The 72,089-nt window shown below is 35.2% G+C and overlaps 4 protein-coding genes, 1 non-coding gene and 1 pseudogene across 5 annotated transcripts; 1 reads left to right on the forward strand and 5 right to left on the reverse strand.

Annotated features, from left to right (window-relative positions):
* Positions 1-15,983: 15,983 nt before the first annotated feature.
* On the reverse strand, positions 15,984-22,666 carry LOC127121823 (leucine-rich repeat receptor-like protein kinase PEPR1). Its single transcript, XM_051052259.1, has 7 exons — positions 22,568-22,666; positions 22,172-22,422; positions 21,956-22,055; positions 21,140-21,276; positions 20,721-20,922; positions 20,523-20,626; positions 15,984-17,532 (listed from the first exon to the last, which is right to left on the reverse strand). Exons 1-7 carry the CDS (start codon positions 22,664-22,666, stop codon positions 15,984-15,986), a joined length of 2,442 nt encoding a protein of 813 aa, XP_050908216.1.
* On the forward strand, positions 22,130-25,900 carry LOC127117964 (E3 ubiquitin-protein ligase At3g02290-like; annotated as a pseudogene).
* On the reverse strand, positions 25,237-25,317 carry LOC127124754 (small nucleolar RNA snoR35). Its single transcript, XR_007804222.1, has one exon. It is a non-coding gene; the product is annotated as a small nucleolar RNA snoR35 (small nucleolar RNA).
* A 1,207-nt stretch (positions 25,901-27,107) lies between the features above and the next one.
* On the reverse strand, positions 27,108-28,238 carry LOC127121824 (zinc finger protein ZAT3-like). Its single transcript, XM_051052260.1, has one exon. The coding sequence runs from the start codon at positions 28,203-28,205 to the stop codon at positions 27,108-27,110; it is 1,098 nt and encodes a 365-aa protein (XP_050908217.1). The 5' UTR covers positions 28,206-28,238.
* A 1,870-nt stretch (positions 28,239-30,108) lies between these two features.
* Positions 30,109-50,930, reverse strand: LOC127117963 (structural maintenance of chromosomes protein 3). The gene is made up of 30 exons (XM_051048092.1): positions 50,815-50,930; positions 50,252-50,291; positions 49,974-50,049; positions 47,923-47,961; positions 47,737-47,804; positions 47,557-47,628; positions 46,652-46,731; positions 46,434-46,512; positions 46,212-46,329; positions 45,938-46,113; positions 44,207-44,452; positions 43,998-44,119; positions 43,606-43,750; positions 42,224-42,396; positions 41,857-41,956; positions 41,041-41,177; positions 40,622-40,823; positions 37,855-37,942; positions 37,620-37,770; positions 36,793-36,943; positions 36,495-36,686; positions 36,236-36,419; positions 36,080-36,150; positions 35,861-36,012; positions 35,066-35,234; positions 34,092-34,238; positions 32,719-32,817; positions 31,869-32,043; positions 31,271-31,462; positions 30,109-30,495 (listed from the first exon to the last, which is right to left on the reverse strand). The coding sequence occupies exons 2-29, from the start codon at positions 50,264-50,266 to the stop codon at positions 31,272-31,274; spliced, it is 3,618 nt and encodes a 1,205-aa protein (XP_050904049.1). The 5' UTR covers positions 50,267-50,291; positions 50,815-50,930; the 3' UTR covers positions 30,109-30,495; position 31,271.
* A 16,299-nt stretch (positions 50,931-67,229) lies between these two features.
* Positions 67,230-67,823, reverse strand: LOC127121825 (uncharacterized). The gene has a single exon (XM_051052261.1). It carries the CDS (start codon positions 67,821-67,823, stop codon positions 67,230-67,232), a length of 594 nt encoding a protein of 197 aa, XP_050908218.1.
* Positions 67,824-72,089: the final 4,266 nt, after the last annotated feature.

Here is a 72,089-nt window from a genome sequence, read left to right on the forward strand (position 1 = left end):
GCTTCAACAGTTTCGTCAAACTTTGCCTTGGCGTTGGCCTGAACAATATATAATGATATTAAATGATACAGTAAGCAATGGAACATTGCAGGTAAAACAGGAACAGTGTAATTGTGTCCAGTATCTTACTCAATCAAGAATACAGTACACACAAAAAATCAAGAATACAGTACACACAAAATTTTTTGGGAATATCGGCACGGTTGAGATTGTTGAGATGAGGAGTGCGGTGGCGGAAACGGTGGAGGTTCGGAGGTGAGAGGCGAGTGCGGCGGTCGCTTGTTTGGGTGACGGCGGAGGGACCCTCGAAGGCGGAAAATAGGGTTTTCGAAAGTTGAAGGAAAATGGGGATGTCGTGTTTTGGGTGTCTGAGAGGTGAGTGAAGAAGAGGGAAAACAAAAAGACTGAGAACGAAAATAGAATCCTGAAATTTTATTTTAATAAGACCTTAGACAGCGCTTTTGTGGAAAGCGCTTTCTAAGGTATGCCTAAGACAGCGCTTTCCAAAAGCGCTTTCTAAACCCCCCTTAGACAGCGCTTTTGGTTTTAATTTTTTTTTAATTTAAAGACTTTAGACAGCGCTTTACCAAAAGCGCTGTCTAAAGTCTATATTTATAAGCGCTTTCTAAAAGCGCTGTCTAAGGGGGGGTCTTAGACAGCGCTTTTAGAAAGCGCTGTCTAAGACCCCCCCTTAGACAGCGCTTTTATTATTTTCTTGGAACATTTTCCGTGTTTGTTTTTAATTTTAACCTTAGACAGCGCTTTCTTTTAAAAGCGCTGTCTAAGATGCGCTGTTAAAAGTCATTTTTGGCGTAGTGAGTTCAATAAGATGTGAAGTTCGACAAGTCGAAGGGTTCGACTAAGAGAGAATTCAAAATTCAAACTAAAGTAACTACTTTTTGGTCTTATTCAAATTAGCAGAGACACGTGGAGATCAAATCAAGCGACAACTATATGCAGCAATGACATGTCGGACGAAGGATCATTTGAACGTTGGAAGGTAGTTAGTTTATAGCATTATAAATATGGATTCTAGCATTAGGACCAGAGATGGTAAATGTAACACCCTTCTAGACCCCACATACAATTATCGCATAATTCAATTAAAATCATAAGCATAAGGGTGTCACACACATCAAAAACAAATCATGCTCCATAACACGGGTTACATCAATTCACATTAAAACAGTAATTGCATGCTCACTTCCATTTTAAAGTATCGTCGTAGCAGAATCATTATCAAATCAATTAAAACATAATAATTTCAACTTTCATAACGCGACAAAAAGAGTTGTATAAATCAACTCAACAACCACATCAGTTATAATACTTCAACATAAACATGACATAAAAATCTAAACAAGTATTCCCAACCCGATGTTACATAATCAGAGTAAGACACTTCTAATTAAATGATAAATTATGTAGAATGAAGAATAGATTACAACATCTACACAATTATGCACAATAAGATATCACATTCTCACACCCAAATCATCATCAACATCATACACGACAACATCTCAATTGTCAACAACAATCAATACAAATGTAACACTTATGCAATATACTCAACACCGACTCGACATGCATGTGGTACCAAATATGAACACTCAGGTTCATTTTGCTCCCCGGTCCCCACCATAGGATCAGATTCCCTTTTGGAACCAGAGCACACCAAATTGATACCATCACCATAGGTAATGCTTCAATAATCCCCCATAATAGGGATGAGCTACTTGCACCCGATCCATCACTATAGGATCAAGGCTCACAAAAATTTCACCGAAGCCCATACACCATGATGTATGACTCTCAACAACATACATCATCACCACAAGGTTCACCAAAAGGATCCTCATACATATCTCACCATTTATGCATCATAGCATTCATCATGCAACAATTAATTCATGTTACCACATCAATAACATCAACAAACATCAGCAACTCATCAACTCTTTAACATCATTATCATAACATCATCGACATAAGAACATCATTATCACGCCACGATATTACAACAATGCAATGATTCATCAACCAAACATATAAACTAATACATTTATCAATATAGTAGGCACGCAAATAATATTCAAACATCTCACCAATCACTATCATGTTATAGATCTGAGCGTTAGCTTTCTAACACTTTAAACGACATCAAAATCGAACTTACAAAATGAAAGTTATGACCAAAATTGTCGCGATATGTCAATAATTTATTAACCTAATATATGAACAAAAACTTCACCAACATATTAGGCATAGGAATAATACTCAAATAATTCACCTATCACTATCATGTTATAGATCTAAGTGTTAGCTTTCTAACGCTTCAAACGACATGTCATTTGGATATACGGATCAAAATTTATGACAAAAATCGTCGAACAATGCAAAACAACATTCTGGAAATTATGTGTCAACACATGACTTGTACAGGTCGACACATTACATCTACAAGTCGGCTCATGACCTATACAGGCCAACACATAACATATATAATTTAACTCATGTACTTCATTTTAAAAGTGTGTAACATTCTGTTAGATGTGCTGACTGCATGTGTCGACCTATGACCTATACAGGTCGGCACATACTGCTAAAATTTCCTAAAAATCAGTTTTTAAACCATCCAAACACTCCCTCATGTGCCAAAACTTATGCTACAAAAGTTCATCAAATAAATCCAATTTCTCATGGTTATAGCTTCCTAATTCATTATTTACTCTATGGATTCATGAATCAACAATATATTACATACATATCCTCATGTTCATCATTTCTAAATCATCATTAACACATTTAGGGTCACAACCTTTAAACATCAATCAATGGCATAATATCATCAGCAACATCAAAACATAATATATGCATACATAGGTAGGGTACACAAATTTCACACCAATTCTATCATACAACAACAGTTATAACACGAAAATCTAAATCTAAATTAGAACACTCAATCCTAAGGAGGTTAAAGGTTTCTCCATTCTACCCTTCCACCACACCCCTTATTGTAGAAACAATTTCTCACCTTTACCTGAATCCTTAGCAAAAAATTCTGGTTTTTATGTATTTTTCTTTCCTAAAATTTCAATCCATTACTCTCCCTATTTGCCTCCTTATATTTTGTCTCCAAATTTTACATATTGATCCAAAAATCTCTTAATCTTAGGTTTATCTCATAAACTTATACTAGGATTAAACTTCTCAAAATTATAAACTTGACCCAACCATTATCTCTCTGACTCCTTCCTCCCTTCCACTTCTTCTAATTTCTCTCTTTTCCCGAAGTCTCTATTTTCTCATCCTAATTAAATAAATCAAATGAATTACTATTATTTAAATATTAAAATACTAATATTCTAGATTTAATCTAGTTTTCTCCATACACTCCATGATGCTAACCATACACCCTCCAACACATATTTATTTTGTTAAACCATAATAACTAAATAAATTCCACATGATTATAATTAAATAAAATACCGAAAATCGTCATAAATCACCAATAATTCAAAATAAAACAATTAATAAAATTGGGGTGTTATAGTAAAAATATTGTAAACTTCGATTACACTTAAAGTACACGCACATAAGAGAGAAACGAGTTACCTGAAGAAAATGTACTTTTCTACCACTTTTATATTTATGCAAATACATCTTTTTTCCATTTAAATATCTTTATTTTTTGTTTTTTTTTTCTTTTAGCACTAAGTTCGACGCAGTCGAAATCAGTCTGTCAGTTATATTTCATAAGCATAATTATTTTATTGAAAATGCTTAACATTCCTTGCTAATCCAACAAAATTGAATACATACTTCATTTTCTTAGAAACTTTACATAAACTTGCCCCAGGATTTACTAGTTTGGTCCTTCAAGTAATTAACTCAAAACAAAGTGATTATTTACCAAGAACACGTGTGAACAAATTGACACGCCCAGTGGGACATGCTTGTACAAAATTTGAGTTTAATTTGAAAAGTGTTTGTCTTTCGTATTTGTTGAAATCTTTCTTTCATATTTAAAAAATGTTTTCTACATATGGAGTTATATACGTTTGAGGACTGGTAGAACTTTAGTTGAAATGGTTCATCCTAGAAACAATCCGCTTCCCTAAAATAATGCTCCAAAAATGAATAACATGTCTCTTCGACCCGTTGGAACGACAAAGAATACTAATCCCATAGGGACTAATGAACTTGTTCTTGACCCAGTAGTGAGTACGACACCAATGCTAGGGGTGGTGGCTGCTTTTCCCGCGACAATAAGTATGCATACTACTCCCATTACAACAAATATTCTCTTGTTGGACCCTATGCCTTTGTACATATGAAATTTCACGATGCCATATGTGTCGAGAGGTTTTCCCTATGGTATGCCAACTACAATGATGGTGACACTACAAAGAAATGTCTCGATGTTTGCAGATAATAACACAACAATGGTGTCACCTTCGATTCCATACGTGGCATTAGGGTCTGCCATTAGTCACCCTAGTTGAGCAATACATCAGGGAGGGATTTCATTTGCATCCTTGAATCCACCTTCTCTTACGAAAAACTCCATGTTTCCAATCAGACAACAAATGGATGAGAGCAACCAAGAGATGGTTAATATGCTAACTCAACAAATTGGTACAATGTTCAATCCCCTAATTCATAACGCCAACCAGAGTTATCAATTATTGGTTAATCAAATGGGTCGAATAGCCGATTTCTTCGACGTATGGGGGATTGACTTCATGGGACCATTCCCATTTTCTTTTGGTAATAAGTACATACTCGTTACTGTCGATTATGTTTCAAAATGGATCGAGGTTGTAGCTTCTCCGACAAATGACACATGAGTAGTGATTAAGTTGTTCAAGAACATCATCTTTCCTAGATTCGGTGTGCCAAAACTAGTAGCTAGTGACGGTGGCTCCCACTTCATATCAAATATCTTTGGAAAACTTCTTCTGAAGTATGGAGTCCGACACCGTGTAGCAATACCTTATCACCCACAAACCAGTGGGCAAGTCGAAGTTTCGAATCGAGAGATCAAACAGATTCTAGAAAAGACTGTCGGAATATCCAGAAAAGACTGGTCATCTAAACTGAACGAAACTCCGTGGGCCTATAGGACAACTTACAAAACCCCAATAGGGACCACATGTAACAACCCAATTTTAGTATTTATTTCTTATATTATTATACTATTTTATTTTATTTATTTGGGGTGTTAATTAATTAATTGGTTGTTAGGTAGTATAATAATTGATTGAATTAATTGAGTTGGTGTGTTTATTGTGTTAGTTTAATTTATTTGAACTAAATAGAGATATTATAATACTATGTCTTTTGGGCCTAATAATTAAATTAGAAGTATCATTCCTTAATCCCAAATATATACTAAGATAGTAAGAGGTGAGGAGAGTGGGAGGTAACACTCATTTGGTCATTTCAAGGCAACAGAGAAAGAAAAGAGGAAAAAAGTAAGGAGAAGAGGGGAAGAACAAGGGAGAAGCTAGGATTTCCAGAAAATTGAAGAGGTAAGAGAGAGAATCCTTATTATTATGGGTTAGTATAATTGGGTCAATGGGTAGAAATATGTTTAGGTTGAAATCCCTAATTTTTATAGTTTTGGAATTGTTAGGTTTTGATGAGTAATCTTTGATTTGTGATGTTTAATTGCGTTTGGAATGGATATATGGATGAAATTGAGGGATAGATTGAGAAACCATTTAGTTTATTAAATTTCATTACAGTAATGGTAACATTAAGAAAAGTTCTGTTTTCGTGTTAACAGGTTAACCAAAATGTGTTAACGGGTTACTTGCTAAAAATCTGCCCAGGAATTGAATTATATTTTCGTGTTAACGGGTTAACCAAAATGTGTTAACGGGTTACTTGCTGAAAATCTGCCTAGGAATTGAATTATGTTTTCGTGTTAACGGGTTAACCAAAATGTGTTAACGGGTTACTTGCTGAAAATCTGCCTAGGAATTGAATTATGTTTTCGTGTTAACGGGTTAACCAAAATGTGTTAACGAGTTACTTGCTGAAAATCTGCCTAGGAATTGAATTATGTTTTCGTGTTAACGGGTTAACCAAAATGTGTTAACGAGTTACTTGCTGAAAATCTGCCTAGGAATTGAATTATGTTTTCGTGTTAACGGGTTAACCGAAATGTGTTAACCGGTTACATGCTGAAAAATCTGCCCAGGAGTTGAATTTTGTTTCGGGTTAACGGGTTACCCTAAAAGCGTTAACCGGTTACCACTGTTGAAAAATGAAAAATTGAGAATTTTAAAAGCTGTAATCATTTTGAAATGAAATCTAAGTGTGCGTGTTTGATGATGAGCCTATATATGTGAATAGTATATTTGTTATGAATGTGTATATGTACCATTGGTGGATAATTCATAGAGTTGAATTATGGTTATATGTGGAATGTTAAGATGGTAGAGATGATCTTAATTGCATATATTGTTGGTATTTGTACATTCATTCATGGCATAGTCGGCTTTATGGTGGAAGCGGTGAAACTGTGGGTTCACATGGTAATAGACGTTGATCCTTGAGTGGAAATAGACGTAGCAGACATTGATCCTTAAATGGAAATAGGCGTAGCAGACGTTGATCCTTAAATGGAAATAGGCGTAGCAGACGTTGATCCCTATAGACGTAGTGGCTTTGATCTTGTCCAGATCGGAAGCGTGGCTTGGATTCTAGATATTGAATCGGAAAGCGGTGAAACGTTGGGTTCACATTGCGGTACCACATGCATAGAGTCACATGTCTTGCATTGAGTCACATTAGAGTTATGTGATAATTGAGTGTATGCATTGATGTGATTGTGATGTGTGTATGAGATATGGTAATTGAATTTGTTGATGTTTGGATACATAACTTGCCAAAATATGTGATTATGTGATAATTGTAGTTATGTGTATATTTGGGAATATAGTATTGGATTTTAATATTATACTCCTTGAGTTTTGATGGATGTTTGAAACATGTGAAATAAATGTTGGTTAGTATTATTTACATGGTTATACAAGGTGTGATGAATTCTGTTAATTGTTGATTTAATCATTGTGCTTTATTATACTTCTTCATAATGATTTGAATTCTCACCCTTTTGTTTGAATGTTGCCTTTACATGGGCATCGTGCAGATACTCAAGAGTAGTATTGCTGAAGTAAGTGGAAGATAGCTTACTCGAGATTTAGCCGGAGAGTTTCCATATTTTGGTTAGAGACTAGGTAGTGAGTCAATGCTCTGGTCATGCAACACTGGGTAGATGAGTAGTATTGAACCCATATCTTATTTGGTTATGTATTATGTTATTATTGAGAGATGATCATGGTATGGGACATGAATCATTTTATGAAACACATGAGTATTCATTATTTTCCGCTGCGAACGCATATTCTTGCATACTCATGATATTTGAAATGTGTTATTTTAAATGACTAGGTGTAATGTATATTGATGATGAATGATGTTGGTTTTTGAAAGCTTTTAGTTTTTGAAAACGTTGATGTGACGCCTTTTTGTTTATATGCGTGTTTATTCACTCTGATTGTATGTTAAGGATTTTGGGGTAGAAAAAGGGGTGTTACACCACACCCTTTAAATTAGTCTACGGTAAATCATGTCATCTCCCTGTGGAATTAGAACACAAAGCTTACTGGGCAATTAAGACCCTAAATATAAATTATACTTCCGCAGGTGAGAAACGAATTTTGGACATTCACGAATTGGAAGAACTGAGACTGGACGCCTATGAGAATGCCAGGATATACAAAGAGCAAACCAAAAGATGGCACGACAAACGTATATCTAGGAAAGAGTTTAATGTCGGTGACATAGTACTACTATTCAATTCAAGACTTAAGCTTTTTCCGGGAAAACTTAAATTTAGGTGGTCAGGCCCTTTCGAAATCACTAAAGTCCTTAAAAGCGGTGCGATAGAAATCAAAGGTCGGAATAGTGAACCATTTATAGTAAACGGGCAACGATTAAATCAATATCATAATATTGAAAATAGAGACTATTCAAACAGTCTCAGACTTATAGAGCTGTCTGCTCAACCCCAAAACTAGTACATCGCGACGCTACTGTCGAACTTACAACATTAAACAAAGTGCTTAGTGGGAGACAACCCGCCTTTTCTTTTATTTGTTATCTTTGTTACAAAGTATTTTCCTTCTTTGATTTTCTTCTTTATTTTTTCTCCCCTCTTCTTGATTCTATGCAGTAATACTTGTTGCTTCTAGTTACTAACTTAGAAACATTGGATACTGATTAACAGGCGAATTTATAACTAGTTAGTTACTAACTTTCATCATGCAACCAGTAGATACAGTTTTTAGAGGCAGAGTTCAGAGAAGGCGGTATGATTATCTAGCTCGGAAGGATATGGCATTATCCATTTATTATGATGGACCTACCATGGATAGGTTAGGTATCCGAGATAGCATCATGTTTATGTTTAACCAGTTAGGGTGGGAGAATGCTTCTATTAAGAGAAGGTTTGTCACTTACAGTGAATTAACCCTAGAATTCCTTAGCTCCCTAGTTTACAACCCCGAGCATGGTTACGGACTTAACAAAGGGTTGATTTCCTTTAGGATGTTTAGCATGGACTTCACCTATAACCGTAGAGACCTTGCTGACCTCCTAGGATTTCCTAGTGGCCCATTCGTTTTTACTACCCTCCAGGAGGAACTAATTGATGACATCAACCTAGATCACTTTTGGGGTAGCTTAACTGGAGACTACAACCCTAACCCAAACGAGATGCACTCCCAAATGATCCACAACCCTGCTATCCGCTACTTCCATAAAATACTAGCCCACGCCCTGTTTGGTAAGGAAGAGAACAACACCATAGTGTCACGCGATGAACTTTTCATCTTGTTATGTTTCGATCAAGGTCGACATGTCAATGTTGTGACATTTATGATGGAGAGATTCGTTCACCTTGCAAAGAATAATCGTACCCCAATAATAATAGGTGGCCTAGTAACCATGATAGTAGATGCCATTGGACTTAGACGCCCACTTTACGAGCATGTACCCTTTGGGAAACATTCGACCCATGGACATTGAATTTTGCCTTAACCGTAGAATCATAGGCAACCTTGGGTCGAATACCTTTGATTACCTAATCAATAAAGAAGTGGTCCGACTATTTACCCTGCCTAACCATGAGAGAACAAGTGTTCTCAACCGAAATAACTGGCTTTATGATTTAGACGAACACCTGACTGATCCACCTTCACCTCCTGAGACACCGCCTACATATGAGTATTTCAATGACCATATCCATGTTGATGAATCTGACCCTGAAACACCTCCAAACTACTATAACATAGATGAACCGGAACCTCTATCATATATTGATAATCTTGCCATGCTTCTTACCCATCTGAATGATTTCCATGTTGACATCACAATTGTGAAAGAAGAGATAAAGATCATGCCCCTTGATATCTTAGGCCTGATGGATGTAGCCGTCGAGCAGTTTGATCACCTGAACCAGACTGTAGCTGCATTGGGACAGAACCGTGGCTAATATCACTGACCACTGATCTCTCCTACTCACACTAAGCAATGAGGACACTACTATGTTTTGTGTGGGGAGGGAGCACATTTATTTTATTGCTTTTGTTTATTGCTCTTTTATCGTTATTAATTATTTTTCTTATATTACATTTAATTTTAATCTATTAATTTAATAACATTTTTATTCATTTATTTATGCTTCTATATTTATTTATGCTTCTACATTGATTTATTTATTTATTTATTTATTTATGCTTTTAAATTCACTTGCTCAGTTATCATATTATACTGTATTAAACTGCTGCAATATTTAATGAAAAAATGAAAAAAAATCGCAAACAAGTGTGTGATGACCGTCACATATAGTGTGACGCCCATCTCACATACGTGACGACCGTCACGGATCCACCACGATCGTCACACGGCATGCAAATGACCGTTACGAACATTTGACCGTTGCAGACGACCGTTACACACCCGTTGCGCGTGACGACCGTCACACCCCTGTGACAACCGTCACGAAACCAGAGGGCGCGCCTATAAATACAGGCACACTTCCTCTTTTCTTCCTCATCAATCATCCTACTCACACCACTCTTCTCTGCATTATTCAATTCTTCACATCCTTTTAAGCGAGAAGCGTGTAACTCACCATATCCATCTCACCCACCAACACCTAAAGTTCCACAAATCACACCAATGGCCCGTCAAGAAAGAGCTACTCCCGACCTCTCAACCGTCATATTCAGAAATGGAGAAGCCGGCGAGCGCCAAAGAGACAACTACCTCAAGTTCTACCAACGCTCAGTCCAAGCCACGAGGTATGTTGATAATGAATGCCTGACTTAGCTGGGGCTTTTGGATGGCGTGGGGTGGATGCTGACCAACTCCAGCTTGACGCAACTGTATACCACGCCGCAACCAACCTACGAAGCGTTGACTCTGGAATTCCTGAGTTCCTTCTCCTATATCACACCCCCTAGCGCAACTCAGTTTCTCATCGGAGTCACCACATTTAGAATGTTCGGCACCGAGTATTCCCTAAACCAAACTCAGATAGCGCGGATGCTTGGCTTCCGACATAGAGAAGGAGTTCACTGTTGTATCCCTGACGGATGGTCAGAGGTAGCATTTCAAGTATGTCATAGTCTCACCAACATGAACGCCACGAGCTGGGATATGCTTAACGCAACTTACATTTCAACCAAACCATTAGATATTTCCACCGAGTCTTGGAGCACACAGTTTTCGGAAGAGTCAGCAATCACAAGGTAAACTCCAAGGAACTTTTCCTTCTTCACTGTGTGTTTACCCCAATCGCGTTCAATGCTACTCTTTTCCTGTTAGCCAACATCCAGGCTGCATGCATGAGAGGTAGCCAGGCGTTTTATTTTGGGGGAATCATCACCTCCATAGCACTGGGCTTGAATTTGAGAGATAGGCTCGCCAACTTGCCAACCTTGCCAGCCGAGTTACTCGACATCGACTATTGTCGTGCTTTACACCTAATCAAAGCCAGAGATGATGGGAAGTATCATCCTGTTGTCAGAAACAAGATAGTTCGAAGCATCATCATGCCCAACAGGAACCGTACAGATCCGCAAAATATGGTGAATTGGATTTTTGATCTGGATGCCCCTGAGGCAAATGAAGGAGATCTTGATAATGGAGCAAATGAAGTCGACGAGGAGCTTGACCGAGGCATGCCTCAGTCACCTCAGGAGTACGCTGCAGAGACATCTTCTCGAGGACAGCGAAGAAGCGAGCGAAGACCCGCCACCATGGAAAACATCTACGCCGAGATGCTGCGACACAACTAAAGAATGGAAGAACGCCAGACGGAAATGATGCAAGCGATCCAGCAAATACAGCGGGATCAACACGAATATGCAAACTGGCATGACCAGGGGATGGCGGAGCTTTCAGACCAGATGAGTGCCCTGACATATCGCGTAGATGCCATCCAGGAGTACACTTAGCATGTAGGATTGGATCCTATCCAGCGAGGAAGAGGTGAGCACGCACGAGCCAGAGCCAGAGCACGCAGAAGCCAACAGCGTAACAACGAGTAGTGACCTTCATGTTTCTTTCTTTTTATTCTTTATATTGTCGCATTGAGGAAATGCATTGATCAAATGTGGGAGGAAATCCTTATCACTCCTCTACTTGTTTCTATTGTTAGTATTTTTAGCCAATACAAAATTTTTTTGTTTGTCCTTATTAAAACATTACTATCATATCAATCATTTATACATAATTTGGCATAACAAAAATTTTTTTCCTTAAAATTAAATGCATATCCTACGAGTATATAGGTTGTCTTACAGAGGTTTTGTTAGGAAAACTGAGAAAGATCTAACAAGATTGATACCGTCTCGACACCTTAGATCCCTCACTTCTACGAGATTAGTTTGAATAACCATTATACCGATACCTTAAGTCTCCATTCTAGATTAACCCCTAGTAGTTTATACTAGCAGTCAGCACCGTCTCAAGCGCAAACCATGTGAAGAGCCGATGAATATAAGTGTTTGATGCCTACAAATTAAGAAAATCCTTCATACTTTTTCTATCAAGAAAATGATAAACGAACCATACAAAAGGTAGCAAGATATACAAAAAGAAGGAACAGAAAAACCCAGTTGGTTGGTTCAGAGGTACCTGGTATTGGACTCGGTAGGGCGAACTATGGTTTGATCCCTCACAACCTTCAAAAAGGGGATATAAAAAGGGGTACTGCACTAGTGTACCAGACCCCGTGCTAAGAAAAGGATCAAAGTCACTAATCGGCGACTTCACTAAGTGCGTGCGGAGGCAAATGGCTTAATGTGATTGCGCTAGAATGAAATCTGGTGAAATAGGAACGAGATACACTAGGTTGAGCTATAATAGCATGATTCGAACTGGCTTGTACAAAGGAGAGATCTACGTTAATGCTTATTGCTTGTGTCGTCACTGTATCTTTAGTGTTTTACTTGATTATCAGCCATCTTAGCAATCCACCTGACAACCACATACGAATTGGAAATGTATTCGCGTTTAACTATGTTTTCAAATTTCATTTGCTTGAGGACAAGCAAAAATTCAAGTTTAGGGGAGTTTGATAACGCGAAAATACATCAGATATTTGCCTTGATTTACACTCAAAGATCATACCACTTTAGTTAATATTCCGATTATTCTACAAGTATTCGAGTTATTTTTGCAGGTATTTAAATCTCCAAGCATTAATGAGCAAAATGTAGAAAAGGAAGAAAAAGAAGAAGAAACAGATGAGATAGCAGCAGAAAAACCAGAATACATAAATTGTTGATGTGACGACCGTCACAAGGTGCATGACGACAGTCACAGGCCCATGACGAGCGTCACACGGCCAGATTTTACGCTTGAAGCAGTCAGCAGAGGCAATCAAAACGTGCCTAAATTTTCTCCAACAGAATGACTTCCCCGTGGATTCCTCACTCAACCAATCTTCCTTAATTTTCTCAACCGCCAAGACCTACCAAAGGAATATATAAAGGACAGAAGTTGGAAAAAAATGGGACGTCTACACTTCCGCTCTGCAGTTTATTTTCTACAGCATTCTAGCTTTTTAGTTCTTTTCTTTCAGCAACTTTGTTTCCATTACCGTAATTCATTTACCATTCCTTTTTAGAATTCCCGTTTTCTCCTTTCCTTTCTGTTTTCCAGTTAACCAAAGTAGTAGTTTCCTACACTGGGGAACTACTACACTTTATTTAATTTAGTAAGCAATTGTATTGAAGAAGCAGAATCCTACCGACCTCGCTGTACTCTGTTAATCCAATTGCTAGGTTTTTATTCAATTATTATTATTATTGTTCTGTCATTGTTATAATTATGTTTGTTGCACTGTTAATCTGTTTATGCTCTTTGTTTGCGCTACTTAACATGTCCGGCTAAACTACCGCTATCGGTATGTAACAATTTAATTGGATGGGATTTAATAATAATCGGTGAAAACTCTTTTTCTCAAACAATCTTTTAGGCCGAGGTTTTTAATTTAAATTTAATTAACTTTGTCATAAAAGTGAGAAGCTATTTAATACGATTTTGCCATGAGAGTGGGAAATTAACTAAGGTGAGAACCAACAATCGCGAGAGCGTGAGGCTCAAGCTGGATAGTAAAAACTAGGCATTGAGTTTAAAAACAGCGAGAGCACTTTAAAAGCAGTAAGGACTTGTTTATTTTCAAAAAGTAATTTTAACTTCAAATGGAACAGCGAGAGCGTACATTCTGACTTAAAGCTATGGGCCGAATCAACAATCACGAGAGTGTGAGATAAAGCTTTTTAAATAAATATTTTCTACTGAAAGATATTTGGTATTTAAACTATTCACCGGTGACTTAGCGAGTCCCTGACGATTAATGCGTTGCATACTGATTCCTTCCATCAATTCTTTCTTAACACTAAATTTCTCTTAGATTTAATATTCTACACCCGAACTTCTATAAATCATTCCATTAGCTAAACATAGTGACGTTAGTTGCACTAGTTTGACCATAGGTCCCTGTGGGTTTGATATCTTTTAAAACTAAAACGACTGGACTGTGCACTTGCAGTCAAGTACCCGATAGACTATATTTTATATATAGTCACGAACGTATCATTGGGCAAGGTGTTGATGAAGTTCTGATCACATTGCTTCTCTATTTATAGCCAATGCAATTGATTTCTACACACTTTCATTCCAATATCCAAAATTAGTAACTTCCTTCATGAGCTTGCATGGGCGTGTACAAAGCCCAAAGAACGATTGACAAAGGTCCAAAAGCCTGCACATGTCATGCTGAAGGTGTTGCACTAAACCATGCATTGTTAAGTTGAATTGGATCATGAAATTCTTCCAAATGGTACCTCACAATGCACCCATGCGCAGGTCCTTCATTCTTTGGCCAAATGAGGTGATCTTGGACTCTTTGAAAAGGTGAGATCAAGGGGAACAATTTTCATGTTGAACACGTTTTTATTTGAAGTTTGGATCATGACTAATTTTGAGGTGGAAGTTTGGGAAATCAAACATATTTGAAAATTTTCTAAGTCCCAAGTCAAATGTTCACTTCTTCCATCTTGAATAGCTCTTTCTATGGACTTCAAATGAAAAAAGTTCCTTCATCAAAGTTGTATCTCTTTCAAACCTATTCAATGTGGTCACAATTTTGACCTCATTTGAATTTTGCATGAAGGAGTTATGAATTTTAGAAGTTGAGGAAAATCACTTGTTCAATGGTAGTGGCCCAAAATAACCTATAATGTTTCCTCTTGGCACATGCATTTTCAAGTTGAATTTGAACTTCCTCCAAACATCAAAGTTGAATTATACATCTTGAATTTGATCATGGAATTTGAATTGATTTCATATCATAAAATTTGAGCAAGTTATGGTCTTGGGAAGTTGACCTCCAAACTAGGGTTTAGACAAAATGACCTATAATCTTTCACCATAAAAAATGAATTTCCAAGAAAAACTAGCTCTTGACTTCAACATGAACGTTGTTTGTAATGTACTTTTGAGTAACTTTGCTCTTGGAATCAGTTTCATATGACAACAATTGTAGGAGATAGGGTCTAAGGAACCTCGGTTTTGACCAGTTGACTTTCTCTGGTAAACCACCATGAACCATCTTACAAACTTGACATTCTCTTGACTTTTGGGACTCATGGAGGATCATATATGTATAGTATGATGTAATATGAAGTATACCTTGAAATATTGATCAATTGATGAAGAAACTTGTTGAGGAAGTCACACAAGATACCCAAATGAATTAGGGTTTCCAAGGCAAACAAACTTCAAACTCTTGATGTTTTCTTGATCAAAATGATATGTGAAGACCAAGGAGATCCATATATGATGACTAGAACCAATGTGAACCATTTCTTGATTGAACTCCTTGCATTAAGTGTCTTAAACCCTAGATATGAGCTTGATAGAGCATGGATGAGCATACACTACCTACAAAAGTAACAAACTATACATTCACATATTTTTGGTATTTTGGTTAGTAAATAATGAAAGAAAAAGTATGATACAATCAAAAGTGGTTGGTGATCTCTCCCAACGCAAACCCAATGGATGAAGGGCAAGGAGAATTCCAAGGTGTGATCTCAAAGCTAATGCATATGATGAGATAACATGAGGGATCTTAGGGTCAAAATTGGGGTCTTACAAATTCATAAGCCTCGAAGCACCGACCTATGAGCGCATCACACTAGAATTCCAACTGGAAAATCGGTGTATTAACACGATAAAGTACTACTTTGGTACTCTACGTTTCCTCCTTTTTAATAACTATCATGAGCTTTCTGTTGATGAGTTAGCCGGTATTCTCCGACTCCCACTGTACGGATCAGATGCGGTCCCTAATGGGTTTTCTCCGAAAGATTTTTTGATTGCCATTATTGGGAGGACTGATTACACCTCAAAAGGTGCAAAGGCCCGTGGCATCCAAAACCTGTGTTTTCTCTATGCCTAGAAAGGTTTGGCGTACACTCTGTTTGGATGGGGTGATAGCACGGGTGTGACAACTCAGCGAGAGTTGTCAATCCATTAGCACTCATATTTAATCCATAGAACAAATTGCGCAATCTCCCCCTCCATCGAGGAATCTTTCCACCAAACAAATTTCCACCAAGTTGTAACTCGCGAATGTTTATAAGTTCTGCCAAAAACTGTGGGATACCTCCTGTGAATTGATTTTCTCTTAAAATCAATGTGGTTAGGACTGTCCAATTTCTCAAACTTGACGGGAGAGATCCATTTAGGAAATTGAACCCTACATCAAAATGATCCATTTTAGTACAATTTGACAGTTGAGAAGGCAATGGACCTTCCAAGTTGTTGTGAGAAAGATCCAAAACCACAAGATTCACAAGTCTACCAAGATCTGATGGTATGAACCCTCCAAACTTGTTCCATGAAAAATTAATGTATGTGACATTTACGCAATTTCCCAAACTTGATGGAACCGGTCCACTCATATTGTTGTTGCTCATGTCCATGTAATTCAAGTTCAGATTACTTTCAAAATCAGGAAGAGACCCGGTGAGATTATTTTCATTGAGAAATAACCTCCTCAGAGTTTCACATCTTCCTAGATCAGAGGGTATGCCACCTTGAAGTTGATTGATTCCCATGTTGAGGAATAACAAATTGTTTCCAAAGCAAAGATTGGGTGGGATATTACCACTGAATTTGTTATTCATGCAGTCCAACTTCACTAAGCTGTTGTTGATTCCCAAGCTTTGAGGTATGATTCCTAAGAACTGATTATCAAACAAAGAGATGTTTTTTAGATACTTGAGATTTGTCATCTCGATAGGTAGTTCCCCGGAGAGACTGTTGTTGTGAATCAAGATGTGCACAAGACTTTGAATTCTCCAAACACTTACCGGAATTTCGCCTCTCAAACGATTGAAAGACAATTCAAGGTCCTGTAATTTACTGCAATTACCAACGGATGAAGGAATATTCCCTGACAATTGATTATCATATAGATACAATCTCAACAGTTGAGTCAAGTTTCCAACTTTTGTTGGGATAGGACCAGTAAGAAGGTTATTGTGCAGATTCACTTCTTCTAGAGATTGAATTTCGAACACGGAATCTGGAATTTCACCAGTCAGCAGATTGGAAGACAAACTCATAAACCGTAAATTTTGCAACTTATTCAAACTATATGGTATATTTCCAATGAATTTGTTCCCAGAAAGGTCTAAATTCTCAAGCAAAGTACAATTGCTTAACTCTGAAGGCACTTTTCCTGAGAAACCATTATCCAACAACAAAAGAGTATGCAAGTGATAAAGGTTTCCAATTTGTGGTCCAAGTTGACCAAAATTACCATGAGCAGTGAGGTTAAGGGAAACCACATGGTTGTTATGGTCGCATTGAACGCCAAGCCATGAGCATGGATTGGAATCAAAAGCCCTCCAGGTAGTGGCGGAACTGAGGGGGGACGTGGGAAGGCCACGGTCACCCCTCAACTTTTTATTTTTTTTTAATTCATATGTATTAAATTACTAAAACATCCTTATTTTAAATTAAAATTATTTTTTATTTTTTATTTTTCATTCAAAGTTAGGTTAAAATACAGATAAGGTAAAAAACTCTTACCTTTCCTTTCTTTCTCATATGGGTTTGCTACCGGCACCGGAATCGGAACAGATTAAAGTGATCGACATCTAACAGGTAAAAAACTTTATTAATTCTTCTTTTATAAAAAGTAACAAATTAAAGTGATTGCTTGATTTGTGTTTTTGAGATTTTTAGGGTTCTTCTTTCTTGATGTGTTAAAATAATCTATATGAGGTTTATTAAGTCAATTCATAACACTGTAATTTACAAATATAGTTATACACTGTAATAAGGTTTATTTAATCATTGTTGCTACTAATTTCTAATAGTGAAGTTACCCGTATTTGAAAACGGATTAAAGTTGATTAATTAAGTTGATTAATTTTTATGTTCTCTAAATTGATTTTTGGATCTAATATGATATTATAGGAAGAGTAAAGATGAATAATAGGAAAATTGATTCTTTTTTCAAAAGGAAAGCATGTGAAATTGAAAGAGAAGAGAGATGAAGAAATTATAATCCCGACATCCGAATCTGAAACAGTTCTTGAGAATCCAACAATTGAAGAGCATCATGGTTTTGAAAATTCTTTGGAAAGCGTCCTCCGATTTGGCAATATCCATCAAATCAAGTGGATGCAATACGAATAGCTTATCTAAAATGGGGTCCATATCAAATTCATTTAGAAAACTATCATTTGTCCGGTAACGAGGATCATCCGAGAAGGTTTCAACATACTTGGTTTAGCATATTTCCATCATGGTTAGAATATTCACCATCTGAAGATGCCGCATATTGCTTACCATGTTACCTTTTTAGAAAAAAACTAAGTGGACGTCCCGGATCACTTGTCTTTATTTCTATGGGTTTTAGAAATTGGAAGAAAGTTAGGAATGGAAAACATTGTTCCTTTCTTAAACACATAAGGAAGGATCCTTGCTCACCACACAACAATGCAATTCAAGACTTGTTGAATCAAGATGGTCATATTAGAAATGTTATTCAAGTGCAAAGTTCAAGTCAAAGAATGAATAATCGGTTACGACTCAAGACTTCAATTGACACTGTTCGTTGGTTAACACTACAAGCTTGTGCTTTTAGGGGTCACGACGAAAGTAGCAAATCAAGAAATCAAGGTAACTTTCTTGAGTTATTGAAACTTTTAGCATCCTATAATGATGAAGTTGCAAAAGTTGTGTTGGAAAATGCTCCACAAAATTGTAAGTATACTTCACATCAAATTCAAAAAGAGCTCTTGCAAATTCTTTTTAGTAGGGTGAAAAAGAGTATTCGTGAGGAAATTGGTGATTCCAAATTTTGTATCGTGGTTGATGAAGCCCGTGATGAGTAAAAAAAGGAACAAATGACTTTTGTATAAAGATTTGTTGATAAAGTTGGTTTAATACAAGAGAGATTTTTTGATGTGGCACATGTTAAAGACACCACATCTTTAACTCTTAAGGAAGCAATATGTGATATACTTTCTCGACATAACCTTGATGTTTCTAACATTCGTGGCTAAGGGTATGATGGTGCTAGCAATATGAGAGGAGAATGGAAGTCTTTTTGCAGGAGTTCCGGTGCGAGGGGTGTGAAAGTGTAATTTCTGAAATTTTCAACTGAATGGTAAAAATGAAATGGTAAATTGGTTAAAACCAATTAAGGGTAGAATGAGAATTTTTAAAATTTTGTAAGGGTATGGGGCTAACTGTAGGGGTACAAGGTAAAATTTTCTCATGATATCCCAACGATCCATTTTTTATTTTGACCCGGCCCAGAACTGACCCATTAATTAAACCCTCACGGCAGGCTCACATATTTTAGGGTTTGCCACAATAAACATTGGAACTCTGAGAACAAATTCAGAAACGATTAATCATTCAATTGATAGATTTCTTCTCTTCATCTACTTCTTCTATAAATTCAAATCAAATCATTCAATTCTTCTCATCTTTTCTATCCTTGTTCTCCAATACCTCTTCCTTCTTTACAAAACAGAGTTTTTCAAAAAATTTCACCATGTCTTGTTTTTTTGGATTGGATATTTGTTGTTATGAATATTATGTTTGAGAAAGTTATGTTTTTTTGATTGAATATTTGCTATTATGATTAAGTTAATGAGAATTTTATGTTAAGATTATTTTTTCTAGTTATTTCTATAATTTTTGTTTATTTGTTGGGATCTTACTATCCAAGTTACGATCCCAGGATTTAGGCTTTTTCCATATCCTAACGATCTTTATGGAGATCCCATAATTGACAACCATGATATATAGAGATCCCATATTTGACAACCATGATAGTATCGAAGTCTATCAATTCAGACCAGTCTCCAGATAATCCACACCCTAAACTAATAGTGTTGAACTTAAAGGCGGTACTGAAAAAACTCAACTCCCACAATGAAGAGAGAAGACTTGAAAAGTGTTTATAAATATGGGTAAAAAGTCAACTCCCACAATGAAGAGAGAAGACTTGAAAAGTGTTTATAAATATGGGTAAAAACTCAACTCCCACAATGAAGAGAGAAAACTTGAAAAGTGTTTATAAATATGGACACCCCTAACACTATAAACCAGTTATGTAAGGATGAGTTAGAATTAGAAGATAAAGTAATAAATGATAAAGGGTATATTGGGATAAATATCATTAATGTTGTATTGGAATTGCAGAGTGACTAATAATTTGGAAGAAATTTTTTTTTGCAATGCCTTATAATTTGAGACTGAGAGAGTATAACCCAATGGTGATAAAAAAAATATGATAGGCACCCATGCACTTGAGGAACCTTCGTTATTTCAAAATTAAGACAAAGTTCTAAAATTATTAATAGCAACATAATAACCCCTATAAATAAAACAATAATCCTTTAATATCACATTGTCCTAATTCAACACGCTTCACTTGCATCAATTTTATCATGTTATGATGAAACCAGATAAACCATATTAGAATTAAGATAAACTATTTTAGAATTAAGTTAATTAATGTATAGCAACTAAAGACACTGAGCCATATACCCATATGTAAATAAGAAACAACACTTGAGTAGAAGTACCTGGCTGAATGCCGGAGTGTAGTCATGTTTAAAATTCAATTTCTTTAAAAGAGGTATGACATCAGAACTTTGTGGATAAGTGACACGAGGAGCATTTACTCTGTTGAGTGGAATAAATGTAACGCGTCCACCTTTTTGTCGATTAAGATGTTTAATTATCTCAGTTGACTTGTCGTCATTTTCAACAACCACGTGAAACAAGCTGTTAAAACAAAGTTAAATTAAGAAATCAAGCCAAATATACAAAATTATAAAATCCAATAAAAAGATCAGGCCAGAAACAAATACTAGAGTTGATAAAATGAAAAACTACATGCTATGGATGTGCCAAATCTATCCCATCCCCTTATCCAAAACAAAAATACACTATGAATGTGACATGTGGTGAAACATGTTTATTCAAAGAATTACAGGGAGACCTGTTTCCTGCAGTCACTTCAACTGCGGTGAAAAATTTTTCATCACAGTTCAGCAACTCAATAATTGGACCATGAACTCCCGAGATATTATAACTTTTGCAGATCTTCCGAACTGAATTCAACCCTCTTCTAACATCCTGCATATTATAGTAGAGTGTCAAACACGGTGATGTATAATCATCCCAACCTACCCTGAGAATATGTCTATAGAAACATCATCATAACAGATCATCTCCAAACTGGACAGATAATAATAGTGTACATTTTTATCAAATGCTAAGTAATCAACATTGTTCAATCTTTAGATAAACAAAACACTGAGATCCATAATAGGTTTGACTCTTCTCTTGACCCCTCCATGCCATGGTGGGATATTTGTAGCAACGCGTTCCCCATTTTAGCATATTAAAAAATAAGAAGTACTGCCAACACAGACTAGAATCACTTTACTTCATTTATCACTTAAATGTCATATCATTTTTGGAGGTAAAGAGTCTCTGCAGTTTCTTTTGGACTAGAAGTTATTGCATCTATATGATGTAAAGATACTTGTAAAAACACCTAGAGGAAAAGTCAATATTATTTATTTATTTTTAGAATGACATAAATTTACATCTATGAACACATGTTTATTTCTTTCAGACAGGGTATTATGTAGTATGCACAAATCATTGAAATCAAAACTATATGCAATAAACAAGCACAGAGCACCTCACAGGTAGTGAAAGGTGCAATGTCTTGGGAATACACAAGGGACCTTTACATTTTATGCATGGAGTATCACGTTAAAAGAAGCTTTTAAGATAGGCTACTCACGCCAGGAATTGCATTATCAAGACTCTTTTCAGCCTTTTCAACTTCTGCTCGCAGTTTATCAATTTCAGCAGTTAATCCATTCTCTTGGTTCCATAAAGACCTGTAATATAATAATATCAATTCATAAGAAATATCTCATTGACAATGAAAAGTAAGAAGTAATGTACTTTTTCTCCACTTAGTTTTGCTACAATCCATCCTACACTTTCATTGTACGATAACTTCTGTTTTACAATTCGTTTTTCATCCACAAAAAACACACAAACATCACAAAAAACGACAGGATATACGAACTTCCTCTTGTCATGAAGTCTATCTCTCTTTTCTTTATAAATATTAAACCCTTCACGTGACTGAGCAATTTGAGATTCCATAGAAGTAATATTCGATCTACGGTTCTGGACATTCTCATCACAACCATGGATTTCATCCTTAAGCCGTTCAATTTCTTCCATCAGCTTTTTCTCCTGTGGTGCAAAGCAAAAATCAAAAACATGAAAGAAAGCATGACAAGAGACCAAAGTTTCTGTAACAGTACAGGACAATGGTAAGGGGTATTGATAAAGTAATCAAAAGAGGTAACTTTTGCATATAAAATTGTGTATTTATTACTTTTACAAGTGTTTGACGGGTATTTTCAAGACAAATTTTCTTTTTATAGATTCCTTGAACAATGCCCTTAGGGCACTTGTTAGCATTGAAGTTAACCATATTATTCAGTCTCTTGAAGTGATTTATGTAGCTGCCTTTGTTGGCTCTTCAACGTTTTACATGTATGATTTGAATACTAAGAATGGAGAGTTGTTAATCATATAGTACTTCCCTTTGGAACTTTTGGGGAATCATTAGGTGATAAATTTAAGCAAATTCCAGACCTCGATAAGGATTTGCCTTCAAGACTTCAAGGGTTGTTCACATCAAAAATCAATTCCAATGTTCTTTTAATGAAAAAAATCAATTCCATTGCTCTTTTAACTAAAGACCAATTTCAATGTTCTTTAAATCAATTCCAATGTTCTTTTAATGAAAAAATCAATTTCATTGCTCTTTTAACTAAAGACCAATTCCAATGTTCTTTAAATCAATTCCAACGTTCATTTTCGTTAAAATTACAAATAGAAGTGAGTTGGTGTTGGTGGACAAAATTGAAAACACAGCAGCTTTTAGCAATGCCCTGTCAATTTCAGAGAGTCAGCATGTTTTTGCATTTGTTCAAAACGAAGACATTAAAATTCGCCCATAGGTAAGGATGTCAATGATCGGAATGGTGGCTTGCTAAAAGAAGACTTGGCAGTGGACATCAAAGAGCTTCCTCCACACCAGCTGGCTGAAATAAGAAGATTTTGTGAAGACTACAAAAAGAAAGAGAACAACAACAAAATACAGTATCGCTTCAATTTCGCAGTTTCATAGCAATTCTGGCCGAAAAATCCAAACTTTCATCTCAAAACTTCTGTATACTCTTCTCAATTTCACACTTCCAGGTGAGCAAGATAAACAGTGTTCTTATCCATGTTGCAAGTGTATATGAACTTATGAAGGATGGAAAACATAGTTGGTGCGATGTTGTTGGACACTATTTTTTCTCAAAAAAAAAAACATGTAAGACCATCTAGTTTCTATTGATTGGTTGAGGAGTGGGAAAGATTAGAAGCTATTTGGAATAATGGGCTCTGTTTGCTGTTGTTTGAGCTGTGATGATGTAGAAGATTATGTGAATCCAAATAATCCTGCGTATAGGAACGGCGTGTGTCTCAGTTGCTTGGTACAGAATCTTTTGAATACGTGTGCATCAATATTCCGAAGAGGCGAAGCACTTTCAATTTCTTCATCTCTTCAAGGAACACATCCATGACATTTGCAACCTCACTTGATAATTCTCTATCGGACATGTACCGTTCTCCTCCAAGGCCCTTACCATATGATGCAGAGCCTCTAAACTCAGCAGACAAATGGAATGAATGTGCCCGAGAAGATGAATTGAAGATATACCGTTCTAAGTTTGCATTAAGACTTTCATCAGCAAAATACACACATGGAGTTGGGCTCGTTTACACGTCATCATTGGAAGAAGAGGATATCTGTCCAATTTGTCTTGAAGAATACACTAAAGAGAATCCCAAGATAATGACAAAATGCTCTCATCATTTTCACCTTGGTTGCATCTATGACTGGATGGAGAGAAGTGACAACTGTCCAGTTTGTGGAAAGGAAATGGAATTCGATGAGACAATATGCTCTTGATGATCTGGTGGTGGATAAAGGCAACATCAGAAGATAGTAGTGCTGCAGTGAAAAGAAAAATCACTAAGAATCAGAAAGTATACTTGGATTTTTTTGGACAGACAGTCAACAGTGCGATATTATTGTTGTTAAGACCACTGGTCTAGACTTGTGTGCATATAAGTCGGAGTCAAAATCACTCCAATATCCGAAAATTGATTTAGGTAGCTGGGGTACATCTCCCCCACATCCTTTACTTGACTCAATTGATGATTTTATCAAGTCTCCTACACCAATTAGTACACTGGAGTCAGATTGTTCTTCTCCACAAAATAGTGGCCTGCTGCAATCTGTACTTCATCAGCGGAAGACTCCGAGCAGTTCCCAAAACCAATATTATGACAGAAGTTCAAATTCATCTACTGCAACTCCCTGTGAAAGAGATGACCTCTCAGCTTGGAGCATGTATGAGCCATAATGAGAAGACTATGCCGACCCTGTGTCTCCATTTGGCGCATCTTCAATATTGAACGAGTTCCCTGCTGTTGGTGCCAACATAAATTCACTGGATGAACAGCCACCTGTTCAGACTGATAATGGCAACATGGTGAAATCAGAGAATATCGACCATGTATGGTCCCCTGACAGTGAGAATTATATCACGTCTCTGTTGAACAATACTCGGCCAGATTTAGTGCTTGATTCAGATTGGTATGAGCCGTGTTCTGGGCATGACAAGAACCAATCCATTGTCACTGATGCTACATCGATGTTTCAGGAAGCTCAATTAGCCACCGACTATAAACATATGACTGCTGCAACTCCTACACAAGAGACAAAATTCAGTTTCCAAATTCTCGTATCAGATCGATCCATTTCACCTTTTTCGTGATCTTCCTCTCGCGATCGCAAGTTGGTGATTGTTTTCAAGGAGAAGACTCTACACATTGTTCTTGTCTCGGGGATGAATTGTTGCCTGATCTGTTGAAATTCCTGCAATGTCCGGTTTACTTAATAGCTGTGTTTGCAGTCTTCTCTGAACGGATCTGCTTCAAATCTTCCAGACGGCGCTGGGCGTTCTTTTACTACATCATTCTCTAGTCAGTCTGGTGCAGCCTCGCCAATTTATCAGCACACATGTGGTATTCAGGGGTTGCACAACATGCACGGGAGCTTTAACATTCCTAACATGCCTAGTACACTTACATCAAGAAACTCATCATTAAACAGCATGCCATCTGGAGCAGTTCAGCAACCTACATCAAGTCTTTCTAGTGGAAAATTTTCATCAAATAATCTACCTGCTGCTCTGTCACAGCTATCTCATGGAAGCTCTCACGGACATTCAGGAGTTAACAGTTGAGGAAGGATTGTTTTAATCAGACGCCAGCAAAGGTTTCGGCTTGCCATTATCATAGAGGGTTAGACATGTTGGTTGTTGGATTTTCAAATGGTGTGTTTGCATGGTATCAGATGCCGGATTTCGTGTGCATTCATATGATGTCCATATCAAAAGAGAAGATCACCACTGCTTTGCTTAATGACCTTGGAAGACACGTGCATACATAAGTAAGGGAAATAAAAAGACCGCTGAAAGATTACCAATGCCTGCAATTTCATCAATGTATTAGGAAGACACGTGAATGCATTATCTGAAAATCATGAATATAATTTTAAATTTTTACCAATCATTGAATCACATTAAAAAACAAGCACCCTTAAGATATCAAAAAAAAAATGTTCTCCAATTTTAAATATAAATTCCAACAAATTTAAACATCATTAATACCTGTTCACTCTTCAGAGAACATGCCATGGATGATTTTATCCTTATGAAATGCATTCAGCCATGCTAAATGTTGGATGAGAAAAAAAATACAATAATAACAAGAACATTTCCTATCTCAAAGGCTGTACATGTAACTTTCCAATTACATCATATAGCACGCGTAATGCATTTATTTTCTATATTCCAATATGATTAACAAAGTAGCCTTTATTTCCCGTCTTTACATATCAAGCTTCCTATCATGTGCAAACAATTTACAGACGGAAGCTTTCTCAAACACGTACAATTAAGTTCTTAGGCAAAAAGACTTTTGTGCTAGCACTCCTTACTTTACATGCTTGCAATATGAAACATTAGGCCGTAAAGCCACAATTATGGACAATGAAATTTTCACATGATTTATGCGAGCTTGATAGAAAATCCAAACTACTGTCTCAGGAATCATGATTATAAGAAAGGCATTCAAAAGGCAAGCAATAAGCCAAGAATCAAAGTTTTAAAGCAGATTATTACCAAAACAAGGAAATGATGTAGTGATTGGTGCTATAGTATTTATTTGTATAGATTTTTGCAATCTCTTTAAATAAAAATAATAATAACAAAAACTACTACTACAGCAATTACAGCCTATACATGAATACTAAGTATAAAAAGAGCTTTCAAAAGGATAAGAAAATGCTGAATAGTTTGAAGCATATAATGACAAGGTATTAGAGCATATGCAGAAGATAGACTCCCAAAAAACAGAAAAGATGTTCAAAAACACAAAATTATCAACAACAAAAAAAACACATTAAACCAAACACTTGCCTAGACATATAACAGGAGTTTTGGTATCCTTAAAACCACGAAAAATTCCTTGAAGAGCCAAAGAAAGTACATCTATAACAAAATTCCGTTAACAAACTATAGCTCAAGTTAGAACAAACTATAGCTAAGCAAAAGTTTGTATACATCTATAACAAGAATAGCATAATTGAATGTATAGAACATCAAATAAATAAATAAATAAATAAACAAAACATAAACATACACTAAAAGTTAATTAATAAGTTGAATGAACATAAACAGTGACTAATAATAACACTAATTAACTAAAACAATATGAAGTAGTAATTAGTATAATAAGTAGTAAATAAATCAAAGTCCTAACTTCAAATCAAGAGTAAGAGGTGAAGAATCATCATCATCGGGAGGAGAAGGTGGTGGAGGAGGGAGAGGAGGAAAAGGGAAATTCAGATCAACATTAAGAGATGATGATTTGTTAGAAGTTGTTGCTGTAACAGAATTAGAATTAGATGAATCAAAATGACACCTCTTATGTCCACCAAGTGCTTGTCCAGTTGTAAATACCCTCAAACATATTCCACACTTATGTCCTCCTCCTCCACTAATTTCATTAACCGTTTCCCCTTCCACGTCAGCATTGTAACCGTCACGAGGTACAATCATCAAATTCATCGTGGAGTGGTGGTTATATTCATCATCATGATGATCAGCACCTGCACCACCACCGCCATCGATAAAAGCATGATCTTCTCCTCCGCCTTGAGTTTGTTGTGTCCACGTCATCATCTTACTAGTGGAAGCGGGTACTGTTGTTGGTGGTGAAGAAGTTGTATTGGCGAAACAGCCCTTGACATTCTTGTGACTCGCTCTGTGTCCTCCAAGAGCCTGATGCGATCCAAACACCTTGTTACAACACGAACACACAAAATGAGTATTACTATTGTTAATCTCTTGATCCATAACCGACGATGAATCATCCACAGTAGTAGCCCCCGTAGTAACTGCCGCAACCGCCTTAAGCTTAGCGGTTTTGTTGATGCTGTTGTTGTTCATCTTCGAATTTGAATTTGCAAGTAAAAGCAAACAAGCAGCAACTTCGTGATCTTCCTGCGTCATGATTGAAAACTGAGAAGGACTGTGACTGTGAGTATGCGGTTGTTGTTGCTGTTGATGTCGTCGGAAATTCGGAGGAGGATTGATGCCTCGCCATTGACGTTCAGGATGGCAACGCATGTGACCAAAAAGAGCTTTCCATGACCAGAATTTCTTGCCGCATTCGGTACAAGCACGAGGAGTGCTATCGTTGTTGTTGTTGATACCTGATGAAGAAGATTCGGTTTCTTTTCTCTTTTTTCCGGAGAGTGAAGAAGAAGATGAACGGTGATGATGGTGATCTTTCATGATGAATTCTGCACTACTGTGATGATCGGAATTATCTTGTTCTCTCATTTTTCATAACTGTTTCTGAGTTTTTAAAACCAACTAACCCCAATTCATGCATTTCACTTATCTACACAGTCCAGTCCCAAGCGGTTACTTCAACTTCCTCTCCCTTTCAATCGACGGTTACTTTTCTTTTTTCTTTCTTAAATTAATTAGTTAATTATTCCGTTTTTATTAATTAATTAATTATATATACTATAAAGAAAAACCTATCTATTTTCTAGTCATATACTTTTTTTTAAGTCAAAATATATATTAATATAAAAAGTCATCTACTAAGGACAATGTGTGTCAAGACTCTATACTTGCTATTACAGATATCCAGAAAGAGGTAGAAGAAGACAAGTTTGGGATATGTTACTACAGCTACGTGACATGTATAACTTGCCTTGGTGTGTTATAGGAGATTTTAATGATTTGTTATCACAAGAAGATAGGCAAGATATTCCTTCAAATTTGAAATCAAATGGTTATTGGAATATGATATTGAAGAGGCAGTGGAGGTGGGATGGGCCATAGGAGCGTATAGGTGGCTGTGCATAGGAGCTTCGAAGGTGGAGTGGGAGGAAAGAGAGAAGTTTAAAAAGGAGGTGAAGGATTGTATGGAAGAGATGAAAAGATACCGTAGTTGTAATGAACCGGGTAGTGTTGGAAAATTCATGGCGGCGATGCAGAGACATAATAGGATTCTTGTTGAGGAGGAAGCGTTTTAGAAACAACGTACTAAAATGCACTGACTTAGAAACAGCGACCTGAATATAAATTTATTTAATACGTAACATTCATTTATAAATTTAAGTTATTAATCTACTGATAATACTTTTAACTATCATCACAAAATAATAATAATAATAATAATAATAATAATAATAATAATAATAATAATAATAATAATAATAATAATAATAATAATAATAATAATGATAACAATACTTTAAACTATAATACAAATGTTATTTGGTGGGTATATAGTAGTTGAATAAATAAGTGTAAGTTATTTATAGTTATGAATTAGTAACATAAATAAATTATTGATATTTATACATAATTTTTTTAAAACAAATAATATAAATGTTATTTAAACATACTTAACTTTTTTCAATTAGAATTTAATACATATTTATCACTTTTTTAACAAAAATATATGATGATAAACTCTAAAAGTTAACGACTATTCATTGTTTAATTTCATACCATAATTTATACTAATATTTACTTTTCAATTATAAATATCCTTTAAATATAGTAATATAAATTTTTATTTTTAATTAATAATTATGTATAAATTCTACCATAAAATAAAATAAAAAAGTTACAAATAAAATTTCAGCTTTATTTCCTCAAATAAAAAATCTCAGATTAACTTGTACAAAAAAAAACTCAATTTTGTGTCTTTGAATAAGTCATTTTATATATATTACTATATAATATTTACTTTACTTGCATTTATTTATTTTTATAAACCTTTTTGTTGTCTATTGTATCAGAAAGTTTTGGTATAAATAATTCACTTATTTACTTTAATAATATGCAGTAATAATTATAATAAATTTGACCTTTTCTTTCTCTTTTTTTAGAAAAACAAAATATACTGTGAGTTAAATAGAAATTTAAAAATTGGTTACATTTCTTCATTTTAATTATGGAAATCTTTTCGGTACAATTAATCATGAAATTTTACTATTACTTTATTTTTTTGATATTACACCATAATTTAAAAATATTTATCTTTTAATTATAAATTAATGTTATTGTCTTTTATTATAAATCGTTTGGACTTTTGACACATATTAGTATTAAGAAAAGTAATTATTATTATATAAAAATGAGAAATTATAAGTTGACTAAGCATATTTATTTTGACAATATATAATTATAATAATTAAAATTTCAATAAAAAATATAGATGTGAGGGTTTAAATTTAGTTTGATGCTTAATTTTATCGGGTTCTTAAACTTTTGGCATATGAAACGGATCCCAAATCAAATATACACATACCAAGATCTTTGAAACTCTAAAACTTTCTATATTATCATCCTGTCTTCAAAGATCTTCTCCATGGATCTATGGTTTCCATGGTACGCACCACAAAGATATTAACAAAAGGTATTTACAAATTCAATAAATGGTGGTCAAGCTTCTGAAATACTAAAATCTATGTTGCACCATTTCATAAAAGTGAAAGTTGGAGAATTTGACAAGCATAAAAGTGCAGGTTGAAGAATTTGACAACTATGCTGCTGTCGTTGAAAGACTCCAAGACCGTTTCAGATCAGATCATGCGAGTAGAAAGTCCTAATAGTATATAAACAACCACAAGTTTAATCTTTCAATTGAATTTTAATATAAATCAAGGAAAAGAAAATCAACAAACAACTAATAATCCTTATACTATGTAGAATGTAGAGTTGAATACGATTAAACATATCAAACAACTGCATAATATTTTTATCATAAATAAAAACATCAAAACATGTAAATTTCAAAGTTTATTAACCGAGTAAACTTCATGATTAACATAAACATATTTAATCAAAAACTAATAATCAATAGTAAAAGGGCTATTTGGTTTCATCTATCATATCTTGTTTACATTTTGAATTATAATGCAATGTTGTTTCATTTTGTTTTCCACTTTTAAATATTCGCACAAGAAACAGTAAAACAAATTTCCAATCAATTAATGTTTCCTACATATAATGTGTCCAAAAAATGTTTACCGTACATAACTTTGAAAATAAAAAACAAAATAAAAAGAGTGAAAAAAATGACATTTTATTAAAGTGAAAACAAAATAAAAATATAAACCAACCAATACGTTTTCTTTACAATTAAATAATAACATTTCATTAACAGGCCTTGAACATAAATTTTCATTTTACTGAAATGTTTAATGTTAAGTTTAAAAAATGGAAAGAATAAGTTTAAACCAATTCCTTTTATCTTTTTTCCAGTTTGTCTAACACATGAATACAAGTTACTTTGGTTTTGCCTGGCCCCAAATAAGAGCAGGGAGAATTCATCAAAATCATGAACGTTGGAAAGGGAAATAGTGAAGTTATAATTTTACCTTATTCAGCATTTTGAGTCTGATCCTGATTGATGAATTCCAAAGCATCACTCTCGGATATAACATTAACACGGCTGACCCTGTTTTTATGTGTCACTCCATATATCTTGTCAGCAACTTTAACTAGCTCTGGGCGGAAAGTTGTTGTGATAAATTGAGTGTTTGCTATGTCTGCCAGGCGCCGGATCATATCTATGGAAGTCAAGGATCTCCAAAGGAACAACAGTATAAAAGGAAGTTTAGATGTCACTCAGAATATCACAACCATTAACAAAGTTTTAATACTATAGAAGTCCATATCACATTGATAAATTAACAATAACCAATGCCTTTTACCACCGACATGGATCAAATGACACCTAATATCTTACCATACATATATCATGTCCAATACCATTTCTACAAGTATTTCTCCATTCAAGCCCTGTGTGGCTTTCCTATGTCGGGAAGAGCATGTTTCTTACAAAGTGATAACACCTTGCTAAAAGAGCAAAAGCAAATATAAAAGTATACTACAGCATGCAGTAAATACAGATGAAATATGCAAGAACAGATATTGGACGTGACAAGATAGAATCAACATAGATAAAATGGATACTTCCAACAGCAGTTCTGTACTGAGGATCCAATGCTGCATCAATCTCATCGAATAGGTAAAAGGGAGCCGGATCACATCTCTGTATGGCAAAGATGAGTGTAAGTGCGACAACAGTTTTTTGACCCCCCGACAACTGCTTCATAGACTGTGTCTCCCCTTGTCCAGTAAAAGAGACCTGCAAGGTATAAACATGCCTACGAATATCAGGTAGTAGGAATGCAAACCTTCAACTTTATGTAGCAATGCAGGAGCAACTGAAGAAGCCCATGTCCGCAACCAAAATGCGGTAGAGAGAACACACATGTGGGCTTTACAATCAGCAAAGTCTCAGGGAACAGGACTCATTTTTGTAAAATGATACTACCTCCGTTTTTTATTATAAGTCGCTTTGAGAAAATATTTTGTACCACAATATAAGTCATTTTATAATATCAATTAATCATTAATGTTATTTTTCCTATTATACCCTTAAATATTTATTATTCTATCTATTTTTAATTATGTCAATTTGTCTTTCTAATACTATTAATTAAGGACAATTTTATAAAATTCTTCATAATTTCTCTTTTTTATACCACAATTATTACATTTTTTAATACGTGTAAAAAGTCAAAAACAACTTATAATGAAAAATGGAGGGAGTATCAAATTTTGCTTTTATTTGGTTGTGCTACAAATTGAATTTAAATTCTCTAAATGCCAACCAGAAGACAAGAATTGAAAATATATCTCCAGACAAGAATATTAATATTCTACAGTCATTTTCTGGCTCTTAACATTCAAAAACAAAAACCCCATACCTCGTAGTACAAACATTACATATAAATAAAGAAAAATTAAAAATACTTGCCTTTACTTTCACCCCAATGTACTTTTCTACTCTCCCCTCTGGATTTGCTTCCCGAGGACCATCCTCGTCTTGCTCATCATCATCATCATGATCACCATCCTGAGCGAAAAGAAATAAAATACAGAAATACCATTTGCATGAGTTACAGTAACAAAGGAAAATATAAATTTACCACTGACCATTCCTCTCACAAATTTTGCAAGTACATAGAAATAAAGCAGTTTGACATAAAGCATACAAAAATTAATAAGAAAAATATTTGTCAGAAAATTCTCTGATGTCAGTTTTTATTCTATGTCTATATCACTCCTCAATTTGAGGAGTTGACATTATGCACCCCTCCTGTAAAAAGAGATCTCTTTCGTGGAATGGAGGTGGCTAGATATAATAAAGAAATATTAGTTTCTCCAAGGAAGTATATTCTTGACCTCTTGCAGAAAACATGAATTGGTGGCTGAAGGCCAACCGATACTCCTATGAACCCATATGCAAAATTTTGAGAAAAAAGAAATATTCCTGTCGATACTGGGAGATAGTAGAGGTTAGTTGGAAAATTGATATACTTGGCCCATACTCGTCGTGATATTGCCTTCTCCGTCTGTTTTATCAGTCAATTTATGCACTCTCCTTATGAAGAGCTTCTTGAAGCTGTCTATAGAATTTTGAGATACTTAAAGGCTACCCCAAAAATGGGACTATTTTTGGGGGAAAAAACATAGTTAAGAATGTGACTATTTTTACTAATGTAGACTGGGCGGATTCTGCAAAAGATAGGAAGTCTGCTTTAGGTTAGTGTGCCTATGTGTAGAGAAACTTGGTAAGTTGGAGATGCAAGAAACAAAGTCTGGTTTCCAAAAATAAATAGCGCATTACTTCGAAAGCCGAGCTTTGAGCAGTAACCAGTGGAATTTGGAAAACCTATGGATTTATATAGTTCTAAAGGAACTAAAGATGATGGTAGAATTCCCATTGAAATTGCACACACAATCTCGTCCAGCATGACAAATCATATTGAGATGATTGTAGTCCAGAATTTTATGCTTGTCATTTATGCCTTCAAATCAATAAAAAGTTGACATTTAACTCAGTTTAGCAATACTGACTTTTGAGCCTCTAATAAGAAAGTTGGGCATAATGGATATTGATTTTTATTATTGATTATATCACTCCTTAATTTGAGAAATTGACATAATGTATTCCTTCTACAAAAGGAGTGCTCTTCTACTGAAATAGTAATTCTATGTTGCTATAATATTTTCAAAAACTATGCAACAAGAATCACAGATGACAAGCTACAAGCATCATCTTTTCCTATCCAATGCAATCACAAGAATTGATGGGAGAAGCCAAGACATTATTTAATAGCCACAAACCTTCTTCTTCATCATAACCAGATAACCACGGCCTCCCTGTACAAGTTCAGAGAATACTTCTCGGAAATGCCTAGCAACACCTTTGAAAGTGCGTTCTATTGATTCGTCCTTCCGCTGATCTAGCACTGTTATTAGCTCTTTGATTTTCTGCAATTATTTAATGGCAAAAAGGTCAAACAATTTAGCATTGTTGCATCTATGAAGCACAGACTCGGACACGAATACTGGGACATGACACGAACACTCGCACTCCGACACCAAAAATATCAAAAACATAGGACACCGATGCCGCTACATATATAATAGTATTTAAGCTTTCATTTATCCATTTATCAGTACATGTTTAACCCCTTTACATGTGTGTGAGGTTTGTTCAAAAAATGTATAAGGTATGTTGGAAGCAACAGAAAAAGGAATTTTTTAAACACTTGTCTGAATTGTCCGACACGTGTTGTACAAGTGTCATACGGGTGTCGCACACCGATTCAAAAAGTGTCAAAGCAAAGAAAACAAACATATTTTGGGGGGCACTTTTCCAACTTTTCCACGACAACTACATTTTTGGTGTCGGAGAGTGAGTGTTCAAACAACGACGTGTGTTGGAGACCACGACACATCTACTCCAGAGGTGTTGGTGTTTGATAGTGTTCCATACAATACAATCAAAAACGCAAAAGTTGGCTTTGAACCAGTCTTACACTCAACCCAAGCCAAAAAAAATACAACTATCGCATTAATACTACATTTCAGAACATGATACATCAGAGAATGGAAATAAGAAAAATATCACAGAAATAAATTAGTCCACATGCAGGTGAGTATTCAACAAGACCGACTTCATGAACACATAAAGATGCAACAACATTCACAGCAATGAAAGATCAACTGCTCGAAAACCTTTAGATGATAAAAGTGCAGAACCAGCAATACAGAAAGACATATAATGAACTTCCTTAACTGAAATGTCAGTATACCTCATCTCCTGCGTCAAGTTCAGCCTGTCTTTTCTGAAGTTCTTCTCGCTGTTCTGTAAAATTTATATACTGATCAAGTGCTTTCTTGTTGACATGACTAAACTTTTGCAACTGATCATTGCAACTGTGCAGCTTTTTTTGCAACTCTTTAACATTCTTCCGTTTGTACCTATAATTCCCATTATAAGAGGAAATGAGTCAACTAAAATTAGCAAAAACAAAAACACAGAAAATGGTAAACTATAATGCAGAAACCATAAACTGTAACAACTCTATATCTTAATGAAACGTTTAAGATATCAAGGCAAAGTAATCATGTTAAAACAGGAAAAAAATCTAGACAGCAAGTATTATTAAAAAATATAAAGCACGGCCAATATATGGATAACAAGTAGAGAACGTTGTTGGCCTTTTTCTTGGACAAAACTTCTGTCTACATAGGTGCAACAGTGCAAGGATTAGCCATGCCAAATTTAAAAGACACTGGAGTGAAAAGGAATATGATTTTCAAGAAAATGTGCATTGGCCGAAAACTTTGGAGTATTTGCAAAGCACAAGGCGTTCTTAGGAAGCAACACTATAAACTTTGAAGTGTGGATGAAATGTTGCTAACGAACTGTTTACATAGATTAATTACATGCATAGAGAAAATGAGGTGCTTTAGTGCTTTATAATTGACTATCATTTCTTTTCTTTTCAGAATAGCATTCATCTTTTATTGTATCCCTATGAAATACTAGATCTTCTACACACAAAAATAAGAAAAGTAAAAATAAGCTGCAAGGCAAGCCTTACATTTCAAAAGCATCTGATGTCAATGGGCCCAGTTCCCTTATTTTTTTAGTATATTCTTCTTCTTTAGCAGAATTTGTATTTTTTCTACTCAGCAATTGCTCTAATTCTTTAGCTTCTTCCTGAAGTTGCCTTTCATACTCGTCCTCCAAAGACTGCAGGTAGAAAAGTTTGCCATTATGGACAAACACATAACCATCAATCAATTTAAAAGAGCAATACCTTCAATTTATTCATTTCATCTTTGATCTTCGTTATTTGCTTGGTTCGTTTATTTATACTATCAGAAACACCTGAGGAAGAAAAATTGGTCAAACAAGGAATAAAAATTTGAGCTTCAAGATATAGATAATAGACAACACTGGCTGAAGTTTTCACTTTTAAGTTGAATTGATGCATCATCAACCGATGTTTTAGCATCATTAAGTTCCCGCTTCTTCAACTCAGCATCAACAACCAAAGAGTCATCATCAACAGATGATATCACAGCCTCCAGCTCTTGTTTTCTTTTCCTGAGATTAGTGGTTAGATTAGTTTCCAGCTCTGCTTTCCGTGCTTCGATCTGCAAAATTTGAAGTTAAAATGGTGACAATAGCACTTTAAATATTATGAACATCAATATAATTAACTCAAGAACCTCAATGCGGTCAGCCTTGCATGCAACAAGCTTCTCTTTAAGGTCTTTGATTTCAGGGTTCAAATCTGACAAAAGCCTTTTTTCCTCTGGTGTTAAATGATCAATGAGCTCTGTGGCCATCTCAGTTTTTTTCATAGCAATACTAGCCTTAAGCTGTTCAATCTGATTCTGGACATCAACAAGTGATTTCTCCTACAAGCAATTAGCAATTTAGCAGTGAACAATCTCACAAGCAACTACCAATAGAATGGAAACTTGGGAGTGATAATTGAGTATAATCTGAGAAATTCAAAAACACCTTCTTTGCAAGTGCTTTAGAAACTACTTGCTTCTGCTTGTTAGAATTTTCAATGTCCCGCTTAAGCTCTACTATCTCTGATTTGTAATGAGCACATTGAGCATCAGCCTTCTGCTGCTCAGCAACAAGTTCATTAATCTCTTGATCTATCTGTGAGACCAGTTAAGTGAAAACAAAACCATAGGGGGAAATGGCTTTACGGCAAGGAATGGAAAAGGCATCAGAGAATGAATCACAACTAATGGATATGCGGTATTTCGTTTCATGTTACCACATAAAAGAAAATCAAGAGAGCCTTAAACTTTTTAGCATAAAATAGAACAATGAATGATATAAAAGGAAAAATCAATTAACCTCCATGCATGAAATAAATGTAGGAAACCATGTAATAAAATCACAAAGAAACACTAAAATTCTGTGAAGGCATATAGAACCAACAAAGTGTAGTAACAAGCAAGTTCTGCCCAACTTACATGTGATAAAACCAGGTAGAACATTTTATTTTCTTCAGCTCAGCTTGCCACATTTCTAATAAAAAAATTTATCATGCAAATGCACCTTAGCTCATAAAAAAAAAAATTGATTTAAGACAGCACTGTGAATATATCCAAGATACCAGAAAAAATAATGGTCAAACCAAAACAAAATAATTATTGGTAAAAGTTGAAGCTAATCACAGAAACTTATAGACAACATATCACATCTCCCTCGATATAGACCAAAAACATGTATTATTACATAACCAAAATAAATCAAAAGCAATAACCTCTTTTGCTTAACTTAAAAATGGAAAATGTACAAAGTTTACATTTACAATGTAAAGGATATCTTGTATCTCAAACTTAACTTTCTCCAATTTCTCCTCTCTATCGTGAATATTGTCAGCATTCTGCTTAATCATATTCATAAACTTCAACCTTGATCGTCTGTGATCATAAAATCCTCCAGTCATACTACCTTTTTTGCTTACTTGATCACCTATAAAGAGACAGTCAACAATTTGTCAAGACAAAACATTTGATCATCCACACTATGCAGACACATGTAGAGAGTTAGGCAAACCTTCCAGTGTTATGCAGTCCAAACCATTCGTTCGAGCAACCTTTGAAGCCACATCCAGATTCTTGCAGATAACTGTTCTGGCAAATACCTAATGAAAATATCAAAATTGATGTTAAGGAAAATCTAATGCAACTATATGACTTACACTATTTTATTGATAACTTATTCACTTACTCGCCACATCACTAAAAATCTAATGTGACACTCTTTCAAACACAACATTCCAAAACTTTTTTTATTTATTTAAGAAAAATGTGTAACATTTCATTTATAAATTCTTTTAATTAAAACACTTCTGATTCCATATTCCATGACTTATCTATCCCCTTTTATCTCTCTAACTAAAAATCATGTATATTCATTGATTATTTCTATTGCTTCTCCTTTCCATATATAATGTTATAGACTTATACAAATTATACATCCACACCATACATCAAAACTCAAACTATTAAATTTTCATTATATTTTCTATTGCGCACACTCATTTCTTTAAAATAAATAAATAAATTATTTTTCAAATAATTCAATAAACACTATGAGAGTTGATTAAATTCTTTCAAAAATTAAATTAATCAATTTTCAAATAATACGATAAAAAATTATGAGAACTAATTTAATTCCTCTAAAAATAAAAATATTTTGTCTTTTAATAAAAATGATAACATGGTTACTATTCAAATCACAAACAAAAAAGAGATAATCAATTTTATAACTACAATTATAAAGATACAAATTATTTTATTTTTCTTATACTAATCATAATTTTTATTTTTATTTTCGTATCTAGCTTTTTTTGTCTCTATCAATATTTCTAAAAAAATACATTATATAATATTTTACTCCATAAAAAATTATGCAAAAAATAGTTTTTTAAAAAAAATCATTCGCATGTATCAGTTTTAAAACCATAATAACAGCAGAAAAAACTACATTCCAATGTTTAAAATAAAATATTCAAACAATACTTCTAAAGATCTCTTTCTCTCCAAAAAAAAGGCAAACAAATACTTCAATATTCTTTTTAAAATGTAATTCTTATTTATGAGTGCAGATATATGTTGCAAATTTTAACATCAAATATTAAATCTTATTAAATCTCATTACAATGCTAAAAAATTATCAAACAATTCTTTCAAACTTAACTTATAATTTTCAAATAGACGAACAAACATTTCAAATTATTTCTAATATATTATTTTGAATTATAATTGCATATACATATTACAAATTGTAATCCATAAATTTTCAACTATAGTTTATAACTCATTATATAACAATGTCTTATAATGTATTATCAAATTAAAATAATTAAAATTGAAAGGATAATTCAATATAATTAAATCAACAGTAAATATTGAAAATTAATAATAAAATAAAATCTAAACTATATGATATTACTTAAAAAAAAGGCACGGGTTTCAATCTAGTTACACCCAAAAGCGTAGGATCTTACACCGCTTTAAGTGGCAGAAAGATGGAGGAATTAGCTGGAGCGATGAAAGCGTAGAGGAAGAGCGAAAATCATGGGATCGTGAGATCCCAACGATCCATTTTTTATTTTGACCCGGCCCAGAACTGACCCATTAATTAAACCCTCACGGCAGGCTCACATATTTTAGGGTTTGCCACAATAAACATTGGAACTCTGAGAACGAATTCTGAAACGATTAATCATTCAATTGATAGATTTCTTCTCTTCATCTATTTCTTCTATAAATTCAAATCAAATCATTCAATTCTTCTCATCTTTTCTATCCTTGTTCTCCAATACCTCTTCCTTCTTTACAAAACAGAGTTTTTCAAAAAATTTCACCATGTCTTGTTTTTTTGGATTGGATATTTGTTGTTATGAATATTATGTTTGAGAAAGTTATGTTTTTTTTATTGAATATTTGCTATTATGATTAAGTTAATGAGAATTTTATGTTAAGATTATTTTTTCTAGTTATTTCTATAATTTTTGTTTATTTGTTGGGATCTTACTATCCAAGTTAGTATCCTAGGATTTAGGCTTTTCCATATCCTAACTATCTTTATGGAGATCCCATATTTGACAACCATGATAGTATCGAAGTCTATCAATTCAGACCAGTCTCCAGATAATCCACACACTAAACTAATAGTGTTGAACTTAAAGGCGGTACTGAAAAAACTCAACTCCCACAATGAAGAGAGAAGACTTGAAAAGTGTTTATAAATATGGGTAAAAACTCAACTCCCACAATGAAGAGAGAAGACTTGAAAAGTGTTTATAAATATGGACACCCCTAACACTATAAACCAGTTATGTAAGGATGAGTTAGAATTAGAAGATAAAGTAATAAATGATAAAGGGTATATTGGGATAAATATCATTAATGTTGTATTGGAATTGTAGAGTGACTAATAATTTGGAAGAAAATTTTTTTTTGCAGTGCCTTATAATTTGAGACTGAGAGAGTATAACCCAATGGTGATAAAAAAAATATGATAGGCACCCATGCACTTGAGGAACCTTCGTTATTTCAAAATTAAGACAAAGTTCTAAAATTATTAATAGCAACATAATAACCCCTATAAATAAAACAATAATCCTTTAATATCACATTGTCCTAATTCAACACGCTTCACTTGCATCAATTTTATCATGTTATGATGAAACCAGATAAACCATTTTAGAATTAAGATAAACTATTTTAGAATTAAGTTAATTAATGTATAGCAACTAAAGACACCGAGCCATATACCCATATGTAAATAAGAAACAACACTTGAGTAGAAGTACCTGGCTGAATGCCGGAGTGTAGTCATGTTTAAAATTCAATTTCTTTAAAAGAGGTATGACATCAGAACTTTGTGGATAAGTGACACGAGGAGCATTTACTCTGTTAAGTGGAATAAATGTAACGCGTCCACCTTTTTGTCGATTAAGATGTTTAATTATCTCAGTTGACTTGTCGTCATTTTCAACAACCACGTGAAACAAGCTGTTAAAACAAAGTTAAATTAAGAAATCAAGCCAAATATACAAAATTATAAAATCCAATAAAAAGATCAGGCCAGAAACAAATACTAGAGTTGATAAAATGAAAAACTACATGCTATGGATGTGCCAAATCTATCCCATCCCCTTATCCAAAACAAAAATACACTATGAACATGACACGTGGTAAAACATGTTTATTCAAAGAATTACAGGGAGACCTGTTTCCTGCAGTCACTTCAACTGCGGTGAAAAATTTTTCATCACAGTTCAGCAACTCAATAATTGGACCATGAACTCCCGAGATGTTATAACTTTTGCAGATCTTCCGAACTGAATTCAACCCTCTTCTAACATCCTGCATATTATAGTAGAGTGTCAAACACGGTGATGTATAATCATGCCAACCTACCCTGAGAATATGTCTATAGAAACATCATCATAACAGATCATCTCAAAACTGGACAGATAATAATAGTGTACATTTTTATCAAATGCTAAGTAATCAACATTGTTCAATCTTTAGATAAACAAAACACTGAGATCCATAATAGGTTTGACTCTTCTCTTGACCCCTCCATGCCATGGTGGGATATTTGTAGCAACGCGTTACCCATTTTAGCATATTAAAAAATAAGAAGTACTGCCAACACAGACTAGAATCACTTTACTTCATTTATCACTTAAATGTCGTATCATTTTTGGAGGTAAAGAGTCTCTGCAGTTTCTTTTGGACTAGAAGTTATTGCATCTATATGATGTAAAGATACTTGTAAAAACACCTAGAGGAAAAGTCAATATTATTTATTTATTTTTAGAATGACATAAATTTACATCTATGAACACATGTTTATTTCTTTCAGACAGGGTATTATGTAGTATGCACAAATCATTGAAATCAAAACTATATGCAATAAACAAGCACAGAGCACCTCACAGGTAGTGAAAGGTGCAATGTCTTGGGAATACACAAGGGACCTTTACATTTTATGCATGGAGTATCACGTTAAAAGAAGCTTTTAAGATGGGCTACTCACGCCAGGAATTGCATTATCAAGACTCTTTTCAGCCTTTTCAACTTCTGCTCGCAGTTTATCAATTTCAGCAGTTAATCCATTCTCTTGGTTCCATAAAGACCTGTAATATAATAATATCAATTCATAAGAAATATCTCATTGACAATGAAAAGTAAGAAGTAATGTACTTTTTCTCCACTTAGTTTTGCTACAATCCATCCTACACTTTCATTGTAGGATAACTTCTGTTTTACAATTCGTTTTTCATCCACAAAAAACACACAAACATCACAAAAAACGACAGGATATACGAACTTCCTGTTTTACAATTCGTTTTTCATCCACAAAAAACACACAAACATCACAAAAAACGACAGGATATACGAACTTCCTCTTGTCATGAAGCCTATCTCTCTTTTCTTTATAAATATTAAACCCTTCACGTGACTGAGCAATTTGAGATTCCATAGAAGTAATATTCGATCTACGGTTCTGGACATTCTCATCACAACCATGGATTTCATCCTTAAGCCGTTCAATTTCTTCCATCAGCTTTTTCTCCTGTGGTGCAAAGCAAAAATCAAAAACATGAAAGAAAGCATGACAAGAGACCAAAGTTTCTGTAACAGTACAGGACAATGGTAAGGGGTATTGATAAAGTAATCAAAAGAGGTAACTTTTGCATATAAAAGTGTGTATTTATTACTTTTACAAGTGTTTGACGGGTATTTTCAAGACAAATTTTCTTTTTATAGATTCCTTGAACAATGCCCTTAGGGCACTTGTTAGCATGACCATTAAATAAAAACTCAAATAATTGCTCTGGTGGTTGCACTATTTTGCGTTTTTTAATTCCAAAATTCCTATAATATCCTAACCAAAAAGCCTTAATGTGATCTTAATGGATTTTATGGAATTTTGCATCTTACTCTCTATCTCACCGCAACTGCCTTAATTTGGACTAGCGGCTGCAAAACCTTGTTCTGTATAACCCGAGGGCTGCTTGGGCACTATAAGACGCTACTTTTTTAAATAGGCTATAGCACACTATTTACTATAGTCAAAGTTCCACTACCTTCATAAAATACTCGGTTGACACAATTTAATAAATCAATCTTAATAATACAAGTATTTTATGAAGGTAGTGGAACAGCCAATAAGATGTATGAACATAACATGGAATTTAGGAAGTGGGAAATATGAAAAACCTATTTATATAATCCAATTCTTAATAACTAGTCTATATAAAAACTTCCATTTAGCAGTTAGAGAATACTTTTACTAATATAGCTCTCGTAATCTATAGAAAAACCTATTTATATAATCTAACTCTTAAAACAAGTATTTGCTTTTACTAATAAGAGCGAATAACAAAATTCAAGTGTTTGACAGAATGCTGGCAGTAGTTTAGAAATTCAAGCCTGTTATAAGAAATTGACAGTAGTTTAGAAATTCAAGCCTGTTATAAGAAATTGACAGTAGTTTAGGAAGGCAGGTTTTCATAATCTGAGGCAAAGTATACTTCAAAAGCAAAAGTTAGCTGGCTTCTGCTTTTTGATTCATAAAAAATAATAAACATAAAACATTTAGAAAAAATTCAATTGGATTTCATTGAAACATGTATGCATAAAAATGTATATGCAATGGAGCTCATAAAATTAACAGAAAGCTGGTTAATAGCCCAAACAAAAGGTGATAACTCTGCGTCAAAGAAAAAACAGTATTTTGTCAATAATTCAGAACAACTGGTGCCACTAAATGAATACTTGCCTGTGTTGTGTTTGAAGAGAGCACCCGTTCAAGATCCTTAATCTCCCTTTGAAGCCACTTATCACGAGCAGCTTTACTTGAAAATTGTGTTGCACGTCCTTGCTTTTGATAGAGTATACTGAGTTTCTTCTCGCGCTCCATTATTCTAACAATTCATAATCTTGTAAGTAATAAGATTCAAATAAAAAACTGTTGATATATGTGAAGATAAATGATATTTCTATCATGTATCCTGATTATTCCAAATTGTATTGTTAATTGAGAAACATACACACACACACATAGGGAGACATTAACAAACAAAACAGGAGGTCAAAATGCATGCACCAGGAAGGTTAAATAAATTATACTTTACTGAAGCATATCAGTAGACAAGTACAACCACAGCATACCGCTTGGTAATGTCTTTTTCTTTCTGAACTAGATCATCGTATGAAGGACTGATTTTGTCAAGTTCATCCATTGAGCCTTGAATTTTATTCTCAAGTATCTTCAGTTGTTTTGCAGCATCTGCCTAAAACCATGTAGGTAAAAGTAAAACATGAACAGAACTAAACCATTTAAAAGAACTCATAACATTATATCATCATTAGAATAATACTTTGGCACGGATATTTCCAGAGATCTTCTCTCGTAAGTCTTTGGCATCAAGCTCAAGCTCTGTGTGCTTCTTTATTGCTTTTGTTCGTTGCTTTTCAATAACTTCTTTTTCTTTGATAAAGCTTTGAAGTTCCTTTGTTATATCTTTCAAATTACTCTCCAAATCTTTGGATTTCTCATGTGCATCAAGAACCTCGTTATACTTCTTTGCTGATATTTCAGAAACCTTGGTTCGTGCTTCTTCTATCTAAAACCACAAGAGTCAAGCAATTACCATTAGGCATCAGAAAATCCAATAGAGTAAAACCAGAATAAAAATGTCTAAAAGACTAGAACGATATAAATTTGACATTTTGATTTTTGTTTGATCTATAAAGACCAACAACAAAAATTTAAGTGTACAATTTTAAACTGCAAATAACTGCATTGAATATCCGAGAGCATTTTACAAAGTCCATAGTAGGGGGAAAAAGGAACATGTAAGGCTGATTGGGAATGGAAAATGATGAAATAGAGATGAGACAATTACAGGAGAGAAAGGGAGTGGTGACAGAGTAGCCAACTGCCAGAAGACTAAGAAGCGAAAGATTTGGGTATGAGAAACAGATGTTTTTACTAGTCTGGTCTCTCTAAAATGTGACAAATTTAGAGAAGTCAACTAAGTTGGAAGATCATTACTTTGCTACTACTATAATGCCCAGGGCATTATACTCTCTACATGATCTAGCTTCAGAGTTGTCAAACACCAGGTTTAATTCGCAGATTTCTTGACAACCACTATGACAAATTTGTGAAAAACAGCAGCACCAAGGCGCTTCATAGCAGAAATGGAAGCTTAAAATGTTGGAATTTTGGCCTTTCGCCCATGTTCCCCCATTCCTATTCGATAACATTGTTTGGTTTCTACTTTTATCAAAGTTGTTACTTTCCTCCACTTTTCAAGCAAATTAATGACAGGCTAGTCAGTGGTACAATGATTTTGAAAGTTTCATGTCCAAAGAAGAAAAAAAAAGGAATTATTGGTGACAGTTAAGTGAATGAATGGCAGTTATTTTATTAAGCAGTTAGGACAGTTATTTTTTATCAGACAAATAGATTATGAGGGCAGTTTTGTTTTATTTCTATATGTATGGGTGGCAGTTATTATTCTGGTAGGTAATTTCTGATTGTATGTTTGAGAGAGGATAACTACCTGACTCTGTAAGGGCTTAGGCCTGTAAATTGTGTTGTGTTAAAAATCACACATTGGATAAGATATGGCATGAACATGTGTGGGGGCAGTTTTATCCTTACAAACGGATTTAGTAAAGTTGAGTTAGGTCCAATCCAAAATTCTAAGATTGTATTCTATTTCTGGTTTAGTCCAGAACTGTTATCATTATTAAAACCTACACATTAGTCTGTGCAATCCCTTAGTCTAACAATTCACAGTTGTGCACCTGATGGAGGTATATTAAGTACTCAAGTATATGCCACTCTGTCTATTTAACTACACCCAAGAAAATATTAATTGAAAACAAAAAGGAGGTCTTCATCAGAATTTGTTATAACATTTTCAGTCTTATCTCAGCATTATTTTGAACTATACGTCACGGATAAAAAAAAACATATCATCCCCAAAATGGATGTGATTGACAATCCAATCATCAAGGAAGAAATAGATTCACAGATAATACACGGAAAAAAATCATTCAAAAATTATAATAAATGTGGAAACATTTATATGGATAACCTCTGCAAGTTTTTGCCGAGCATCTTGAACTTCTTTGTTAAATATGGCATATTCCAAGGATTTTCTCTCCTTGTCAAGGTGCTGATATTGTCTAAGTTCCTCTTTCTCCTCATCTAGTTCCTTCAATCTCTCGTCTAAATACTGTACAACTTGGATAATTTGTTTTCTTTTGTTACCTGTCTCACAGCAAAATACATGATATTAACAAAATCTATTACAAGATATTAAACTTAAAAAATCAGAAATTTAAAAATAAAAAGTAGGGAAGACTTGCCTGTATCCTGCATTATTTTCAAACTTTCACGACGCCTTTCCTCATAAACTCTAGTACCACCTATTTCCTTCAGTAAATCCAATCGTTCAGAGTCTTTCATCAAGGTTAGGGATGCTATCTAGGCAAAGAGCAGGAAATGAGCAAGTTTAGTAATTATTTCAAAGTTTATCAACATAGCAATTTTAAAAACCTATGTGCAGCACCATCAGCATGCACCAATACCTTTCCTTGTTGTACAACATAATATGGATTTGAGCGAGAGAACCCAGCACTTTCCAGTAAATTCATCACTTCGGTTTTTCTGCAAATTGTTTATCATCTTTCTTTAGGACGGGTAAATAAATACTCAAAATAACCAAAGAACATAAGATAAAATGTCAATTTAATATAAAAAATGAATTTATAGTATATGCTTCTATGTCTTAATCCATTACACTCACGTTATGTGTTTCCCATCTAGAAAATACTCATCCTTTTTCAAACCAATTGTCCGGCGTAAGTGCACTTCCTCCTTGTCAACCTATTCACCAAAATAATGTACATGCACAAATTTCACAATTATGTGTTATCAAAGATAAAGCATGTAACCATAAAGAAAATAAAAAGGAAAGCTCATAGGGTGCTATGTAAAAATAAGTACATCGCCTAGCACAGAACGAGAGACTTTGCAAACAACTTAGATAAAAGGATATTTAATATAAAGCAAGTTATAAACAAATGAAATTGCATTAGACATTTTTTCAAATAAAACTCTGACCGACCCTAGAAAACCATATCATTAATTTATCAAATTGCTTCTCAACTTGAGGAAGATAGTAGGAAGTAAGTACAATCAAAAACCCTGAGAACAATGCCAAAAACATCCATAAATGGAATAAGAATAAAAAACTCCATAGAAAACAGATGAGCTACAAATGATACATAATATTAAAAGAGGAAAACCCATGGCGTAGAGCTCAGTGGAAAGAACGGATAAATACCCAACCCAACCATCCGCCATTTAGAAAGGTAGAGATTGATATAATAAACGGCTGAAAAAATTAGATATCAGAAGCTTCGCAAGTATGGTCTGTCAAAAGTTTCTGGATAAAGTCATTTTCTTTGCGATAGCAATCATGCAACAGGATACAATTTATGCACAATGATAGACTCGTTAAGTTTGTGTATCAAAGGAGAAAAAGGATAATAGGCCTGAGAACACAAGTCTCCAGAAGGAGGGACAGCAAGGTATGAAGGAAGGAAAGGGGAGAAGTTAGAAGGCTTAACAGAAAGAACCACTGGCAGGTAGGCTTAACAGAAATATCCTTTACAAATAGAAATGAAACTATTATTTTCAAAATATTACCGGGATACGATTGTCTGAGTTATCAAACACGATCTCCACAAAAGCAGATAAAACCGGGTGTCCAGCCCCTTCCTGTAAAGAGAAATAATCATTTAAGTATTACTGATTATACTGTTTGATCGGTGATAGGTAGCAACCACAACATTAGAAATGTAAGAGGAAGTTTGAACTGTGTCATACATGGAGTAGGGCATGCCTATCCTCATTGCGAAGGTTCTGAAAGAGATCACTTAATACAAAACGAATGGCTATGTACAAAAGAAAAGGGGGGAAACAAGTGTCAAATTCAAGGCGAGCAACTTCACAAAATAGTGAAAGCTGGACAAGTAATAAGTATAGTGGCATGGAAAATAACAATTTCCTTACCATGGAAAAAATTTGTTTTACCAGATCCATTAGCACCAACTGCAAAAAAAATAGCAAGCAAATAATATTGATGTTTCTCAGAAATATAATCAATGCCCATTAATTTAACCTAAACATGAAAGATGCAAAATAACAGTTTGAAAGAAATTCACATTAAATTAGATGGAAGAAGAATCATCAGAGTATAAATAAGTAATGAAAATGAAGAGAATGTAGTGAACAAAAAATGTACTTCCCAAACAGGATTATTTTTACTAGCCCCCTTCCAGAAATAGTTTAATAAGTAAATCTTATTTTGGTAAAAACCCTACTATACTATCTACGTCATCTTCCAAACAGGATTCCTTTTGTTAGGAGCCCTAACAACTTTCAGTAGCCCCGGTTAGGAAATGGAACCAAGAGTTTGTTCTAAAGTGAAGTCTTCTGTTTGGATTTTGGATAATAATATTCAATGGAATCACAACCTTAATAAAGCACTTTCTAATAAAAATGTAGTCATACACTTCTCAACCAATACTATTAACCAGTTCTACATTGCTCCGATGATGTGGAAGTGTGCATATTTTGCGATTACTCAGTGTTATGATTGGGGATAAACTGCAACTGCTGCACCTTATATGGGTCAGAGGGGTGTTTGTAACTTCTTCATGGTGCCAAGATAGTGGGTTGTTTTAGATCTATTCCTTGTTAAAAATGAAATTGGCAAGCTATGAATTTGTAATGAGTATTTTTGTTTCTCTCCACCTTGTTACTATTGAGACAATACATACTGTCAACATTTGTGCTTCTGTATTAGAGTATAAGGTTCATCTCTTGTAATAGGAATTGGACTAAGGCCCACTTCCCCTCACTCTACATCAGGTCTGTTTCATAACAGTCTGCTCAACGTGGTCTTCTGCTAACTCCTGCCAACTTAAGCATGCCCATCACCATCACAGGCTTTTGTGATGCTGATTGGGCCTCAGATCCTGACGACAGGAGATCCACTTCTAATGCATGCATCTTCCTAGGGCCAAATCTTGTGTCATGGTGGGCTAAAAACAAACTTTGGTTGCTAGGTCAAGTGCTGAGGCAGAGTATAGAAGTCTTGCACATATTACTGCTGAGAGATCCTATGGCTGCAATCTTTGCTACTTGAATTCAAAGTCAGACATCAAGTTCCTAAAGTCTTATGTGATAACTTGAGTGGTGTTTGTCTAGCTCACAATCATGTTTTGCATTCCAGGACCAAACACATGGAATTGGACATTTTCTTTGTCATGGAGAAAGTCATCAACAAAAGCTTGGTTGTAACACACATTCCTGCCTCTGATCAATGGGCAGATGTTCATACAAAACCTCTATCAAACAATAGGTTTCTTTTTCTTAAGAGAAAACTAGTGTTTGACAAGTTCACACTTGACCAACCACCCTAAATTTGGGGAGGGGGGAGTATTCGAGTATAAGGTTCATCTCTTGTAACTTAGCCCAATTCCCCTCACTCTACATCAGTCTGTTTCATAACAGATTTCTGTTATAGTTGTTGTAAGTTAGTTACAACAACCAATCCCTACATATAGCAAACTGTAAGTGAAATAGATGTAACGAAATACAAACTCGAATTCTATTATCTCTTTCTCTCTCTCTCTCTTCTCTCTTCTCTCTCTCTCTACTCTTCTTCACTATGTCATTACCAATTCTAATATTCTCTTCTCATAAAATTTCCTTTCTTCCTAATATTAAAAAGAATTGTAGAACAGGATCATAACATAGGAAAAAGTTTCCATTTACAAAGAGTAATACTATATGTATTACTATCTGCAACTGTTTTAAATAACAACATACAAACCATGCCAACAAATATCACTCATTATCATTAAAAAAAAATACTAGATTCCTACAAGTTATGATGTACACAGACAAAACTTGACTAAACTCGTGTGACATTGTATCGACTTCATACTTTATTGAGCTGCCATCATGACATGTCATAGATGAAATGCCTACATCATGCATTTCAAAGGATTATGCAGAATCAATAAAAGAAATCGTGTAAAAGCTTTTAATATTACCAACACAATTAACTTTAGGACTGAAATCCTCTGTGGCAATTTGCTCTCGATAACTCTTGAAACCTTCAATCACAACCTTAAAAAGTTATACAAATACAAGTTCATCAGAAGTGCATTTAGCAAGGAACAAACTCCATAAGGCAACAATAAAAAGGATATCTAAGAAGAAGAAAGTTGAAATGCAAAAGAAATAATAATAATAATAATAAAACCAAATGTTATATTACAGTAGAAGTAAATGCAAACGAAAATAAATAAATGTATCAAAGCACAATTACCTGCTTAATGAACATGATGAAACTATATCATAAGCAAAACCTACAAGAGCAAACAAATAAACTTCTTTTAGCATAATCAAATAAGAAGCACACTCCAAAATTTTACACAAGCATTCTTGAACAACAGCGGCAATATATATGCAAAAACAGAAGACAAATATAACATCAAAATTCACAATTGAATTCAAAAATCACAAATCACGATCCTTCATGACGTAAGCATATGCATATTCACATAAGCAGTAAAGCAATGGTAAGCTCATAAACGACACATAAGTAATTTTAGCTCTAAAATCAGAAAAAAGCATCACGGATATGAAAAATCATGCTCGAAACAATGGAAGAACAAAGTGGTATTGAACTTATTATCACCGAAATCAAGTAGCTAAACGATAAATCAAAGTAAAAAACGTTTCAGAAATGGTTTTAGGGTTTCAAAAAAATTTGATTGAAAGTGAGGGGGAAAATAGCACAGAGAAATTACGAGAGAAAAAAATACACATGTGAAGAAATTGACGGGAATTGATCTCTAAGTTAAAGTTGAAGAGAGGGAGAAAACGTACCAGAGAGAGTTCAGTAGAATTCAAGTAGCAAAGTTGATTCTTTCCATTTTTTATTTTATATTAGCTTGTTCTTGGGTGTGAAGGATAAGCCGTGCGCTACGTGTGTGAGTTTTAGCACAATGTTATTCGGGCAACGTGGAGGGAATGAGGGGAAAAAGCGCCAAAAATTAGATAAATTTTTTTTGTTTTTGTTTCTTATCAAATAAAAAAAAAAACTGATTGGGCAACAAGAAAAAGTGGACAAAAATGTCAACTTTCTTTCTTCATTCTTATCGTGTTACTGTCACTTTAAGTTGACAAACGAAATATTCTCAATTCATTTTTTTAATAAGTTAAATTTAAGATGAGAAGATGATATACTATTCCAAATTATAATTTTTTATCTCAAGTTCAAGAATTTCTTTATTCCCCTCCTCAACATAAAGGTGTTATACATCTTCGATTCAAAACTTTATATGAAGTCATTTTGATATTTGTATGGTAGCTATATTGTAGGCAAATTCAACCAAGGATAAATGATCTTTCTAATTTTTCTCCGTTTTCTAAAACACATGCCCACAACATATTTTTGAGGGTTTGAATCGTCCTTTCAGTTTGCCCATATGTTTAAAGATAATTCGGCATGCTCAGGTTTAGATATGTCCTTATAGCATGATGAAATGTTCCCCAAAATCTCGAAGTAAATTTTGGATCCCGGTTAAAGACAATACTAGAAGAAACATCATGCAACTGCATAATTTTTACGATAAATAATCTTACGAAAAGGACAATCTTGTGTATAGTCTCTACGGCCAAGAAATTGGTTGATTTGGTTAGCCTGACCACGATCACCCAGATCGAGTTGTGTCCATCGAGTGTACGAGGTAATCCTACTACGAAGTCCATCAAAATATTTTCCCATTTCCATTCGGGAATCTCCAACAATTGTAGCATACTGTCGCTACTGGGGTTTCAAAATGAAGGAACCGGGCAGACTATTTAAAAGAAAACAGAAGAGTCGCCACCGAATTTTATTGGATTTCCTCTATGGGAGATGAGAGGGAAAATAAATGATAAAACCCTCAAAAAAGCATGCACACAGGAAGTGCAAAAGATACGAATAAAGAATTGGTCTCGCAACTGATATTTGGGTTCGGAAGTCAGTTACGCAAGGGAAAGGTATTAGCACCCCTCATGTCCATGGTATTTCATGGAAACCATTTAGGTTGTCTGCGTATGTGGGTATTTATTTGTTTATTAAGTTTATTTTCTAAAGAGTTTGAAAGAATTGAGTTTTGGATTTTTATTATTGTGCTCGCCAATTATTGTGGCCTTTGTGCCTACGTATCACTCATCCGGTGATGAAAAATCATAGTTTCGTAGTTCAGAGTAAAAAATATGTGTGTTGGTTGATTTTTTTACCTTTGAGAAAAGGATTTTCAGAGTGGTGTTCTAAGGCACAAAAAATGAGGTTTGATGGGTTGTGTTGATTTTACCTTGAATAAGGGTTTATGAAAATAATGTTTATGATTAGATTGCACTAAAGTCTATGGGCGGAGGTGAAAATTCTAGACAAACAAGTCAGGCGTCTTGTGTCCAAAATAATCAGAGTAAGGGTAGAAAAGCTCCATTCTTACTCACTCTCCATCACTTAAGGCTCGTGACGCACAATACTTATTGTAGTTTTATTGTATTTTAAATTTGATTATGAAAATATCGCTTGATGTTGAATCAATGGTTTGTTTATTTGATTATGAAATTGGGTAATGTAACGGACATACAAAGTAACCAACAAGAAAGTAAAGGGTCTCATTATAAGGTAGCCTAAGAGAAAGTCTTGTGTGTGCAAATGTGACCTAGTCTAACAAAGGATAATGGCCTTACAAACATGTCTCCCTAGGGTAGTACCGTGCTGTCATTCTTAGAACAGGTATATAAGTTACAGATGAAATCCAAAGTTTAAAGGTAAAGTATCACAAGATAAAGAAAGGTCCTCCAAGCAAAGATCCTAAGATGAAATCCTCTAAGTCCAAGTTGATTACGAGTGGAATGAATATTTTTTTGGACTTGTCATTTTATCATGTTTTTGTTGTTTTTAATGTATGATGACAATAAAATAAAGAACAGTAAATAAACATGCATGATGAGTTTATACAATGATGATTATGAGTACTTGAATGTAAACTACAAGGTAATAACATAAAGGTAAATGACAAAATAATAATGATAAAGTCATAATAACAAAGGTTAGTGGTATTCAAAGTTTGTAAAGTAAGTTAATGGTTAGTGGTAATATACAAGTTAAACTCTTGAGGATTATCTGTCCTTATGTCAAATGATTCAAAATATGGCGTATCAGGGGATAACTTATCACTGATGCAAAGTATTGAAGATGATCAATGATCAACTTACAATGTATTTGTAACAATGAAAGTTATGCAAACACCAAGTCCATCTATCAATCATTTGACAAAAGTAAGCCTTTATCACTCTATGATTAAAGATTAATGCGTTGATTAATGGTTAAGTTAGACAAGTTATACCATGATTAATGTACAATATAAACAAGTTACCATAATAGTTAGAGGGTTAGTATAATAATATAAACATAATGAATCAAATGAAATCACAAGTTAAGCTATACAAGCAAAGTTTCATCTATGTATAAAATGATCCAAGTTTGGTTGATATAGAGGTAACCTATTTATACCGTAAAGTATCATGAATGATCCATTGGTCGCCCGTTGATAGATTTGAAGCATATAAGGTCCAAACATCCCTAATCAAACCATAATCATGACTTAATAGACTTCATTAGCTACCAATGTTCAAGACCTCATAATTCTATCAAAAGTTGCTCAAATCAAATGAAATAAAACATAATAAAATAGAAATGAGGGAAATAATCAGGGTTTGTGTTAGAAATATTTTCAGCAAAAATAAAAATAGGTGGTAAAAAATCAAGTGAGATGGAAAATAAATACGGTGGAAAGTAATAAAAAGGAAAAGAAAAGAAACAAAATGAATGTAAAGGGGGTGCTAAGGGTTGAACCCTTGGCCCTGAGGTCATAGGGACAACCCCCATCCACTTGGCCAAGCGCCTTGTGGTGTTCAGAAGCGTATCCATAAAATAAAATAATAAAACAAAATATAAAATGAAACACCCGTGCAAGCTGGCCAATCAGGACATGACAACAGAGATTTTTTAATTCAAAAATATGCACAGTGTTATTCGTCTTCTACCTTGAGACATCAGAATCAAATCTCAAAAACATGAGTTTTTTAATGGATTCAAGTATGGAATCAACACCTAAACTCAATAATGATCTAACCTCTACACTCATTAGACATTAATTGGCTCTAAGTTTGGAGTATTTCCTAGAAATTCAGAAGAACAAACTTGACCTATAATAAAAATTAAATGCTTGATATTAGATAATCAACACTCAAATTATAGGGTTAATGTTCAGTGGATGACTTCGAGTTGATCGGTAACTTATTTGAGTGAATGGTGAGTGTGTAGCTACCTGATCGGAATTAGTTTCAAAAGTGAACTCCGATGAGTTAGTGCAACTCAGGTGAGGTGTTGGAAAGGTGAGTTAAGGTTTGGAAAAGCTTTGGTGATGCTTATGGAAGGATTCAGGGTGGTTAGTTTAAGTTGAAAAGCTTTGAAACTCATAAATGGATTGTCTATTTTTAAAGGTGAAATTCGATTTTGTAGCAAGATGATCCTGGCTTTTCAATCTTGGTTTTAAAGTGGAACACCTTCCCCTATTTATAGGGAAGGTGATGAAGTGGTTTGGAGGGAGAAAAAAGGTGGTTTGCTCATAAAACACATGTGGTCCGAAGCATGCTTGCAAATGGATTTTAGGGAACATGAAATGGGATGTTCTGACCTAGTTTGCTTCATAAATCAACTGGTTACAGTCCTTAGCACTAAACAGGAACAACTAAGGGCATTCTAGTGGTCTGATATGCATTTAGATTTTAGCCAATTTGGGAAATTCTGAAAAATGCACATGGCTCGGGTTTCATGGTTTGTGATCTCTCCACACCAAAGTTGACTTCCATTTGGGCCTTGGTATGTTGCATAACATTTTACAAGTTAAAAGGAATCAAATTGGGATGGTTTGGGGACTTAGAGAATCAAAATGCCAAAACTGACTGGTTGTGGTCTGGCATATGCATCATGACAATTTCCAATTTTTTAACTAGGGCCAAATGAAATTGGCTTGTGCATATTGCAAGAAGTTTGTGCCATATGTTCCTTACCATGTCCTTGATCAAATTCAAAAATAACCAGGTCAAAAGGAGTTGTGGTTTGGAAATGGCAATGTGGTAAAGTGGTGGTCATGGTCATGGTCATGTTTTTAGGGCATGTTATACACGTTGGACCATCTTGGACAATGCAAAAATTGAGGCCATTTCTAAATGAAATAGGTCTTGGATCTTGTAACAAAGTTGTAGAGGGACTTGATTAAAACATTTGGCACAAAAAAGATCTTGAAAAGCTTGCAAGGTGAAAAAGTTATGGGCTTTAGACCAAATTATAGTCCATTCTTGCCAAAATGTGACCAACCAACTTGACCTAAAAGTGTCATTTTGTGATTTCTTGTCTTTTAAGGCACAATGGTGGATGTTTGGACCTCATTTGATCATATCATGATGTAAAGTGAGGCATGGAGCTTAGTAAGATGATTTCAGGTCATGACCATGGGTAGATTTAATGCATTAAAAGTTAAAAAACCATGACCAAGCCAAGTACTTGTAACATGAGTGAAATGGATGTTTGATTGATGAATTGTGGTTGAAATTGACTTGAATGAGTGATAGTATGATATGATGATGAAATTAAACAATGACATGAATTAAAAGATGCACAAGCTAGGGTTTCTTTATTCATAAGTTTCATCAATAACCATGGCCAGAGAAATTAGGGTTTTGAAATGTAAGGGATGTATTGAGATGATTTAAAAGGGTTAGGGTATGACCAAATTTGGATATTAAGGGTCCTCCATGGCATGATAAAGTCTAAAGGTGAACCATGCCCTATACAAGCCAATGAGGGTCAAGAGTTAGGACTGGGGTCCTTGGGTGACCAAATGGATCTTCACATGTCTTCAATAGGGGACACACCATCCAATTTAAGTTTGGAGAGTGAGTGAGATGACTTGAATTATCCTCCAAGCTTGTGGGATACTTGAGGATGAGGATATGGTTTATGGGGCTTAGGAACGACTTAACACGATTAGAGGGTCTTAAGGCTTCATGATTGAACCATGTGCCTTAAGTTTATGGATATTGTGGATCATTAAGTAAAAATGCTTTATGAAATGAGGTATGAGGGATGTAATGCTTATGTATCAGGGTTATAGAGGGTGACATGGAGGTAGGGTAAATTTAAGGGTGTGACAGCTGCCCCTATTTAATCTTCTCGGACCTGAATGTATGGGTATCAACGACTTCCATTATGTTCAAGGTATGAGAGGATTAAATACTAAAAGAGTAACCGGAAATTTGCTTTGTCGGGGACAATAGTGATATGGGTTGATTTGTTGGAGGATCATATGTGGAAAAGTGTTTGTGGGATGATAGATGATCTTGATATGAGACCAAATTATTGGGGAAAGGAGTATGGTATTTTCGTATGCAATGCGATGAATGTTATATTATGCAACATAAGTATCTCTTCAATGAGGAAAGTTTTGGATAACAATACTCCAAGAAGAAGGGCAGGGGAGGAAGCTCCGGTGGAGATAAGAGTCATGTAAAAATGAGGTGATTGTCCCTAGCAACGGCTGAGGAGGAAACAATTAGCGATAATTCCTAGCAATGGTTGGGATGCATGCCTCTGATGGGGAGATATATATCCAATGACGATTCTTAGCAATGGCTGGAATACCTGACATATATTGGGGAACACCCATGTAAGTTCAGTGATGATTCTTAGCAACGGCTAGAATACTTGACTTTGCTGGAGAGAATGATGAGGTACGAAGAGGATTCTTAACAACAGCTAAAATACTCGACTCTATGGGAAAAAAGGAAATCGAGCGACGAATTTTAGCAACGGCTAGAATACCTGACTCTCCGAGGATAACGAAATAGTTTATTGACGATTCCTATCAACAGCTAGAATACCTGACTCTGGTTGGTGACAGGTGAAAATTCAGTGATGATTCTTAGTAACGGCTATAATACCTAACTCGTGCTGGGGAAAACAGAAGTTTAGCGATGATTCTTAGCAACAGATAGAATATCTGACTTTGAAGGGGAGAGAAGAAGTTCAACAACGATTATTTAATGACGACTAGAATACTTGACTCTTATGGGGGAAATCTTGAGAGGAGACAAGGTAGTTCAGTGACGATTCCTAGCAACAGCATGAATAGCAGACTCTGCTTGGGGGAAATATTGAGAATTAGCGATGATTCTTAGCAACAACTAGAATATCTGATTCTACTGGGGTAAATCCATAGCAATGGCTAGGAAGTTCCAAAATCTGACAGAGACAATCATAGCAACAACCAGGAAGGTCGGAAGTTTGATGAATTGTTCTTGAGTGACAGTGTTGGTGTAAGTCCTAGAGGCCAATACTTTTGGTACTTGTATCGAATTATTTATTATTAATAAAAGGCTTTTTCTTTATTATTTTTGTTTACTCCACGAAGCATGCTGAGGGACATGAGTGACCTAGATGGAATTTGCCCATTCTGTGTAACAGGATAAATGTTTATGGGCCCAATATTGAATTGGACAAGGATGACACGGTCTATGCCTTGTGTTTAATATAGACATAAGGGTAAAAGGGTAATTATGCGCATAAGTATTATCACAAAAGGATTTGTCAGATCACATGACATTTTCATGTCTTGGGTAGCAGTGATGTGTTGCTAGATACCGCTCACTGTTTATTATGTTAAATACATGATTTAATATGATTATCAATGCCGCGAAAACCTACAGGGTCACACACAAAAGGACGGATTGATGAGAGATAGAGTAACTAAGGAACACTGTAAGATACGGTGCACTTAAGTGAATTGTAGAACATCGTAAGGTATGATGTACTTAAGTAGAATACGAAATATGGTAAGGTACCACACGCTTAAGTGATTTTGGCATATTATAAGATATGGGTCACATACACTTAAGTGGCTTTTTAGCTTGCAGCCCACACAAGTGGTTCTATAAATAGAACCCTTGTGCAGAAGCATTTGTGCAGTTGTAATTTGGTTTCTCTCTCTCTCTCTCACACCCAAAGCCTTCATTCGTAGCAGCTAGCACTGAGATTGAAGGAATCTGTTCGTGTGGACTGAGTAGAGGCGTTGTCATCGTTCAACGTTCGTGATCGCTCCGTAGATCTGCATCAAAGGTTACAATTGCCACAAGAGGTAACGATTCTATCACTGATCATGCCTATTCGTAAGGATCACTAAAGGATAATTTTTTTAAATTCTGCTACGTTTTAGATCGCCCTTCTCCTTCAGTGGTATCAGAGCCACTTACGAAACCATGCATCTGATAGTTATTTATTTTCTGTATTAATACGATTAAAAGACAGAATGGATCAAAGAATAAACGAGTAATTAAATTTGGCATCATGTGTGTACGATTTGGATGATTAATGTTGACTATGCTTCAGAATCCGACGTTAGTATGGTGAAGCAGCGATACATCGATCATCCATAGGTTACGCAATTGAGATCGATCAAGTTACATATATGGTATAAGTAATCCTGATGCCAAATACGGTATATATGATATACTGTTTCTGTTTCGTTCATTCAAACACTTGATGGTTGTTTTCCTTTGAGCGATCAATGGTCATTTGCTTCTTGATCCGACATTAGTATGGTGAAGTAATGACGTGTTGATCAATCATATTGAATTAACAATCGAGGTGTGTTTGACGGTCTGAAATTGGTGCATTAGGGTTAATGACGGCACAAAGGTTGTGCTGTCAAAGAGTTATGTGATTAGGGTTGTGACTGCGCAAGAGTTGTGCTTTAAAGTATCAAGTGTTGATGCGAAAAACAACGTCGATTTCAAATGAATTGTTCATTAAAATTTTGAGTCAGGGTGTTGCCCCCTTGACCCCCGTTCGCTGATCTGTCAGCGGAACCACCGTCTGCTGACCGGGCAGCGGACCCCCGGCTAACTCTACGTAGTGTGATTGGTCGCCGAAATTTAATTTGGTTTTAATTAATTAACAAAATTAGATGAATAATAATGTGTTTATTATTATTGTCTTGTGGTGATTGGTTATGGCCTTAGTTTTCCTTTATTTTGTTCTGGGTTTTTAAAATACGACCCGCGTGTCGTGCCTCTCTTTTAATCTCTTAATGTAACTTCTTTTCTCATCCCACTCCCTCGTATGTAAAACGAGTTTCTTTTATGTAATGTAATGTTATGAAGAAAGAGAAGAATACAATATTAAAGGAGGACAACCTTGAAGGTCTTTCTTAGAGAAGTTTATATCGTTATTAGGTTAGCTTAGGTTCTCTCATTGGCTTGGTAGAACAATTGCGCTAGGGGCCATAGTTGTTTCATTATGTATGTTGATGCATGTGAATGTATGTTGATGCATGTGAGAGACAATTTATATGATAAATAAGCCAGTGAGATCAGAATAATTTCAAATTCCCTCAAATTAAATATTAAGTTTATGCTTTCGAAGTTTTAGCACCCATCAAGACTAGTATCGGATAATGTAGGTTTTACCTACGCGATGTGCATGTTCTATATTAGTAAGGTGAGATGGGATAATTGTAATATCCAATTGTTAAAATAATGGGTCAAACTTAACTAAACAAATTATAATAAGATTATATATGTTAAGAAGCAAGAGTTGGAAATGATCCATGTGATGGATTGGAATAAGGAGTTATTCACCCAACTAAAATATTCTAGAGTTGTATTAGATACAATTGGAAGGAGTTTTTACCTAAATAACCTAGTTTTGTGTAATCCACCTACGCGGACTTAAAACAAAGTGAAATGTGGATCTCGCCCCACTAGAAAATCTTCCAACGGGATTTTCCGAATCAAATGGTGAGGGTCATTTGTTTTGACTAAAATAGTGGGAGCATATTTAATTAAAAGGCCTAATTAAATATGTTATTGATAGTTATATTTTCATTATTTTCATGTAGATTACCATGACAACAAACACCTCTAACAACATTTTGCGATTAATCCTTGACAAGGAAAAATTGTCTGGGACAAATTTTTTGGATTGGCACCGAAATCTGAGGATTATCCTTAAACATGATAGAAAGTTGTACGTCTTGGAGAAACCTATTCCCGAAGAGGAACCTCCTAGTTTTGCACCTAAGGCAGAAAGAGATGCTTATAAGAAGCATGTCGATGATGTCAATGAAACTGCTTGTCTCATGCTAGCTACCATGAACTCATAGTTGTAAAAGCAACATGAGAACATGGTAGCGTTCGATATGATCGAACACCTGAAGATGTTATATTAAGAGCAAGCAAGGCATGAAAGGTTTGAAGTTTCAAAAGGCCTTTTTCAAGGCAAGTTAGCTGAGGGAGCCCCTGTAGGTCCCCATGTGCTCAAGATGATTGGGTATTTGGAAAACCTTGAGAGGTTGGGTTTTCCCCTCAGAAAGGAACTTGCGACTGATTTGATCTTGCAATCGTTGCCAGATAGATTCAGTCAATTTGTCCTTAATTTCAATATGAATGATATGGACAAATCTCTTCCTGAACTACTAGCCATGTTAAGAACTGCTGAGCAGAATTTGAAGTCAAAAGGGAAGTCCATTATGATGATCGGAAATGGAAAGAGACAGAACAAAAGACCTACCAAGCAGGGTGATAAAGGGAAAGGCAAGGAAGTTTCCTAAACCAAACCCATTGTTGCTACTTTAAAGCCTAGTGGAGGCATAGCAAAGGAAGGCACCTGTTTCCACTGCGGTAAGACCGGACACTGGAAGAGAAACTGCCCAAAGTACCTGGAAGATAAGAAGAATGGAGTAGAGACTTCAACTTCAGGTATTTTTGTTATTGAAATTAATTTATCTACTTTTGCATCATGGGTACTAGATACTGGATGCGGTTCTCACATTTGTACCAATGTGCAGGGGCTAAAAAGGAGTAGAGATTTGGCAAAAGGTGAAGTTGACCTACAAGTTGGCAATGGAGCAAAGGTTGTTGCTTTAGCCGTAGGAACTTATGTATTGACTTTACCTAGTGGTTTAATAATTCAGTTAGAGAACTGTTATTATGTACCTGCAATTAGCAGGAATATTATTTCTGTTTCTTGTTTGGACAAGTTTGGTTTTTCATTTATAATAAAGAATAATTGTTGCTCAATTTATTTGAATGATATATTCTATGCTACTGCACAAATGAACAATGGACTATATATCCTTGATCTTGAAATGCCTATTTATAAGATTAATACTAAAAGGATGAAACCTAATGAGTTAAATCCAACTTACCTTTGGTATTGTCGATTAGGCCACATAAATAAGAAACACATTTCCAAACTCCATAAAGATGGACTCTTTGACTCTTTTGAGTATGAATCATATGAGACATGCAGATCTTGTTGAATTGGAAAGATAACAAAGTCTCCATTCACAGGAAAAGGTGAAAGAGCTAATGATCTTTTGGCCCTCATACATACTGATGTATGTGGACCACTGAACATACCAACCAGAGGAGGTTTTCAGTACTTCATCATATTTACTGATGATTTCAGTAGATATGGTTATGTGTATTTAATAAAACACAAATCAGAATCCTTTGAAAAGTTCAAAGAATTCAAGAATGAAGTGCAAAACCAACTAGGTAAGAATATTAAAACTCTTTGATCAGATCGAGGTGGTGAGTATTTAAGCCTATAGTTTGATGACCATCTAAAAGAGTGTGAGATCCTATCCTAACTTACTCCTCCTGGAATACCCCAATGGAACGGTGTATCTGAGAGACGAAATCGAACCCTGTTAGACATGGTCCGATCCATGATGAGTCACGCCAATCTTCCAAACTCCTTTTGGGGACATGTACTATTGACAGCAGCTTACACACTTAACCGTGTTCCATCCAAAAAGGCCAAGAAGACACCATATGAGATATGGAGTGGTAAGAAACCACATATGTCTTACATGAAGATTTGGGGTTGCGAAGTTTATGTGAAACGACAAATTTCAACTAAGCTTGAGCCCAAATCTAACAAATGCTTATTTGTGGGGTATCCTAAAGAAACAAGAAGGTATTACTTCTACAATCCTTCTGAGGGCAAAGTGTTTGTCGCTCGAACTGAAGTTTTCCTAGAAAAGGATTTTATTTCCAAAGGAATCAGTGGGATGAAAGTAGAGCTTAAAGAAATTCAAGAATCACAAAGCATTGATACACCTATGGAGGAATTAGAGCAGGAAACACAAGTAGTTGTGGAATAGCAACCTGCTCAAGTAGAACAAGACCAGCGTAGGTCAAGCAGGATACGTCACCTACCTGAGAGATATGGATATCTCATAACTGATCAAGGTGATGTATTACTCATGGATCAAGATGAGCCTGTGACCTTTCAAGAGGCCATAATTGGTCCCGAGTATGAGAAGTCGCTAGAAGCCATGAAATCTGAAATGGAATCCATGTACACGAACCAAGTTTGGACCTTGGTAGAACCTCCTGTAGGAGTTAACCCTATAGGATACAAGTGGGTCTTCAAAAAGAAGACTGACATGGATGGTAAGGTACATACCTATAAGGCAAGACTGGTTGCAAAAGGATATAAACAAATTCATGGGGTTGACTATGATGAAACCTTTTCACCAGTTGCAATGCTTAAATCTGTTTGAATTTTAATTGCTATCGCTGCATATTATGATTATGAAATATGGCAGATGGATGTCAAAACTGCTTTCCTTAATGGGAATCTTCTTGAGGATATGTACATGACACAGCCGAAATGATTTGACATACCGGAAGAAGCCCAAAAGATATGTAAGTTACAAAGATCAATCTATGGATTGAAGCAAGCTTCTAGAAGCTGGAATCGTCATTTTAATGAAATAGTAAAACAATATGGATTCATCAAGAACGAAGATGAGCCTTGTGTCTACAAGAAGGTTAGTGGGAGCATAATCGTTTTCCTGGTATTATATGTAGATGACATATTACTCATTGGAAACGATGTCCCTACCCTGCAACAAGTAAAGTCTTGGTTGGGGAAATGCTTTTCTATGAAGGACCTAGGTGAAGTAGCCTGTATATTAGGAATCAGAATCTATAGAGATAGATCACAAAAACTGATTGGCCTAAGTCAGAGTACATATATAGACAAAGTGTTGAGACGCTTTAATATGCATGATTCCAAGAAAGGAGTCATACATATGCAACATGGCATGTGTCTATAAAAAACATAATCCCCTTCAACTAAGGAAGAAAGGGATCGCATGAATAAGATTCCATATGCATCTGCAATAGGATCTAATCATGTATGCCATGTTATGTACTCGACCAGATGTCTCGTATGCTTTAAGTGCAACGATTAGGTACTAATCTGATACCGATGATGCTCATTGGGTAGCTGTCAAGAATATCCTTAAGTATTTGAGAAGGACTAAGGACTCATTATTGATATATGGAGGTCAGGAAGAGCTTGTTATAATTGGATACACCGATGCTAGCTTCTAGACAAATAAGGATGACTTTAGATCGCAATCTGGTTATGTATTTTGCTTAAACGGTGGTGCTGTGAGTTGGAAAAGTTCAAAGCAAGATACAGTTGTTGATTCTACAACCGAGGCCGAGTATATTGATGCCTCAAGTGCAGCAAAGGAAGTTTTTTGGATCAAAAAGTTCATTAGTGAACTTGGCATAGTTCTTAGCATTGTGGATCCCATTGGTCTCTATTGTGATAACAATGGTGCTATCACACAAGCTAATGAGCTTAGATCTCACCAACAATCCAAACACATACTTATGTGTTATCACCTTATTCGAGATACAATAGATAGAGGAGATGTGAAAATATGCAGAGTACCTACACTTGACAATATTGTTGACCCACTGACAAAGCCTCTTGCGCAACAGAAGTATGATGGTCATACTAGATCTATGGGCATTAGGGGTATGCCTGATTGGCTCTAGTGCTAGTGGGAGATTATTGGTGTAAGCCCTAGAGGTCAATACTTTTGACACTTGTATCGAATTATTTATTAATAATAAAAGGCTTTTTCTTTATTATGTTTGTTTAATAAAGTCCCTAAAATAGCTAGTATGTTTAATGTATCAAGTGTGACTTAATCATGAGATCACATTAAACATAAGGACATTATTCTTAAAGTATCCGTAGTCAAGCTTTATTGTAAAGTGGGATAACATTAAAGCATTAAGATTATTATGTATATAGATTTATGATCACATCTTATGAATCATGGATAAGGAGTTATCAGGTCTTAAACATAGGTATGAATATTAAGAGTAATATTTATACTTGATTGACCTGCTATGAGAATACTATATAGAATGTTATGCAAAGTGTCATAAGTTATTCTCATGGTGATAATGGTGTATACCACCCTTCGACCTGAAACCACTATGGACCTTAGATGTAAAGTCAAGTGCCTTATTACTGATCAAACATTGTTCGTAATTGGATGACCATAAAGACAGATGATGGGTACTCCACGAAGCATGCTGAGGGACATGAGTGACCTAGATGGAATTTACCCATCCTGCGTAACAGGATAAATGTCTATGGACCCAATATTGAACTGGACAAGGATGACACAATATATGTCTTGTGTTCAATATAGACATAAGGGCAAAAGGGTAATTGTACACATAAGTATTATCACAAAAGGATTTGTCAGATCACATGATATTTTCGTGACTTGGGTAGCAGTGATGTGTTGCTAGATACCGCTCACTATTTATTATGTTAAATACGTGATTTAATATAATTGTCAATGCCGCGGAAACCTACAGGGTCACACATAAAAGGACAGATTGATGAGAGATAGAGTAACTAAGGAACATCGTAAGGTACAGTGCACTTAAGTGAATTGTAGAACATCGTAAGGTACGGTGTACTTAAGTAGAATACAAAATATGGTAAGGTACCATGCGCTTAAGTGATTTTGGCATATTATAAGATATGGGTCACATACACTTAAGTGGGCTTTTTAGCTTGCAGCCCACACAAGTGGTTCTATAAATAGAACCCTTGTGCAGAAGCATTTATGCAGTTACAATTCTCTCTCTCTCTCTCTCTCTCTCTCTCTCTCTCTCTCTCTCTCTCTCTCTCTCTCTCTCTCTCAAAGCCTTCATTCGTAGCAGCTAGCATTGAGATTGAAGGAATCCGTTGGTGTGGACTGAGTAGAGGTGTTGTCATCGTTCAACGTTCGTGATCACTCCGTAGATCTGCATCAAAGGTTACAATTGCCACAAGAGGTAACGATTCTATCACTGATCACGCCCATTCATAAGGATCACTAAAGGAGATTTTTTTTTAAATTTCGCTATGTTTTGGATCACCCTTCTCCTTCAGACAGTTGTGGAAGAAAAAATTGAAGAAGATACATATGATGCAATGTTATGTATGCAAAATATCGATGTATGTTCGGGCTACTGGGGAATATGCAAATGCAAGGTTTATGTATTGTGCCAAGTACGATTGGGTTATGTGGGGGATAATTTGTTAAGGGTGCCAATGATGATTAGGCTTAGACTTTGGTTGGGGATAATGTGATTGACTTCCCAACATTGAAATCTGGACCTTCCTATGCCCAACTTGCATTTGATGTAATAGAGGGGAACCCTCCCGCTGAGGATATTTCTTGATTGGGCCAAGTCTGATAGATTTGTATGGCATTGTGGTGTTCAGGTATATCGTGTATCTTCGATTATGGTTACATTAAGATACTCTTAAAATAGAAGTAGTTTCAATGTTTCTCCTTTAAAAGCTTGTTTTTAGCAAAAGTTGTTTTACCCCAAAATTTCAATGCAATGTTAATTAAAGAAAGTGACATTTCACAAACAATCAAGAAAGGTAAAAGTATTGAGCATGTATGATATAATTGATTTTGTTGATAAAAATAATCCCAAAAAGACGATTGATTACAAAGAAGCAATTCCTAAAAGAGGTTTTTGCAAAAGAAAATGAAAAACTATAATGGCAATGGAAATATCTCGGATTTCCACCAACACTCAACTCCACTATGGTCCTTATGTCCTCGAAGGTCCTCTGATCTTTCTTTCTGGAGAAGGTGATTGGATCAACTCGTTGAGGAGTGTGGGGAGATTCTTTACGGGATATAGCCTCTCGCTTTCATAAATTCCAAATTTTTGCCTAGACCACCCTTTCGGGTTTTCAGTCTACCAGGATACCCATTTTTTTTGCATAAGTCTCCCTTTCGGGTTTTCAACTTATTCGGCTTTCTCTTTTTTCTTTTAGGCGTAGTATTTTTTTACTGCACCCGTATTCACATGGGGTGGAAGATCTTCGCCATCCACAGTTGAAAATATCAAGGATTTTCCATAAAAGACCTTTCTCACAACATATGGACCTTCATAGTTCAACATCCATTTGCCCTTAGGATCAATGTGAATTGGTAGAATCTTCCTCAACACGAGGTCTTCGACCTTGACATTATGAGGAAAAACCTTTTTGTCGTGTGCCCTTTTGATACATTGTTGGTAGAGTTGGCCATGGCAGATGGCTATTAAACGCTTATCATTAATGAGGTTTAACTGGTAAATTATGTCTTGTACCCATTCAGCCTCGTCAGGCTTGACGTCGGTCAAAATCCTTAAATAAGGAATCTCTACTTCAAATGACAAAACTGCATTCATGCTATACATAAAATAGAAGGGGGTTGCCCTAGTGGAGGCATGTACGAACGTACGATAGCCATGCAACGCAAATGGGAGAATCTCATGCAAATCTTTATAGGTCCCCACCATCTTTTGTATGATTTTTTTGATAGTTTTATTAGCTACATCGACAACTCCATACATCTTGGGTCGATGTGGCGATGAGTTATAGTGTTTGATCTTGAAGCTCTGGTATAACTCCTTCATCATCTTGTTATTGAGGTTAGATCCATTTTCAATAATGATCCTGTTGGGGACCCCATAAGGGCAAATGATTTATTTTCTTATGAAGCAAGCCACTACTTGTCTTGTAACATTTGTGTACGAGATCTCTTCCACCCACTATGTGAAGTAGTATATGGCTACCAAGATGAATCAATGCCCATTTAAGGTTGTTGGCAAAATACGTCTGATCACGCCAATGGCCCACATGGCGAAAGGCCAAGGTGATGTTAGGACATTGAGTGGTACTGGTGGTACATGGATTTTGTCAGCATAGATTTGGGATTTATGGCACGTTTGGACGTGGCAGTAACAATCATCCCCTATGGTTATCCAATAGTAGTCGACCCTCTGGATTCTCTTCACTATTTTATATCTAATGGCATGCGTCTAAAGGAACCTTCATGGATTTCCATTATAATCTGGTTTGCTTCGCTTTTGTCTACACACCTGAGCAACACCGAATCATAATTCCTCTTGTACAAAACCCATCCACTTAAAAATAACCTGGATGATAGTTTCCAAAGATACTTCTTGTCGGTGATGTATACGTTCTCATGATACTTTTGGCTTTCTAGGAACTTCAGGATGTTGTAGAACCAAGGATGGTCATCAGTTTCTTCTTCGGCTGCCAGGCAGTAAGATGGCTCGTCCAAGTAGTCAAGGTGGAAAGTTGGTGCTTCATTCTTATATTTGACTTTAAACATGGATGAAAGAGTAGCTAAGGCATCATCCAACTGATTTTCCACTTGAGGGATGTGGTGAAAGGTAATCTCGTCAAAGTATAGGACCAACTTTAGGACATGCTCCTTGTAAGCGATTACCTTGTGATCTCGAGCTTCCCATTCTCCTTTGACTTGGTTGATGAACAAGGTTAAGTCTTTATAAACCTCAAGAATTTTGATCCTAAGATCAATGGCAACCTCAATACCAAAGATGCATGCCTCGTACTCCGCCATATTGTTGGTACAATCAAAGTACAACCTTGCGGTGAAGGGTAAGTGAAAACCAGTTCAGGAGGTGATGATTGCCCCAATGCCATTGCCATGAGCGTTAGAACCTTTATCAAATACAAGCATCCACCGAGATCTAGGTTCTGGTCCTTCTTCGGGGTCGGGGATGTTGCAATCCCTTATCAACATGATATCTTCATCGGGGAATTCGAAGCATATAGCCTGGTAGTCCTCAAAGGGATGGTGAGCAAGATAGTCAAATAACACACTCCTTTTGATAGATTTTTGAGTGACATGTTGAATGTCGTACTCAGTTAAATCCATTTGCCAACAGGCTACTCTATATGTTAGAGCAGGTTTCTCAAAGATATACTTGACTAGATCCATCTTGGAGATTAAGAGCGTTATATGTATGAGCATGTATTACCCTGGGAGTTTGGTAGCCCAAGTAAGTGAACAATAAGTCTTTTCTAGCATTAAATACCCACTATCGCAATCGATAAACTTATTGCTCAAGTAGTATATGGCGTGCTTTTTTCTTTCAGTCTCATCATGTTGGCCAATGACACATCCCATAGATCCCTCAAGAACGGTGAGGTACATGATCAAAGGTCTGTCGGGCACCAAAGGCATCAAAATCAGAGGTTCTTGTAGGTACTCCTTGATTTTCTCGAAGACATTTTGGCAGTTATCATTCCAAATGACAGCTTGATCCTTTTAAAGTAGTTTAAAGATTGGCTCACAGGTAGTCGTAAAGTGAGGTATGAACATAGCTATGTAGTTCAATCTACCTAGAAATCCTCAGACTTACTTTTCAGTTTGGGGCACAGGCATAACTTGTATGGCTTTTACCTTCTCAGGATCTACTTCGATACCATATTGATTGATGATAAAACCTAGTAGTCTTCCAGATCTTACCCCAAACATGCATTTACTGGGATTGAGCCTCAACTTTGTAGCAGTAAATTCGTGACTATTAAGTTATGGATAAGCTAGACGTCAATAAAATAAGAGTCATCGCCGCGCTTTTATTGTTTCTAAGGGAAAAGGGGAAAAGTACGAACAAAACCCAAAAGATAAGAAGTTTTCAAATCAAAACTAATAAAATGCCAGAGATTATAGGTAAGGGGTTGGTTACACAAAGGGAAGGTGTTAGCACCCAAAGTGTCCTAGGTACTCCTAGGGAGCCCTTTCTTATGTGCATATGTGTTTTGTACAAATGATGTTTGCAAACAAATAGAATGGGGGGATGAGAAAAGAATTCATTAATTATATTTTTTTTGACAAGACCTTCGGACTTGTGCCTACGTACCAACATAAAAATGAGGAATCAAAATCTCGTAATTCGTGGTATCAATTTCAAAACGAGTGCATTGCTTTTAATAAAAATTTAAGTTTGAAAGGCACAGGGGCCTAAAATGGTTTGGATGAGTGTTAGTTCTTTTAGGCTTTTGAAATTTTAAGTCAAGTATAGTTAAGTTTATTTACAAGTTTGATTAGGAAAAGAGTTTAAAAATGCAATGGTATAAGGCCAAAGTTTCTAGTTTACAAAATAGTCTAAGTTTAGAAAACAGACACAAGCAAAGAAGATTTTTAAAAGGGAGGGAGATATTTTGAAATTAAATAAATAGGGAGGAGATGAAGAGACTAATCCTAAGCACAACATTAAAAGTTGAGAGTTGAAAAGATCTAACCAATGGGCTGCAATCCAATAGACAAGAATGTCATATAGAAACCCAAATTTCCCTTGGACTTTAGAATCAAGCAACAAATAATACATAAAATAGCAAGTTGAAGAGCAAGGCATCAAATAAAGATAATAACATCCAAGCTTAGCAACTCCATGATCTTCTTCAAAATTTGCCCATGTATCAGATGACTTCAAAGATGGCATAAGTCACAGGTTCAAAATAACAGCTTCAATGATCATGTTGTAGATGAATTCAAATGGATCTTCAAAGTTATATCAGAAGAATGTTTACTTCACAAGCACTTGGTTTCATGAAAGTTGGCATTGGTCAATTCCTTTGCATTGGGAGTGTTGCCTAAATTCTAAGTCCAATTGTCTCAGATTAAACCAACAGTCCACACTCCACACAAGATATTTTTTAGGGATTTTGTTCTTATTATGTACATTAATGGTCAAAGATCACACAAACAAACACAACACAAAATCATAATATGTCACAAAATATGGTCCAAGTGGACAAAGTGAAAATGACATTAACATAAACAATTAGAATGGTATGAATAATAGCAAATGAATAAAGCTTAAAAGTTAAAGTGCATTGAAAGTAAATAACTTGAAATTAAATGTTAGTTGTTAATGAGTTAGAAGTTAGTATTGTTTTTGCTTTTGTTTTAAGTCATTCTTTGGAGAACACTCAACCTACTAATCACAAGCATGGATCCTTGAACCAAGACATCTTCCAAAGGAAGGAAAAAAGACCAAGTTTCCACACAATACCATGAAAGAGGGGAGACTTACAATCTCACTAACTAGAATGTTATGTCTTTTGTGTCAAAATTTAGCGCTATGTTAAGCAATCATAATTGGACTTATGTAGAAGTCACAACTATTTGAGGTTAGGCAATAGAATTTTGATGTTAATGCATGTTAGAGACATAGTATGATGAACTATGCTCAAGAAACATACCACACACAAAAAGAATATGCAAAGTGGGGGACCTAATCTCATCCATATTTATGTTAATTTTTCAATCAACTAGCCTTAGGATATAGAGATATCATAGGTCTATGACATGAATGCATAAAGAAGGGGAATGAGATGAAGAGGAAGGGGGAATGGATCAAACACAAATTGGACAAATGAGGACTTTTACCAAGTTAAGATCATTCATTCATTTTGGGAGATGGAATGTACATTCCATCAATCCCCTAAATCCAATTATCTTAACATAACAAAGTCAAATCAACCTTGACCAAGGCCCAACAACACAAGTCAAACTCACAAAGTCAATTAAAATGGCTCTACACAATTAATTTGACATTTAATCAATTAAAAATAATTAAAATATACATTAAATTAAATTATGGTTTGTCAAATTCCTAAAACCTCATTAAAACACCAAAGAAATGGCCATGAGATTTATCATAGGTCAGTCAAGGTCAAAGGACCTTGGAGAAAAAAATTCAGAATTTTTGGAAACTTAAAAGTATTTTTAAACAATTAAACATATTCACAAAAACAATTAAATCATGAAAAATATTAATAGTGATCCAAAAAATAATTTTAATTAAGAAAATGAAAGAGGATTTTATTTGAATTTTTTTGGTGAAACTCTCATATTTGTTGGATCAATATTAAAATTAATATGAATTAATGAAAATAAAAGCAATAAAATGAAAATTAAAATAATAAAAAAAGCGTGGACCACTTGATCTTCCTCATTAATTGAGGGGGGCAGATTAAGTGGTGAAGAGCGTGCATTCTATGATGCGCGCTAGTCAGTGTTTCACACGTTTGGTAATCACAAGCAACGTTTCAAATTAAAACAATTTGAACTCATCCAATGGCTCAGAACACTTCTAGCACATCGCCGGAGCCAAAGGCCGATCATCTTCTTCGATGACCCTGGCCGGACTGGTTCTTTCATCGCCATAACATAAATGAAAAAGGAGGACATGATCTTAAATAAAAAATGGCGTAGATCACGAATATCACCTGAATTTAACCTAACTCCAAGTATATCAAGAGATACATGGAGTTGAATTTTGAGGTGTATGAACTGAGTTACTTCGATTTGACCTCAAAGCAACTCAATCTTCTTGCCTACATTGGTAGGACTTCAGATAATTAAAGATCCCATAGAATTGATGAGAATTGAGAGAGAATCGAAGAGAAGAAAATCTGGAAAAATACCTTCAATGTTGTGCAGAACTGGATCTCTCTTGCTTCAATTCGTGTTTGATCTTGCTTGTGGAGCTTAGAGAAGTGCATTAAGAATGATGCAAAGCTTTGGATCCTGGAGTTTTTGAATCTCCAAATAGTGAGATTCAAACTCAAATTTCAATTGAAATTTATCAGGTTTTCCTTTGAATTGTGAGGGTTTCAATGGTTGGAGGCAAAGCTGGCGCGCAAGGTCCTTTAAACTGAAGCATTGGACCTCTATTTATAGCAAATGGTAAGTGTTATTTGCACACTTAAAAATACTTCCAAAATTGGCAATATGAGGTACACGCTTGCATGGGCATGTGCAGGCCCATGAAGCAACTCAGTTAGGTCCAAGATCAACTGAAACGAAGTCTGA

This window comes from Lathyrus oleraceus, chromosome 2, assembly GCF_024323335.1.
Source record: "Lathyrus oleraceus cultivar Zhongwan6 chromosome 2, CAAS_Psat_ZW6_1.0, whole genome shotgun sequence".
Lineage (NCBI taxonomy): Eukaryota > Viridiplantae > Streptophyta > Magnoliopsida > Fabales > Fabaceae > Lathyrus > Lathyrus oleraceus.

Excerpts from the sequence above, each read along its gene's own strand:
- LOC127121823 (XM_051052259.1), bottom strand. The coding sequence starts at position 22,666 with ATGGTTAACTTCAATGCTAACAAGTGCCCTAAGGGCATTGTTCAAGGA. Across the intron at positions 22,056-22,171 it reads ATTGTAAAACAGAAGTTATC|GTCTTTATGGAACCAAGAGA; the intron begins GTACAATGAAAG and ends ATTATATTACAG. Across the intron at positions 20,923-21,139 it reads GAAGTGACTGCAGGAAACAG|CTTGTTTCACGTGGTTGTTG; the intron begins GTCTCCCTGTAA and ends TTGTTTTAACAG.
- LOC127121824 (XM_051052260.1), bottom strand. The coding sequence starts at position 28,205 with ATGAGAGAACAAGATAATTCCGATCATCACAGTAGTGCAGAATTCATC.
- LOC127117963 (XM_051048092.1), bottom strand. Across the intron at positions 46,114-46,211 it reads GAAAATAATGCAGGATACAG|GTAACAAAAGAAAACAAATT; the intron begins GCAAGTCTTCCC and ends GCTGTGAGACAG. Across the intron at positions 37,943-40,621 it reads ACACTCCGGCATTCAGCCAG|GTATTTGCCAGAACAGTTAT; the intron begins GTACTTCTACTC and ends TATTTTCATTAG.
- LOC127121825 (XM_051052261.1), bottom strand. The coding sequence starts at position 67,823 with ATGGCGGAGTACGAGGCATGCATCTTTGGTATTGAGGTTGCCATTGAT.